Here is a 72,089-nt window from a genome sequence, read left to right as displayed (position 1 = left end):
CACTGGGGCCGCTACTTTTGATTTTGCTGGTTCAATTAACCCTCTTTTCAAATTGGTGTCGATGTACTTCCTCAATTCTATCATTTCTTTAGGCGTCATAGAGTACATTTTGGGCTTTGGTAAGGTTACCCCAGGTTTGAACTCTATGGCACAATCTGTGGCGCGGTGAGGTGGAAGGTAGTTTCCATCTTCCTCACTGAACACCTCCGCCAGATCCCAATAGATCTTTGGGACTCGTTGGATTCCCGGAAGTTTAGTGTCTGCTGCGGTTGCTGCAGGTTCTGGATGGGTTGGACTGTTAGGTTCCAATGTTCCTGGGTGGCCTTTTGGTTCCACTGGTGGTAACGGGCCAAGTCCAATAGTCACCTTTCTAACGCCATCCTCCCACTTTATGGTAGGTTCCCACTTGTCCAACCATGCAAGCCCTAGGATAACTGACTCCTGCATTCCAGGGGCCACGATGAATCTGAGGAACTCATAGTGGCGGCCTATCACCAGTTTTACTAACTCAGTGATCTTTGTAGCCGGAGCTCCCCCAATTAGGGTTCCATCCACTTGCTCAAACGGAATGGGTTGTTTCAGGGGTTTGGTGCGTATACCTAGTTGCTCCACTATTGACATGCTGATTAAGCATCGGGTGCAGCCGGTATCTATAATCACCCCAACTTCCCCTTCTACCCCCGTTTTCGGTATTTGGAGTTTGGCTTTTATTTGGAAGGAGCAGATAGGTGCACTCACCATTGGGTCGTCTTCTGGGGTTCCTTCCTCTTCCTCCTCTGAAGTGTCCAGGGCGTTTTCAGTGGCTCCGCTCTCTGCCCCTGCTGGCTGTTGTGCCAGACAACTTTTTTCTGGTGGTTTTCTGGGGGTTTTCTTGACTGTGCTGGCAGGTGGTTGGTGTGGTTGTGGAACTGGGGCTGGAGCCCAGCATGTAGATGCCCGGTGGCCAAGCTGACCACAACAGTAGCACTTTATTTTGGGGCCCCAGGAACGAGGGGTTGGCGGGAGCTTTTCAGTTTGCTGCCTCTGCGTTCGGTGGGCTAACAGTTTTTTTTCAGGGGTTCTGGTACCAGGCTTTGGATAGGTATTAATCTCGTGGTCCAGTATGATTGCAGTGGTGTACCATTCTTGGATACGATCTGGGGTCCCCCTTACGGCACAAGCTTGTTTCAGTTTGGGATCTAAGGCCTTTTTGAACGTATAGACCAATAGTCTCTCTGGCCAGTAACGTAGTCTTCCAGCTATTCTCCGGAATTCCCAAACTAATTCTTTGACCGGCCGACCCCCCTGTCGTAATTCCTGGATCTGGTCTTCAGCATCTACATGTTGGGCCACATCGTAAAATCGGGCCCGCATCAGTTGGATGAACCCCGTTATGTCATCTAACTCAGGAGCTGCTTCTTCATGGAGTTCCGCTATCCATTGTGCTGCCTCTCCTTCATTCATCCCCTCTGCTATTTCTTGGATCAGTTCTCGATCCGTCAGGTATTGTGGGCCTACTTGGTCAACGTATGCCAACACTCGATTCATAAAGTAAGCTAGTTTGTCTCGGCTGCCATCATAGGTTGCACGGAACCTTGGGGGTGTGGGAGGAGGAGGGGGTGCTGGTGGTTGAACCGGAGCAACCTGTTGGCCTGCTGCTTGGGGTGGTAAGCTTCTTTGTGGGGCCACACCCATCGGTTGGGCAAAAGCCTGCTGAGGCATTGGTGGGGGGGGCTGGGCCCTGTGGTGGTCCCATTCCCTGGCTCTGCCTCTGAGCAGCTATTTGGGGTGGCACCTTTGGTTGGGAAGGGGCAGGCGTCCACTGGCATTGAGCCCATCCATGACCCGGGAAGAAAGCCCAACCTGAATTGGCTTGATTGATGGGTCCAGAGCCATCGCTTTGCAGAGGGGGGGAGGTGAAAGTGTTCCAGGCCCCTTTCGGCTGGTTAAGTTTTACTTCCCAATTTTTTTTCACTCCAGGAGGGGGGGGTGCTGATTCGCTGATGGCTGTGTGGAAAGAACCAAGGTCTCTGCTCCACTGCGCAGCCGTTTCTCTGCTGGGAAAGGATAATGTGGGCTTTGCTAGGCTCCACCCGGGTGGTTCTGGGGGCCCCAGGGGTTTTTGTTCACTCACATTTAGGCGTCGGAATTGGTCCGGAAGGCCCATCAAAGACTGGCTGCGTGATAGCGACTGAGATCTCCATTCATTTGCTCTTTTCCCCATGCTCCAGCCGTCTGTCAGAGTTCCCTTGGGGGGCCCCCCTCCTTCCAACAGGCATTCCTGAGAAGCAATAAATCCCGAAACTTCCTCCCGCAGATCAAACTCCGTCTGTGAGGGATATCTTGGTTTCGGTTCCTTTCGCCGGGCGCCCTGCTGAAGCTCCCTTTGCTTCGCCTCTGCGTGTTGAACTATTTCTTTAGAAGGTGCATAGATGGTTTCGACAAACATAAGTGATCCATCATCCTTAGCTTTCTCTGCTGCATTCTTTCCTTCCTCCATCTTCACTGAAATTTCGTCCTGCCCAGGGTTGGGTCAGAGCTGGGATTCAGTACCCCGATGAAAGAAAAAAATTTTTTAAGGGAGAGTTGAAATAATGTCAGCGTTCCAAATATCATGAAATGCTCCAAGCCAGCAGAGGGCACCTACTTGGCCCATAACTCATCCAAGCCAGCAAAGGGCACCTACTTGGCCCATAACTCCTCCAAGCCAGCAGGAGGGTCCTTGGCACGTAAAACCCCTTAGCCAGCCATCATTGGTTGAGCTGCAACCTGTGAAGCAGGCAACCCCGGGATGGGTCTTAACCCCAGGTCATGGATGGGAGGGATGCCAGCAGGCACCTGCCCTCCCTCAGCAGATGGCACCATGGCAGAAAGCTGGGCAGTGGCCAACTGAGGGATTGACCTCCCCACCGCTTCCAGTCTCCCCTGCAAGGCCCAAAAAGGTTCTTACCAGACCTTCCTACAGAGAAGAATTCTCCATGGAAGAAGGGATTACCAAACAGAGGCCTGCATTGTGGATGGCGGGAAAATGTGCGCCTGCAAGGCCCCAAGTGGTTCTTACCCCACCTTCCTACAGAGTAGCAATCACCAACATGGAAGAAGGGATTACCAAAGCCAGGCCTGCAAGATGGGAAGCGGAACAAGGTGCATCTGCAATGCCCCAAAAGGTTCTTACTCCTCCTTCCTACAGAGAAGCAATCTCCACCATGGAAGAAGGGTTTACCAAGGGGGCAGCTGCAAGTTGGAGAGCAAGGCAGTGTGATGAAACGGTCTCCGCACCTCGACACCTGGCCGGAAGAAGAGGGGTGTAAATGTCAGCGTTCCAAATATCATGCAGAATTAAATCATTGTCCAAGGCAAAGTAGTCCTTAAAACTCCAATTTAATAAGACAGGCATGTTGGCATTATGCTGTTGAAATTTCAACTCTAAGGTACATCCGGTGAATTCCCCAAGTTAAAAGTTCATCATCTATCCCCACACCCCATAATTCATCACATGGTCCAATCTTCATCTTCCACGCTGGCATGTACACCCCTCTTCTTCCGGCCAGGTGTCGAGGTGCGGAGACAAAAGACGACCTTGAGCTTCTAAGAAATCCATAACAATACATTCCACAATCCTACTCCTTTCTATTCCCCCCTCCCAACTACTATACCAATGAAACAGCATAATATATATGTTTTAATTATGTGGCAGGCCAAAGATCCTAAAAGGAACAGAATTACAGGCCTGACAACTGGACTTTCTGGTTTTACTTTGAAGATGTTTTGCTTCTCACACAACCTTCTTCAGAGCTCATCCACTTCTTGGATGAGAAGTGAAACGTCTTCAAAGAAAAACCAGAAGTTCTTGGAAAAGCACGTTTGGGACAACCATAATGTGGGTGACTGAGAATCTCCATAAACAGTTGCAATATAGTGTTCAAAAGTCCCACCTGGCTAATTAGATCTCTAAAGAAATGCCCAAGTGTTGTTGCATCAAAGGAAGGAGGTAACTTTGAATAATTCATATGTTAGGTCAGTGTTTCTCAAACTTGGCAACTTTAAGTTATGTGGACTTCATCTTCCAGAATTACCTAGCCAGCCATGGGAGCTGATGAACTTCCATTCTGCAAGTTGAAGTCCACAGATTTTAAAGTTGCCAAGTTTGAAAAATACTATGTTGAACTACACAACATTGTCAAGTATATGCTGAAAGTAGCAGCTTGACTCATTTGGTTTTGCAATAACTCTTTAGTCAAGAGAAAATCCAAGTAAAGGAGAATTTCCAAATAAGAATCAACCAAGGGAATCCATGCAGTTCCACAATAATACCAGCATTTCTTTTTGCTTTTCACATCAACTATTGTCTCTTTTCTTGGTAGAAAATAAGGAGATCAGAGAGTCCAGAATTTCATAATCCCTTTAGATAACTATACTTCTCTGAATTTCATGATGCAGATTTTTCCAAGGAAAAAGAATCTGCTCTGAGAAAGCTTTGTGCCGAACTGAGAGCAGAAGATTGTCCTCCATGGGTGAAATGCCCACCTTTTCAGTGAAGTAAAAGTATTATTGTTGGTCCTCATTTTCATTGGACAATTGAACAACTAAGTAACTGGATAGCAAAAACTGAAAAAGGAGGGGGTATTAAAAAGGATTAGTTTAAAATCCTAAAATCATAACACCCCATATGAAAATGGATAACAATCCAATAACCGCATGCTGTCTTGATCATGTCATTTAAATGTCTGCTATCTAGAGGCAGCAGAGACCATCCTCATATTTATTACACCAACTCAGTTTGGATTCAACTGGGACACAAGGAAATGTTTGGATCTTCACCTTAGCTTGATGCAGGAGTTCTGTCCCGAAATTGGAGCCTTCTATTCTTCAAGCCCAATCTACTTTGGTGTATGTGAAAGATTTTATGAAATAGAATTCTATTTCCTATTTTTCTCTTTTCTCACTATGAATAGGCAAGATCAGGCCAGGAATCACAAGCTTGTTATGGTATTACAATGGTTACACTTCATGGGCTTAGCTCCTTTTGGATTCTCCCCATAACTTTGTTTATTCTTTTTGCTGAGGCTCATTCTGCCACCTAAATAATGTAAAGTTAGTTAAATTTGCCATGGAAGAAGCTTGAAACATCTTTCTTGACTCGTCAGATTAAAACAGGTTTACATTTATGTGGTGGAACTATTGCCACCGTTTCCCAATATTTAAAAGCACCAACCATTAAGAGAATTATGTTGCATTTCTGAAAACACTAAGACAACAGAAAGAAATATGTATCCACTGTAACTGTGACTTAAAAGTGAGCACTAGGCTGTGAAAAGTCAAAACCAGACTCATGACATATGTCTGTATATTGCTTCAGTGTCACACTCAAGCCTTTAATAGTACTAATATCATATGTTTTTAATATGTCTGTGCTATACATCTGGTTTATTTATATGGTTTATTTCAGTGTTATTTCATTACTCTCTTATGAACTTTGTTGGCAGAAAAACATGTAAAAAACAAAGTGAGGATGGAAATTTTAATGTTCTTTGGCTTTTTGCTTTCTTTTTTATGATGTAGGATTTCATTTAAATAGCAAACATTGCAGTCATTGATGAAAGAGGCTGTTCTTTGTTTTTTGCTGCTATATATGCATACATTTACCTGTTTTTCTACCTGCCAAATGCATATATAGTTAGAAGCTCCAGAATGCAAGTTGCCTATCTCTTTGGATTACCGGAACTGAAGGTAAAGACCTTTATTAGCTGCCTGTTTGACTTAAATGCTAATCAATGCAAGAACAAGTGCTTTTATAACAATTATTATTCCACACTGGTTATTTATTATTTAAACTTTACCTCAGCTTTCAGTTGACATTTTCATCAAAGGCATTGATAAATGATATATTTTCAGTCTATGCCAAAGCTCAGCTTGAAAGGCAGATAAAAAAAACCTTTGGGAAAAATATTCCAAATGAGGTCGCCATTCAGAAAAAAAACACCCTACCTACTCTCCCTCTAATTTGTCAGGAAGCATCTCAAAGAAGTGATATCTAAAAAACAATTTCCGCCTAGATTATATGAGACTAAGGCAGTGGTTCTCAACCTTCCCAATGCCACGACCCTTTAATACAGTTCCTCATGTTGTGGTGACCCCCAACCATAAAATTGGTGTCTCGGTTCCTAAGACCATCGAAAATATATGTTTTCCGATGGTCTTAGGCGACCTCTGTGAAAGGGTCGTTTGACCCCCAAAGAGGTCCCAACCCACAGGTTGAGAACCACTGGACTAAGGGATCCTTGGTTTCTTGGATCCATACAGTGGGGATATTGAAGACTGATATAAAAACAGCAGTTTGACTTGCACTGTGAAATCCATTTGACAAGCTGTTCTAATACTAGCAATATTTCCAGCTGACAAATTCCACATAGATAATACTTGAGTGCCAATCTGGAGTTTGGAACTGCAGTTTGAGTTGCAAAATAATTTAATTTACACTAACTCTCTGTACTTATGTCAGTAAGAAGACAAATCTGGGATTTAAGTCTTCTATTCTAGTGTATCTCAACAGCATATCAATTCTTCAGCAGGGGGGCATCATAGGATTCCATACATGCTTCTGTTGCTTAAAAACTTTGTTGTGGACGTGGTCTTAACACTCTCAATTTTCCAAGACTTTGGATCTTGGGTGAACATGGAAAGTTCAGTACAGCATTTTGAACTCAAGGAGTTGTTAAAAAGAATTAATGCTATGTTTACTGTAGTGTTGATCATTTTCTTCTTTGAGGCCTTGATACACCTTGTAGCAAACACATTTTGAATGTGGCTTTAAAGCAAATTGAAAACAAGACTAGTTGGCATATTACCAACCCAATAGAGAGATCCAGAATGTCAACAAATTAGCCTGCCAGGATAGTGAACTATGTTAAAAACTCTTCCTGTTAAGAGCCAAGTATTCAGCTCATATTGCTACAGTGCCTGAAGATCTTGTGATGGCCCCCAGCTGGGCTATTTAATTTTTTAGGTCCATGAACAGATGCCAGTCTCATCATTTTGAGAAGGAAGAAAACTAAACAGCAGAGTGGGTAGTATTCTAATAGAATTCTTATTAGAACTTCAAAATATCATATTTGGGTACAATCATATTTAACTTAGAAAGTTGCTAGACAAGGGTCCTATTCAAAGAGACACATCCTAATAGACAATTGCTTCTCCATCAATCACTACAGTCTCATGTTAGAGAACCCTGGTCGGTCCTCCCTTTCTCCTTCAAAACTCTCATCTATTTTGCATTTGACTAAAAGGCTAAATAGGGTAGTTGAAATCCAAAGTACATTTCTTAAACTAGTAGTCCTGGCTGTGCTTTGTTAGTAGAGTAGGGTATTTTAATCTACCAGATGAGTATTGAGTATTCAATCTACTGAATTCATATGTAAAAAATTACACCGGAAAGCAGTCCTCGAAGTGTGTTAGGATTGCCATAAATACAATTTAATTTTGTTATTATCTTTAAGTTCCTTGTAAGCACAATCTGCAATTACATTTCTCTTACTTGATAACAGTGCTGTATAAAGATCTTTTCCATCCCTGTTAATTTTTTTTAAAGGAAGTCCACCCTTCCTACTTGCTGCAACATAAGATTCTACCATGTCAGGGGTGTTTTTTTTTCCTTTCTACTGGTGGCGAGCATGGCACTCTGGTCTGCTGGCTGCACTTCACTCTGTTCACATGAACACCTTTTGCTCCAATGGGTTAGCATGTATTCTGGCAAGCATGGCTCCACTTCTGGTCCCCATACACTGTCCTTGAGGGCATTTCAGGTTGGGTTGCCTGCCATGAAAGTTCAGGGGTTTTTATTATTATCCAGTTTTTTTAACAGGTTCAGTATCGGAATGGTGCTTTTGCTTTCCACTGAGAAAATTGTCAAGAATTCTGCCAAGTTTCCCATTCTAGCCTGAGTGACCGAAAGTAGGAGTCCATCAATCAGGGCACATCAACTACAATGTAGACAGAATGTCTGGCCATCACTGTGACCAAAGTAGAGCAAAACGTTGAACTTTGGCAAAAGATTTCTTAAGCCAGCTTCATTTTCAAATGGTTTATCCCCAGAAGAAAACCTGTTGAAAACTGCAGGATGGAAAACCTTCAGTTTAGACTTAGAGCTCTTCTTGACTACTGAGAGGTCATCTTCATGTGCCAGAACTGTGGCACAAACATGATCTAGCGGCTTTTTAAAAATGCCATTTCCTTATGACATTGCCTTTGTTTCATCTCCAGCCCTCAGCTGAGGAAGCCATCCTGAGCTAGTCCAGGTTTGAAGTGTTTTTCCCATTTCCACCAATGTTGCTCATCAGTAACATCTAGTGTACTTCATTGATGCTGTGGTCACATTTATTGAAACTGCCCAGCTCCTATTGGGCTGTTGAAGGTGTGTCCCTCCCCTCTATCACTTGATGGTCATTTGGCTTGAGCTGGAGAAAGAATACATATCTGCCTTCCACTCAGGGGTTGCCTTGGTAATGCCTGACTAGCTCATTCCAAGGTTTTTATTAGGTCTTAAGTGGCCTTCTTATAAACATGTTCTTTTTGAAAACTGGATTAGGACTAGTCTGTACTGCATAAAAGTGTTTATTTTATTATATTTTATCCCTCTTTTGTTACTTTATAAAGTTGATAAGAAAAAGAAAGAAAGAAAGAAAGAAAGAAAGAAAGAAAGAGGAAGGAAGGAAAGAAGGAAGGAAGGAAGGAAGGAAGGAAGGAAGGAAGGAAGGAAGGAAGGAAGGAAAGATAGATTTTGCTAGCTGTGTGATGTTAGTCCTGTTTCCCTTGGTTGTCTGTCAAGCGGTCTGCTGCTTGTATGTAGTTGTACATTTTATTGCTTGTATTACTTTGGTGGGGTGGGTCAGTGTCATTTTGCCTACTCCATTCTGGCTTCATAACCATGTGGGTTACTTCCAGCACTGCTTAACACCCAGACAGAATTATATTCACTGATAGCATTACCACACTCTTACAATATTAGTTAAAGATAGTACTTCATTATCAATCCCTCCTTCTTGCTTTACCCTGCTCTGTATCTCTGACCATTTCGGCCATTTGAGGGCATGGATTTAGCACCTTTTCAGTAGAGCCAACATATAACAGTACGTATAGTACTATTTGATAAGAGTGCTGGACCTACATAGTTATTTGCGGGATCGTATCCTGCCCCATACATCCCTCCGGCCGATTCGCTCACACAGAGAGGGACTCCTCCGGGTGCCGTCCACTAGGCTGTGCCAGCGGGCGACGCCCGGGGGAAGGGCCTTCTCTGTGATGGGCCCGACCCTCTGGAATGACCTTCCCCCCGACATCAGAATGACTACGGATCCCCGCTCCTTCTGTCAGAAACTTAAAACCCACCTATTCCAGCTAGCCGGCTTGGCCTAATTCCACCTATCCCACCTCAGTTCTATTTCTAAATTTTTAAGATTGGTTTTAAAGTCTGTTTTTTAACTTTTATAAATTGTACAGGGGTTGTTTAATTTGATTTTTACCTATGTGTATGATTGTTTGTATGTTTTAAATTTATTCCTGTACACCGCCCCGAGTCCCTCCGGGGAGAGGGGGCGGTCTAGAAATTTAATAAATTATTAATTATTATTATTATTCAGAAATTGCCTGACTGATGGATCAAGCAACTTTGAAGATCATTCCAAACACTTGCCTGTCAAACCCTACCCTATCTCAAAAGAAAGAGTGGTTGGTTATTCTTCTTCTACCAGCAAGAATAGAAAGCCAGGAAATCCACTAGTTGTTTTCCCTAACCTGGGGGAAAGTATTGATATTAGGGCACAGATGTGGCCTTCACAGCAGCCTTAATTACTGCACAAAAGCTGAGAAAGCAGTAAATCTTCCCCAAGTGAAACCCCAAAGATGTTCTGGGACTACAGCACCCAGCATGTTCCCTTGGAATTCTGGACTTTCCAGCCTACCAAATATGAACAATGCTGCATTTTAAAATTATTAAATACTTTTGCAGACTGTTCACATCTGATTTCAGATGCAACCACTCCCAAGTTAACCATGAACAGCAGTCATATTTGGCATTGCTTTTCCACATGCATTATTCCTATGTATAATTTCAGATTGTTCTTCAAACTTGAGTGGCTTCCCACTGTTTAGTTCAGCTCACTCCACCCTGTTTATCTGGATCTCTTCCCTGGAGATAACCACAGAGAAGGTTAAATGTTACAAGACAGCAGCATTGTCTGTGAGTTGTAGCAATGAGAGAAGAATGAGCCATATATCACTCCCTGAATACTCTAACAACGGCACAGTGATGGATGGAAGATGCATATATTACATATATTATGCCATAATTACACATATCATTGCACCATTTACATGCCTCAGCAACATCTGTTTTTATCATGTTTCCATGGTATTACCTTCATTCCCAATCCATGAGTGAGAACAGCCTTAGTCATTTCTAATTATACTGGCATTAAAGTAGCGCTTCCTTTTTCTACTGGCCCTGTCCAAGGATACCCTTAACGAGTATAAATTCTGATACTCTTTGTCACCCATTACTTTGGAGAGAAGTTTGCTCACTGATGGTGACTGGATCAGAGACAATTGAGGCAAGATAGGATAGGAATTGTCTGAGGACAACAAATTTCTGCCACCTCAAGCCTGGGTGGAAAACATTTAAACTCGGAAGTGGGTAAGGCCCTTCAAATTCTTAATGAGGATATTGTAAAAATCTAATCAATTTCTCATTGAATACGCTTTTTTGGATCATGGCTCACTTTTTTGGAAGGCATTGAGTGCCTCTGATAAAGAAGACTGTGGTCCATTTTAAAAGTGAATTCACTGGATAATCTTTGAAGTGACGCACAACCGTTTGTTTTTCTTTTCTGAGTCTACTATAGGCTTCTTCAATTTGGAAAGGAAATTGTTATTCTTTCTGTTCCTTTTCCACATATTTGTCCTCAAAGCAGTTCCTATTTTTAATATTTTTTCTGGCTACAACTGTTTCTGAGATAATCTGTTCCTCGGTTCATGCTTACTGAACTGAGGAACTGAGGCGCAGAGGACCTTTATATTGCTTTTAAACCTATTTATGCTGCAGCCAGCCTATACCACATACATTGATAGATAGATGATAGATGATAGATAGATAGATAGATAGATAGATAGATAGATAGATAGATAGATAGATAGATGATAGATAGATAGATAGATAGATGATAGATAGATAGATAGATGATAGATAGATGATAGATAGATAGATAGATAGATAGATAGATAGGTAGGTAGGTAGGTAGGTAGGTAGGTAGGTAGGTAGGTAGGTAGGTAGGTAGGTAGATAGATAGATAGATAGATAGATAGATAGATAGATAGATAGATAGATAGATATGGATATAGATGATAGATATAGATAGATGATAGATTAAATAGAAAGATGGGTGGATGGATGGATGGATGGATGGATGGATAGATAGATAGATAGATAGATAGATAGATAGATAGATAGATGATAGATAGATAGATAGATAGATAGATGATAGATAGATAGATGATAGATAGATAGATAGATGATAGATAGATAGATGATAGATAGATGATAGATAGATAGATAGATAGATAGATAGATGATAGATAGATAGATAGATAGATAGATAGATAGATAGATAGATAGATAGATAGATATGGAGATAGATACATAAAATAAATGATTGTGCGAAGAGAATGTTGTATCTAAAGCTGGAGTAGGGGGCAAAGTGCAGAGTGTATAATATCTATTCTGATTGATAAACAAAAAAGTGGCAAGAAATGACAAAATACTTGACTATAAAATGCTGGAACAAATGCAGTTTGAAACATGGTTATAAATTAGTGTTAGAAGATCCGGGGTGCACAAATCCACCTTCCTCTCTACTGTAGATGGAATCGGAATGTTAACAGAAAACTCTTAGCCCTTTGCTCGGGGAGGAGGGGGATTTGCAGGGGAGTCACTGCAGCAGGATAAAAAGTCAAAATGGCATCCAGAAATATGTAATTAAAACCCTGCCAACAACACACATAAAAAGGGATGGAACAGCCACCTTAAAAAAAATTGTCTCTGGATGCCTGATTTTGCTGCAACTAGTGGGCACCCATTTTTTTTTTTTTTTGCAATAATAGTATTCTAACTGCTCTTGCATTACAGTGTTTTACTTCATTTTCTTACAACAAAACAATGTAAGGTAAATGTGCTTATTACTAGACCAGAAGACATAAACTCTGCTTTGGTTGTGCAATGATAGTGTTCTAATTTCATTAAAAAAAATTAATGAAATGTTTTGCAATTTTTTAAAAAATGTTGCTAATACCATGGTGAAGTAGTCATATTAATAAATGGTCATATTTTGGAGCTAATAAATAGGAATGTCTATGGAGATTCTCAATCATCCAGGTCATGGTTGTACCAAAGGTGCTTTTTCAAAAGGCAACTGAACTTTGTTTTTCCTTGAAGACGTTTTGCTTCTTGACATGATCCTTGACATTTTCCTTGAAGACATTTCGAGAAGAAAAATTTTTCAAGGAAAAACAAATCACAGTTGCCTTTTGAAAAAAAACCCTTTGGGACAATAAATAGGAATGTACGAGAAGGGCTTGATAAGGCAGGGGCTAAGTTGACCTAGTCCTAGAGGCAGAGGGCTTTAAATCACAGATAAAAATCACAGTTGTAACACTGTATGCAGCTGTGAAACTGTATATCACTGCAACTGAGACCCAGTTGGAGTACATTTCAGCCAAATCCTCATCTTTTTTTAGTTGTGATCATTCATTAAAAAAAAATCTTCTGAAAATGTGTAGGTATGCAAATGAGGGACAAAACAATTGTTGATGTATCTTGGTTACCGTATTAAGATGAAATTAACCAGCTGTTGCTTTAAGTACCAGAAAACTGACAACACAGTAGAAGCCCAATTATTTGCACATCATTACAAAAACTATAAAACTTGTAAGGCAAGCAAGCAGCAAAAGAAAGAAAGAAAAAAAGAACATTGTGGGATTTGATTCATCCGTGTGAAAAGTTGCCTTGATTAAATGGAAACTTTTCGATAGTTTCAGAAAGATGTTGCATGAAAGGATGGCCCCATATAACTCTGCATGCTGTGAGAATGCCTGGGTTCCCATGAGGGGCTGCTTGCAATTCATGTAGAAAACATGCATACCTTGACTTACAGTTATTCACTTAGTGATCATTTGCAGTTACAACAGCACTGGAAAAAAGTGACTAATGACTTAATGACCTTTTATCAACTTAAGAACTTCAGTGATTAGCTTAACAACTGTGGCAGAACTCACTTAACAACTGTCTTGCTTAGCAATTTAAATGTTGAGGTTAATTGTGATCGTAAATCAAGGGCCACCTGTGTGTGCAAATTGCTGGAGTTTTAATCTAGTTGTGCATAAGGGGATCACCTTGGCATTCAAGGAATTAAACTAATTGCAAGTCAATTTATTCCAACTGCGTAGCTGAACACAAATGGAACTCACTCTATTTGCCAGGCTTGAGCTCACATGCAGAGCCTTTTCTGTTTGAGAGAGCCAAGAAATGAATAAGAGACGGGATAAACCATCTCTCTATTTTTCTCCACTTTTGTGCCCCAGGCCACAGAGACACTGTTTTGGAATCTAGTGGAAGGAATGCTATCTCATTTCCACCTAAGCCTTTTCTCTTCTCCGGGTGGTTTTTAAGCAACAGGGCTTTTCTTGCAAAATGTGATTTGCCTGGTGCCTCCCTTAACCCACCTGCTTATGTAGGGAATGCTGTCCCATCACCTGTTTATCTGATCATCCTCTTTTTCTTGGCATAATCACCTTGTTTTACAATAACCTCAAGCCCAATCCCCTGGCTTAATCTGAGACATAAGAAGCTCATATATATAAGTTGGTTTATAATATACCATAATTTACAGTCTCACCCTCACCCACCCCTTCGTTCATAACAGTCTATACAAACCTATTCTCCTTATAAATAATGTACATTCTAAGCCTTTCCTGTGACTGAGGAGATTGTATATGATCCTGTAGATAAGCATTTAAGTCAAAACAAACGATTGCTACAGGATATCCCAGCAGGATGTTAAAGTACAGAATACAATACCATACCAAATATATTTGGATTACAGAGAATTTGCTGTCTCCCCAAGATAAAGCAAGGGGGCACAATCCAGGAAGTTCTCTGTTGCAAACTCCACCAAAACGAGGCAGGGGAAAGGGGAATCTTATATCAAATAGCTTATTAGTCTTTATCTGGAGAAAATCTTTCAAACATTTATTTTAATTTAGAGCTAAATTTAATTCACCATTATTAAATTAAAAAGAAATCGTGTTAATTTTCCCAAGGTAAACACAAAGACTGTCTACAAGCACTTGCCTTAAAAATTAGAGAGCTTAAGGTTACCCTGGAAAATTATTTTTGCTTTACAGCTTTCAGAAAAGAGAAAAATCAGGAAAGAGTATAGTACAGAGAAGAATTTTCTCCAGATTTCAGAATGGCAGCAGGGAAATGTTACTAAGTTGGGCATGAGAATGGAAAATTTCTCTCGAAATTTTCATATTTGTTAGTAGAATGACATATACGCAATACATAAAATTTTTTATGATTTCTATCTTCCCCATATCAAGTCAGAATTAAGAAGTAACTAAGGAGTCATTAGGAGGATCATCTCACAACAGCCTCATTGCATTGTTCACCTTTCAGAAAACTCAAGTAAGTTGCCAGCAGAGATTTTATCACTGCCATTCTACAAAATATCTTCATGCATCCATATATGAGATCAATCAGGAAATAACTGTCCCAAGAGTTGTGCTCATTCAATGACACCAAGAAGTATATGAATATGAGTAAAAATATGCTAAATGGGGAGACAGAAATATCAGCCCCAGATATGCTTGATTCTTTTCAGATATTTCCATGATGTAGAAAGCAGTGATATTTCAAGGTAATGCCAAACAGAAACAAATCTGTCAGTGAGTTGGGGAACACATGTTGATTGTAGTGTCTCTCCTGAAATTAGATTCTGACTCATCAGGATTTATAGGCAGTTTGTATTTTAAGATTATCCCATTATTAATAGCTCTTATCTACAAAATGAATCATGTATTTTAGTATGGTGCAACATTCCTAGATTTTGCACATTGACCACTCATATATCAACACAGAGATACACCCACATGTGCATCCTTGGTCTTGTTGCAACAATGACTATGCTTCTCTGCAGTTTTCTGCTAAGCCTCTGGGATAGTGAAATGGCTAAATATATTAATGGAATCACATATATAGCTTAGCTTTCATTTATTCATGCTTGTGTTGCAAAAAGTATGTAATCTTGAAGAAGCGCCACTTTTGAAATCATAATGCTGTTTTTGTTGGATTTGCAGGGTTTGAAGATTCATCATCTGCCCTTATATGCCTAGCTGTTCCTTAGAAATGTCAAATTGATTTGGAAGAACATAATACCTTTTGGTGGACAAGATGGTGATGGCCTCATCAGCACAGTACAACTAACTCTTTGAAGGGTGTTGCTTAATTATTCAGATCCAGCTCCTCCTATTTGATGTAGAAACAAGAGGCCTGCTTCCCAGGGCCTTTCTAGCCCTAGACAGTCTTGCTCCTAGACTGGCACTTTGTTCAGGGATGCTGGGTGCTGCTATAGTTGGCTTTCTGTATCTCTTATGTCATCTGAGGGTCACTTGGATTTTTATAGCCAAATACAGTAATTGCAAAACATATGGTACTCTCACTCTTACCTTGTCCTGAACCTTAACCCTAAAGGAGTAAATAATTAAATATATGTGGAGTAATTACATAAGCCAGAATGAAATTTAATAGCATCTAAAGGTCTGTCCCTTGTCTTATTCCAGCCTCATTTGTAATTTGGAGTTTTCCTCTCACCATGTGATTCAAAACTCCCTTTGAAAAATAATGGCCTAAAAAGAGGTTGTGTAAGCTCTTAGTTTTCCTAACTTACTGTGCTATCTGAAACAAGTTGCTTTAGCTTGATACTGGTCTGAGTTACTTAGGAGAGATTTAAACTTTCCTCTCCCCAGCTGTAATCCCTTTATTTAAAAAAACTCCTCTGCTTACAAAGATAAAGGTATACTTTTTGGCACCAATGTGAGCCAATTGAACAATAAAAGTAACATTTACTTCAGCCCTTACTGATCCTATTTCTTCTTTCAATTTGCCCCCCACCTTTCTTCAAGAAGGCTCTCAAAATAGCTAACAATAAAAAATGAAAACATAGCAATATCTGACATAAACAGTTAACAATGCTATAATTAATTCTAACTAAAAAGACTTGGCAAATGGAATGGGGAAGCATCCCATTCCAATAGATTTAGGCACTGAAAAGTTAAGGGAAAATGAGCTGATATGATGCCAGCCCAATAAGGTAGACCAGACTAAGAAACCGATGCTGTATAGAACTAGGCCAGAACTACTTATATTGTAACACAGGAGTCTCAAACTCCTGTCTCAAACTCATGGCCCACGGCCCATCATGTTCTGGCCACTCCCACCTCCATTTTAGCAAAGGCAAAAAAAGTCACGATATATCATGTGACAATGTGATGCCGCGAGTTGGACACCCCTGTTTTAACAGCTACAGTAACAGAATCTTGCAAGTCTGAATATGTCCCACACCACGCACACATTTTCTATGTCTCTGAATTCAGAAGGGATTTGTCTGGAACATTTTTTCACATTATTTGCTTGAGTAGTGGCTCTTTGTCTTCCTCCTGTCCTTCAAGGCTGTGTCATCTAAACCTGTCAATTGAGATTGTGGGTAGAAACAATTAAAGCCCAGGAAAATCAAATGCTAAAGAGCCAATCAGCAGCTTCTTTATATGTTCTAATAGAACATTATGACAAGTAATATTAAAAACACAGAGTTCATGTATCAGTGGGGTCAAAGTCCCTTACAGCTCATCCATCAGGATTACAGTGGTCATTTTCATACCAAATTTGGATCTAAAGATCAGTGCCTCTGGGACTATAGTACCATCAAATGTTAAATGTGGAATGTTGGATTTGGACCAATATTTATTAGACTATTTCAGATTCAAATATGACTTTTTAAGCAAAGCTCTCGCCACTGACTCATTTAGGAATTCAGAAAACTTTTCCTGACAAAGACAGTATAAAGTAATCTCAGAAATCACTGGAAGGATAAAGTCCTTAGACCCCCTAATCGACAAGATCAAGATAGCTTCTCACTCAACAGAAAAACTCAAACAGGGGAGATGGACATGAGGCCTATGTTAATTTCACATGATTTTTAATCCATGAAGAATTATGAAAACTATTCACAATATTAGCAGAATATCAATTGGGATAATTAAAAACACGGTCACGTATCCAATAGCTCTGAAAAACTCCATTCAATAAATTTCTGTGGCCACAAAGGAGAGAAACAGAACTTGTTTTCTTTCCTGACTACCAAATGTTTAACATCTGATTCTCTATAATGGTTCCTAAAGATGTCAATTCTCATGCACTTTTAGTTTTTGATCATATTTCCTTTGGCACTTTTCTTATACCTTCTGGTATAGCCATCCAACTGCATGGTCTGATCCATTTCACATGGGAAACTTTTTTTCCATCTTTTATCATGAGAACAATATTTTGTTGTGTATCTCTGAAATTGTCTTTCTTCACATTGCTGCTTGGAGCTCCAGGATCAGAGCTGAGAAAGATTGCTGTCTAAATCTCTGGGAGACTCTGCCAATTAAGGCAGAGCAGCCATTGCAAGTACTGTTCCCACTTCATGTACTGAACTATACTTCCCATTCTGCATGTACCTGGAGATGATGTGAATTGTAATGTAGCAAAGCTGCAGTAAACTCACATTCAGAAGGCTATAGTCGATCTCAGCCTAATTCAGTACTAAGACAACTTCCTAAATTTCTGTGTCACCTTAGGGCAGAACTGTGCTGGTATTCATACAGTCAGTTTTGCAGTACTGTACTTAGGAATCTTGTTTGGAGCCTGGATGTAATTTCACACATCTCAGAAGTAAACTTGAGTTTGCTCAACATCTCAAATGCTAAGTTAATAATTCTGGATTTATAAAATTCTTTGTGAGCATTACATTGTAAACCAGTTAAAAATTCAATAGAAATGAAACTGGCCTGTCAGTTTTGGCTGAATGAGGATTTCACACTATTATGGGAAACAGTTCTGAACCCTTAAAAAGCATAGCTGCCTTTAAAATGAAGACATTCCCATGACCCAATTTCTATTTAAGGGTTTTATTTCTATTTAAAGATCATAAATATGAGAGGTTAATATTATGAAGGGCTGTACAAGGTTTTTCCATCTAGATGTGGCATCTTACATCCAAATCACAATTTTAAAAAATACCACTCCAAAACTGGAAGGCCCTATTTGGTTTGTTTGAAAGTTCAGTGGTGTTTTATAAGGGGGGAGGTGAGGGAGGCAGTGTACATTCCACCAAGATTCTCACATAAAAAAAAAAAGAACTAGGTTAAAAATAAGAAAATTGGGAGAGGGTATAAAAGGGATGTTTTCTATCCCCATACGTTAAACCAAAGTGAAGAACAACAAGGGCTGCAGTTGACAATGAAACTCTCTCAGGAAACTTAAGTCTCCGGTGACAAATAAGACTCTCAACCAAGACAGGATGCATATGACCCAGCCACTGAGCCAAAGGGATATGGGAGGCAAAAAAGCTGTGCTCTATTGTCTTAGCATATGCTTTACGGACATTTATAGAATTTGAGCTCACAATGAAATCACTCAGTTTGTTGTTCCTTCATGCAGCAAAGATGGGGATTCCTCTGCAGGTATTTTGGTTGCTGCTGCTTTTGGGACTGACAGTTGAGCCCAGTGAAGAGGTAGAAGCTTTGTGTTCTGGGACCACTTGCTACACCCTGAATTTTGGACGCTTTAGTTGGATGGAAGCTCAGCAAAAGTGCAAGGACAATGGGGGTAACCTGATGACTCTGAAAAGCCACAAGGAGGCTTTGCTTGTCCCACAGCTACTCACCAAGATGCCCAAAGGGGAAGCTGGCACAGTTTCAGAGGTAAGATTGTGGATTGGGCTTCACCGAAAGAAAGGCAAATGCTATGAGAAACATCGGCCATTGAAGGGCTTCGGCTGGGTGACAGGAGGTGAGGACACCCAGTACTCCAAATGGGGACAGGAACCCCGGGAAACATGCTTGTCAAATAAGTGTGTGACCCTTCAGGGGACTCCCTTCTCATCTCAGGAACTGTTTTGGGTAGACAGCCTCTGTGGCAATGCAACTGCTGGATTGTCAGGCTTCTTGTGCAAGTTCAGTTTCCAGGGAATGTGCCGTCCACTTATACTGGCAGGGCCAGGCGTGGTCAGCTACAGCACTCCTTTTGGTGTAACCACTGATTTCCTTGTCACTGTACCCTTTGGCTCCACAGCTGAAGTAGCATGTGAGCCCCTAGGAGAGGAGATACCTAACAGCTTCCTTGTGTGCAAGCCACAGCCAAACAGCAATGTCTCTGAATGGAGCAGCCCAGGTCCATTTTGTGCTTCACTAACTTACGGTTGCAGCTACAACAATGGGGGTTGTGAACATGAGTGTTTGAGTCAAGGCAAGGGTTTGTTTCAATGTGCATGCCGCTCAGGATACCAACTTGGAGGGGATCATCTTTCCTGTGTCCCCGTGGATTACTGCAGCTCCAATCCATGCCAAGGACAGTGTAAACCATACCCCGGGGGCTTCCAATGCCTCTGTGCTTCTGGTTATATTTTGGCTGATGATGAGCGGAGCTGCATAGATGTGAATGAGTGTGATGCGCCTCAAAGTCCTTGTGAACAAATATGTGTGAATACCAAGGGGTCCTTCACATGTCATTGCAACCTAGGCTATATGCTTGCTGAGTCTGACCACCAGGCATGCCAGGACATTGATGAGTGTGCGAGGAACACACCATGTGACCAGATTTGTGTAAATACCCATGGCTCCTTCCACTGCTCTTGCCAGCCAGGATACCAGCTGGAAGGTATTAATAGCTCTTCTTGTCTTGATGTGGATGAGTGTCAGGAAGAACTTTGTGAACATATGTGCATCAATCAAGTTGGCAGCTACCGGTGCTCTTGTAGGGACGGCTGGATTTTGGCACCCAATGGGATCTCTTGTCTCACGGATCCAACAAGCAGCATCTCTTCACTATCCACTCAGGGAGGAGAATGGATTCCAACAGATATTCATCCTGCTTCAGAGTTACCAGCCCTGCTGACTGATCCTTCACTTCAAGCTGAGCTAGAAGGAGTCTTTGCAACCCAGGATTCCACCCTTCAGCCACCTGTGGTCAGCAGTGCACTGGAGGACAAACCCCATATCAGAGATGAGAGGATAGATAAGAAAAGTCATGGCTCCAAGCAATTTTTATATCTTATCTTGGGCGGTGTGGGTGTTTTATTCCTGGTGTCTTTGGCCCTAGCTTGGGTCATCTACAGGAAAATAAAAGCCAAGGAAGTCAAGAAAAACTCTAAGAATGTCACAGATAATTACTCTTGGGTACCAGATCAAGGAGAGAGCAGGGCAGCAGGAAGCAAGGAGGGCTTGTAGTCAGTCATATGAGTTTGATGTGGTAGGAAGGAAGGGGAAGTTATACATTGAAATGTTTAAAAAGTGTACACTGATAACTTTTTCATGTAATATTTTGCAAGATTACACCTTCAAAATAGTGGTGGTTTCCATTTTTTTTACTACTGGTTCACTTGTGTGCATGCGCAGAAGTGTCCGGGTGGGTGGGTGGAACCTCCCATCACCACCATTACTGGTTCATCCGATAAGGGCCAAACCAGGAGCAACCCACCTCTGCAACAAAACCATAAGGGTGAAACTAGAAAAAAAACCTTTAAGAGTAACTCTGTCAAGATTTGTATCTCTGACAACAGTTACATGTTTGATTTTGCAATCCACTTTACATACATGCTGGATGGTCAGTTGCTTGTTAGATCAGCCTTCTCTTCTTGCCTAGGAAGCAAGTGGTAAATTTTTCTAAGCAGCACATCTATATTTATGTCCACCCAGTTTTTATCTTACTACTCCAATGCCAACTTCGTAGCAATCCTTTAAAAAAAAATTATGACCAGAAGGAAAGAAGCTTATTTCTTAAACTAATTCCAATAAAACCACTGTGATAACAGCACAGTCAATCTTTCAAATTACTTTTGTTAGTTGTGAAGTCTTATATCCATTTTTACCCTTGGGTTTAAACTAATTGTGGTCCCTAGAAATCAGTTTGCTTGGAATCAGAGGAACTGAATTCACAGAACTGAAATTCAACTTCTCTTGAATTGGCTGTACTTGGTTCAGTAAAAAGGTACTGCATGCCTGCTTAGGCTTCAGATTCTGCTGTTTTGCTACTCACCCAAAGCTTTGCTAAATGTTATCACATTGTTTGTGGATGACTCAGTCTCACTGAAACAGAAACAGCTGCAGCAACCAACCAGAGTATCATCTATGCTTTCCGTATCATAGGGAGAAGGAGAAAAATATAAAGGCCGCTTATGATCCAACATATTTCATGACTGGGTGCTTGAGGAAAACAATTCTGGGAAATGTAGCAAAAATTTGAAACCATTTCAAGGTTAACTGTGTTAAAACTGAACATTGTTCAATAAAATGTGCTTTATACCTCATTCTGACAACATTTTAGAAAGATGTTACAGACATCTAGTTCTGAAACTTCTCTTTCAGGGCTAATTCTTTGAAAATAACTTGGTCAGTCTATGATCAACCCTGGGGATAACTACTACAAAATGTAAGTGGGTTTCATTTTTTTATATTCGATTTGATTTCAGTATGCAGAATATCTTCCTGGCATTTTCCCATAAGTGCAGTGTCCATAGGGAAGGTTGGTTTAGTAGTTTATCCAAATCACATTTTCTGCAGGGTTTAAAAGGTTTTATTTAGGCTGATAATGATCTTGAATTCCATAAATCAGCCTTAGAACATACATTCACAAATATTTAATGAGATGACGAAAATAAATTGTGAATATCTCCATAACTCCCTTCCCCTGCAAAAAGTATTTACAGATGCTTTTGACATTAGAATAATTTTTAGGAGTGGCATTTTTAATACCTGATTTGCAGCTGTTGGCCAAGATTTCCCTCTAAAAATCTCCTTCATTTCTTCTATTGAAATATTTCTATAACTAATTGAATGTCTAAAATACACATTAATTTAAGCAAACAATTCGTAGTTTTTGCTATTAAATCTATATCACTCTCCACTTTGATAACATTATTCAAGAATGGATTTTAAACAAAAATAACTATATTAGAAATGCCACTGGTTTCTATTAATAATTTTATTAAGATTAAATAAAATGGCTTAGTCTGGACTAAACCATGCATGTAAGATATTGAGTCCTACATTTCCACAAACTAGCTTAACATTATGAGTTTGCCATAGCCTACCAGATACATCCTATTCTTAGCATGCAGAGGAAAACTTTGTTCCTGAAGTTATCATCTCTGCTGAATCTATGGTTAAATCAATAAAGCCACAGGAAAATTCAGAAATCTGACTGCCTGGATATTTTAAATGGATTTTCTTATCTTCTTTTTGTACTGTTGCTGGAAAGAGAGGAAGACGAAAGTGTAATACTTGAAGTGCATAATACAACTAATAACAACTTAAATCCAGATGCCTTAATATATGCAATTATGATGCAAATGGACACATATCTACACTCAACCTAGATTTTTTTTTGGAACATACTGATTTATAATGATATTTTCATAAAAAAGAATGAAATCCACCACTCATTGGCCAATGGTGAAATATTCATTTTCCATTGTGGAAAAATTGAATATATGGGTCTCCTCTAGATTGTCCCAGATATAACTAAAATATTAGTATCCTACATAGAAATTTAGAGATACTGAGATCTGAGTCATGTAGTCCTTTCCTTTTAAAAAGAGGGATTATATGTATGCAGTCTTGGAAAGCATATGAACTGTAATATTGGAGTCAGTATTCTATTATAAAATATGTAACGTAGATGACCCTCCAGATTAATTTCCATTAAAAAAAATGTAGGCCCAAGGTCAGCAAGCTGTACCTATTTAGATATTGCTGGACTTCAAATCCCATAAACACCTAGCTGTGCTAGGTGGCCTCAATGGTCAGAGATGGCATGATTTTGAGGCCAACAAAATGTGGAACACCACAAACTGTCCACCAAGCTATAGACCTATAGGAAACAGGAGAACGCCAGGAAAGGAATAGCAGCAACTAGCCAACCTATGCTAACCTCATAAAGCAGGGTCAACTCTGATAACATCTTGGATGAATGGGGTGTGAAGGGACTCATAATTTGTAAAACAAATGCTGAAGAAATTAAAACAGCCACATACCCAGCAGAAAGCAACGGCAACCCACTTAGGACATGAATGCAGTCATCAGGACTAAGAAATGAGTGCTACATATACCATCCCTATCTTGCCTTATATATTGCTTTTGCCTATCAGTTTGTCTGTCTAGCTGCCTGCCGAGTTTTATCTGGTGTGGGAAATTTCATAGAAAATGAAATCTTAAAATGGTGTGATTAATTTTTTTCCGCTTTCTTTTCCTCTCCTTTTTACTTCTGGCTACTACAAAGTGGTTTCAGAAAAAAAAAACACAATAAAATTTCTCTTCTTTGAAGACTCTATAACTCTCGTGCTTATTTCTCTTACCCACCCAGCTTTGAGCTAGAGCCAAAGATTCCTGGGAAGAGCTAAATTCAGATGGGTCCACACCCTTCTCTTTGGTGAATGGTTATATTCAGGTACATGAAAACTAAAAAGAGAGAAAACCTCAAAGATTCTCTGCTTGTTTATTGTTTGTTTTCTTTTTTTCAAAAAAAATCTCAGCTTTATTACTTCAGAAACACAGGAAGTCCTCAGCTTACACACCATTTGCTTAGTGACCATTTGAAGTTACAATAGCACTTGAAAAAATGATGTATGACCATTTTTCACACTTACAACCATCCCCATAGTTACGTGATCAAAATTTGGATGCTTGCGATTGACTCATATTAACGACGGTTGCAGTGTCCTAGGGTCATGTGATCCCCTTTTGTGATCTTCTGACAAGCAAAGTCAATAAGGAAGCCAGATTCACTTAACAACAGTGTTACTAATTTAATAATTGCAGTGATTCACTTAATAGCTGTGGCAGGAAAGGTCATAAAATGTGGCAAAACTAATTTAACAGCTGTCTCGCTTAGTCTCAACAGAAATGTTGAGCTCAATTGAGGTCATACGTCAAAGGCTATCTGTAACTCAAGATGAGAAACATATAACACTTCTTCTTCCTCCTATTTCCCCCCACAACATAAGGATACAAACATAGTAAATAGAATGATGGATGAGCCCACATTAATCCAGATTACTGGTCATTTCTTTCTTCCAATGAGACTGATGTCTATCTGTCAATACTAATTGGTCTAAAGAGTCTCTCCCACCCCCCAACAATTTACTTAAGCTAATTCTTCAACCTGCAATATTTTAAGTGGGCCCTCAACAGAAATGCATCAGACTCTAGGTGGAGACATCCCTTGGCAACAGAGCAGGTCTCATAAATTTAAACCGCACTGCTTCTAATGCATATGTATCCTTATAAGTCCAACACTGTGTACGATACTTAGTACTTTGGGTTTTAAAAGTTTACCTGCTGCGGAAAGATAGTTATAGCCACAGGCTATATATCTGATTATTGCATTCCAAGCTCTTTGGGCATGCAGGGTGAGGCTTGAATAATAGTTTCCAGGAAAAGATTATTAGTTTTCCAAATGTGGGAGTGGTTAGTGTGTCACCTTGGTTTTCATGTGGTTGGTTTCCAGCATTTTGGATTGATAATGCAATGCAAGTGTTACAGAGCCACTCGGGGTAGCAAGACTGTCAGCATATAGAAAAATGGAAATTAGTTTACTGAGCAGAAGATGGGATGAAATTCAATTCTAGTAAGGGCCTGAATAATATATCATTGCCGGGGGTGGGGGGGTGGGGGGGACTTTTTAAAAGACAAATATTCATTTCATTCAGAGATCTGAGGATTCAGCACCTTAGTCAGTATTATTGGCTCTCTGTCACCATAACTGGATCTCTTACTATGCAATCTCTGCCCCAAGGGCCCAAGAGATTTTCTACAAGACCTTCCTATCTAGGTAAGGCTGCACCAGTTTGCCTAAGCTTAAAACAAGCCTTGCTGAAGTTTTTCCTTCCTAGGTAACCTATTGTAAACTCCCACAATGCTATCACATATTTTTTCATTCCTGATAATCTTATCCAGATACTTTCAACAGTACTTCAACATTCAGGGACATGGTTTCTTGACAGACATACAGCTTCTTTACATAGAAAACTGTTCTGCCTCTGTTTTTGCTAAGATTGTTTCTTTAAACCGAGTCATATCGGCACACTTATGTTGCCCCCCCCCCCCTTTATCTTCTTCAGGCTCTTCATTGGCCAGATCAAGGTTAGCAGCCCTTTAGTGGTGACAGACTACACTTAATGTATTTTAGAAGGATGGGAGCAGGAGGCCTATAAAAGAGGATAAAGTCACATTACACATGAATTCTGAGGGGTGATAGAAATACAGCACAGCAACATCATGTTATCAACATCTGGTCAACATTCACATTTGCAAAGGAGCAGCTTCTGCTCAAACTATGACATTTTGCCCTGCACATTCATTACTTAAAGCATTCAACAGTTATGAACCTTCCCATATGTTATCTTTTCCGATATGTATCTATAATCCTTTGATTGATTGTTGCAAATTTCCCTGCCAAATGAAGTGATATAGCTATATGCTAGCTAGAACAAGCTCTCTCTTTTTTTGCAATTTTCTGAACTTTTAGCCTTTTAACTTTTAACTAACTTTAGTGACTCGGTTTAAAATATCACATTTTCAATTGCTTCATATTTGTTAGTCATATTGTATTTCACTATTAGATTGGTAAGTCATCCATACAACATTCAGTAAAATATCTTTTACACAGGTAAAGTCCTTCTTATTCTGAACTTTAACTAACCTTCAACTGTGTGTACGTTGCTCTTTACATTTTCTTTTGTTGATTTTATTTATTGTTCTTTTGTTTTATTTGCAGCTGTTAGTGACCTTGAAGCTTCAGCAATAAAGATATAAATAAATAAAGGCTTTGGTTATATTAGTCATGATGCCTGTAACTGTTCCAATGAAAAACTGTACAAAAGAGATGGGTTGCACCCATCCAAGAAAGGGAGTGAGTTACTGAGAATATTTGCTGAGAATAAGGCTTTTGATAAGGTAGACCATAACCTACTACTAGATAAAGTAGAAGAATGTGGGTTGGACAGCATCATCACCAGATGGATTCGTAACTGGCTGACCAACCGCACTCAACATGTAGTCCTCAATGGAACTGCAAGAACGGTTGCAGGAACTGGGTATGTTTAGCTTAAGAGAAAGAAGGACTAGGGGAGACATGATAGCATTGTTCCAATATCTCAGGGGTTGCCACAAAGAAGAGGGAGTCAAACTATTCTCCAAGGCACCTGAGGCTAGAACAAGAAGCAATGGGTGGAAACTAATCAAGGAGAGAAGCAACTTAGAACTGAGGAGAAATTTCCTGACAGTTAGAACAATTAATCAGTGGAACAGCTTGCCTCCAGAAGTTGTGAATGCCCCAACACTGGAAGTCTTTAAGAAGATGTTGGATAGCTATTTGTCTGAAACGGTATAGGATTTCCTGCCTAGGCAGGGGGTTGCACTAGAAGACCTCCAAGGTCCCTTCCAACTCTACTATTGTATTGTATTGTATATACTTTCTAAAACCAATGAAACAGATAACATTATAAACAAACCAATAGTAAAGTAAAGGCCTTGTCTACAAGAAGTCCAGAGTTCAATTCCTGGGATCTTCAAATAGGTTTTCCAAGTATAAGGATTGATAAAAAAACATTCCTACTCAAAATATTGATGAGTGGTGGTGTAGTCACAGACATTGCTAGGCAAGTCTAACCACCCCCATCTGATGTGCACCAGATGTGTTTAACTGCAATCTCATCAGACTGAGCCAGTCAATATGCTAGCAGGCTGGCAATAATGGGTTTTAATCAATTACATCTGGAGCGAATGGGGTGGAAGTTCTGGCCTGAAATATTGAGGTTGATTCAACATAATCCAATCTCAAATGATTTACAATTTCCTTCAACTGCACAGCTATGCATTGACTGCACATTGTGAAATACGGAGCAGGAAAAAACACTCATCACTTCCAATCCAGGAATCAGAAATTTGGATTTGCCTCACCAAATTACAATTCCTCAGATGGCCTTTGCCAGCAATGTCATCCGTATGATTAGTAACCTAGAATTGTACATGCAGCTGCTCTTCAATATTTGGTATTCACTTTTAATATTTTCAACAATGGGTTGAGATTTTTCTTTTAGAATGGCAAAATCCTCTCTTCTGGTTTAGGTTTCTGCTCAAGGATCAGGAAATAAAGTATAATACCCCCAGCTATGTATTGAATTATTGTTCTGGCAATTTATTATATATCTTTTTTGGATGAATTAATTATGTGTATGTCTTACAGAAAGTTGTAACAGAAACAGGGTACTGTAAAATTTGAATGCTGGAGTCAGCAGCTGGCAATCAGCTGCTCACTGCTGATATCTGCTCTAAGCAGTGTCAGAACATGAATTTAGACATACTTAATTTCCATATAATGCCTCTATGAAATGATGAAAAATTAAAAGGTATTTTTCCCTGGAAGAACATTAATTAAAAAGGTTTTCGGGGGATCCCATGTACCATCAAAGAACCATATATTTCGTAATCATCTGATCTATGATATTTCTCACTGAGTCTATGGATACAAATGTATGAAGTATTTCTAGAGAAAATTCTGGTGAATTCCATACAAACGAGTTGCAAGATCGAGAACATCCATTTTTTTAATTTAATGAGTGAGACACTATACAAATCATCCTCAACTTACAACCATTCATTTAGCAGCCATTTGAAATTACAAAGCCACTGAAAAAAGTGACTTATGACCGTTTTTCATACTTACAACCACTGCCGCATCCCTGCAGTTACATGATCAAAATTCAGATGCTTGGCAACTGGTTCATATTTATGATAGTTACAGTGTCCTGAGGTTCATGTGATCACATTTTGTGACTTTCTGACAAGCAAACTTAACAGGGAATCAGATTCACTTAACAACCGTGTTATCAATTTAATAACTGTAATGATTCCCTTAACAGCTGTAACAAGAAAGGTCATAAAATGGGGGGAAACTCGCATAATCACTATCTTGGTTAGCCACAGAAATGCTGGGCTCAGTTGTGGTCCTAAATGAGGACTACCTGAATTTATTATCATCCTATTCTAATATCTTTCCATCTGGGTTACTGTACCTCACCCACCTTAGTTGCTCCCCAAAAGCTAAGCTCTCTTGGCTTTTGTATAGGAGTTCTCCACATGACACAGCGAAGTATAGACTGGGGAGTTGGAAAAGGAGGAGAAGGAAAAGGAAAATCGCTTCTATATTTTGATCAAGGAAACTATTCGATTGGCTCTGGGAGTTGAGCTTTTTATAAGATTGTTACCAATAGGTGCAGTTAAATATAATTTTTTTCACCCCCCATCCTTCAAAATTTAATGCATTCAATCATTGCCATAGCCTCTTCAGATAAATATAGGTAGCCAAATATAATACATGTAGCTTAATACAATACATATTATGCCAAGAGGAAATTGCACCGTATTTGACAGTTTGTTCCAAAATTCCTCTATGAAGAGATATGGAAATGAGAATATAGGAAGACAATAACAAGATGGGGAATCCTGTCCCCAGTGTTTTACATTATTATACAGCAGTCCAGATCAGTGGTGGGTTCCTAATCGGTAGTGGTTTGGCAGCCTGGGTGACTGGAACCAACAGCAAAGCAGGCCTGCCACTCCCCCAAACTGGTTCTCCAGGTGGCGCCATAGGCGGCGCCATCTTGTTTTTTGCTTTTGCGTATGCACAGAACAATTTTTATTGCACTGCACATGTGTGCACAGCACACCCACAAGCAAATCGGCAGTAGTGCTTGCCGGGACCCACCCCTGGTCCAGATAGATTTTTAGACCAAGAACAAAACATATATTTTTTAAAAAATTGAAATTTTATGTTTTACATTTTAGTAATCAAGATACCATTATGCACATACTAAAAAGGTATTTGCCACTGCTAGCTGATACTAAAGACTATAGTTGTATGGGGTGATGTCTGAGCCCAAGGCAATGGAGGAAGATTTTTAGTTATCTGAAATAGGACAGATGGCTCCAACCCACTTACTCTTACCCTAGTTTCTGTATTCTCACGCTCAGTGTTATAGTCCTTTGCATATATAAAAAAGCATTTGTTTTCCCTAAAATACTTTTGAATCTTCTTTACCTAAAATACTTCAACAGGGAGAACAGAGTAGGGAGTGTTGAATTCAACATTTGATAGATTTAACCTCAGAATATTCATACTGTCAAATTCAATCAGAACTGAAGAAGCTTCTTGAAAGAGAAGCTACATGTCTTCAAGGAAAGACTAAGAAAGTCTAGTTGCCTTTTGAAAAAGCACCTTTGGGACAATTGTGACCTGGATGACTAAGAATCTCCATAGGCATTTGACAGTATGAATATTCTGAGGATTCATACTGTTAGCATATACTTGTTTGTGACTGTAATAAAGTCATAAAGATTTGATTTGATTTGATATTGTCAGCAATATCAAACTGGGGACCGTTTGAAAATTCCAGGTAAAGCTTTCGGGGGGGGGGAATTCATGAGTTAATAGTGATATTAAAATTCTAGATTGAACTCTCAATCAAACTTTCAATAAGTTGTTGAAAACTGCAGGCAATTAGAAACATCTTTCAATTACAAACTGCACATGCATTAAAAAGATGATCCACTATATCATCTACATCAGGGGTGTCCAAACTTGGGAACTTTAAGACTTGTAGACTTCAACTCCCAGAATTCCCCAGCCAGCATGGCTGGCTGGGGAATTCTGGGAGTTGAAGTCCACAAATCTTAAATGCATGTGCCAGTTGTGTCTAACGCTCAGGTATGGTGCTCATCTCTTATTCACAACTGAAGAGTTGTCCAAAGATGCTTTCATGATCATGTGGCCAACATGACTATACACCAAGGCGCACAGAACATTATTAGAAGCTTACTCCATCACGCGGTACTTGGTATTGAACTCGCGACCCTCTGGTCAACAGCCCTGCGTCTTAACTGCCTGGCCATCATGCCCTGTAACATGCATTAATGGCATCTAAAACTTCTGAATTACCATCAGCACTAAAATTGTTTGGGTGATTCCAAATATTTTTATAAACTATTAAAGAGAACTACGAAGGCGAATATAGTAATTCTCTTTAATTGTTTATAAAAATATTTGGAATCACCAATTTTAGTGCTGATTGTAATTCAGAAATTTTAGATGCCACTAATGCATATGACAGAGAGCATGATGGCCGAGCAGTTAAAATGCTGGGCTTGCTAACCGGTGAGTCATGAGTTCAAGTTCAAATTTTATTTTATTTTGATAAAATAATGGTAATGGTAAAGGTAATGGATAATATCATATAATAAACTATGTACCAACATTCTGGAATTTATCAATATGAAGAATAATACATTTACTAAGCTTGGGGCTAATCCAGGCATACAACCTAGAATTGATATACTAATTGATTCTCTGCTCATACACATTTTCTCCATCAATATAATTAAAAGACCAATCAATATCATTCCATTTCTAGATTTAATGTACTATTTAAAAAACGGGTTGCTTTTTACTGTTTTTTTTTTTAATTTTATATACCTCCACCACTTTCTTCCGGTCTACTAAAAATTATTTTTTTTAAAGGAAAAAACTGTAAGAAAATCAAAGTGATCCTTGCACGTCATTCCCAACATTTTGGAAAGATGTGGAAATTTTGGAAGAAGATACTTTCTTTTGCAATTTGGTCTTCCACGTCATCACTCAGTGTCTCCTCCTTAGCAATTGAGTTAAACTGTTTTGTGAGATATTATACCTAGTTGATTAACTTAAAACCTGAGGTTTTTTTTAAAGGAAGATAAGGAAGTTAATGTTTCTACCCTCAGCCTCTAACAGTTGGTTTCATCACGCTTGAGAAGATTCTAAATATTCCTCATGACAGGAATTCCTCCTCATTGTCATTGATAACTTCATCATGACCTGAGTGAAAACAATAAGATTACATACTTAATAAAATAAGACTTTAAAAGAGTGTAAAGATCTATCATCAATATCTAACCTCCAAGTTTCCACTATATCATCTACATCAGGGGTGTCCAAACTTGGGAACTTTAAGACTTGTGGACTTCAACTCCCAGAATTCCCCAGCCAGCTATGCTAGTTCCCAAGTTTGGACACCCCTGATCTACATCTTATGTCATAATACTGCATATCTTCTGCTATGCCAACAAGCACATGAATTTATGAGTAACTGGAGGAGTTTACTTTTAAGCCTTTTATCTCCACCCAACCTTCTTCTGGCAGGTCCCCTTTCTCTCATTTCAGAAGGCAGTGGTAGGATTAAAGTTATGGTTAGAAACTAGGAGCAAACAATTCTCTCTGAGACTTCCAAGGATTGTTTAGTTCATCTTTAAAGATGTCTTCCTTCTATTCAACCTAGGTAAAACAAAGAAAAAACTTAAAAATACAAAACCTATCAAAACATTTGCCAATACTGAAACAAAAGGGATAGCTGTGTAGTCTTGCAAGTGGTTGAATTATGTGCTTGAATAAGTAATTTCAAACTACGGTGCCTAGTTTCATGCAACACTGTGAGGCTAGAAAGCTAGATAAATCATGAAACTTAGCAAAAGTGACTTGCAAAAGGATATTCAGTAGTTTATATTATCAACTTGGAATCTTTCCACTAGAAGCCCAACACAATTTCTTATCACACATTATCTCTTGGAACTTATCTTTTTCTTCTGAAAGTAGCTTCCTTACCAGCTTGAATTGGAAATACTGAAAGACATTGGAGGCATTGGATTCATTTCATTTTAGAGCAATGTCTCAAAACAGAACATTACTGTTCTGATCAGATGGCAGTTCTTTAGTTTGTTGTTGACTGCTAATCATCTACTTTAGCAGAAGCCTTAAACTTTTCTTGCAATGCTTGCAGCTGTTCTATCTTACCCTTAGAGGAGGGGGTTTCCCAATTTTTGAAATTCATCTGCAACGTCATTTCTTGCCAAACGTATTTGGTGACGCAGGAATTCTCATCAGTAGCTATCACCTCAGTCATGGGGAAAGCACTATTTAATCATTGGATAAATCATGTCTTGAAAAATAAGAGCACACTCCCCTGCTATTGCATAAAAGAGGACAGAGGGCAGATGTGATAGATTTTGAATGCTTTTTCTGCTGCTTCTGCAAAAGGCCTGACAATCAAAGGCATAGTTCTACTTCAGAAGGGCTTGCAAACGCATGCAGTCTAATCCTACAGTCAATAGTTGCTGTATCATGTCCCGCCAAGGCCACCCATGAATTCAATTGGATTCCCTTAAAGGCAATTTCATCATTCATTCCGTCTCCTAACACGTATCCAGTTTATGTTCAGAAGTGAAATTTATTTTTCTACCTTTTTATGTACATATACCGAACACTAGTAGGTATTGTACCAGGTAAACCACAGGAAACACATATTCTGTTGAAAAACATGACTTGCTTCTAAGAATCTTATTACATGCAATGCTAATTGCATTCTTTGAAATTATGTTCTTTTCTACCGAGAAGGGTGGGAGAAGGCATATTGATAGAGGAGTTTCTATTACAGGCAGTCTTCATTTAGTGACCACACAATTGGGACTGCCAATTCAGTCACTAAGTAAAGTGGTCTCTATGTGAAACTGTTGACTATGCATAAGATCTTATTTTGCTTTGCTTGGCAGACATATGAAGATTTTAAATGTTGTGTTAGTCACAAACTTACATTTTCATCACTGCCATAACTGTGAACTGTAGGATGGGGTGAAGAACTATGGCCCTTTTATGGCTTGTGGACTTCTGGCTCGGGATTTGAAGTCCGCAAGTCATAAAGGGGCCATAGTTCCCCACTACCTTTAATGGTATATTTCTTAATTTTCCAGAAAAAAATGATTTCACCCTCCCTCCCCAAATCCTGCAGCACAGGTACAATGTGGGGGACCGTTCAGACCAGTGAAAGCATCGTTTTCAAAAGAAGCTGTGGCTGGGCTGTTTTTAAGGATCCCCTCCGCCTATCCGCAGGACCATTTGTTTGTTGGTAATTTGATAAATGGGAATGAGAAACATCCAGGGATGCTCCCTTAGAGGGGGGATCTCCTACAATTATCACCAAAAGGCATTTCATTTTCCCATTTGTATCCAGATAGATACAGACAGTCCTCAATTTATGACCCAACTGGGGCCAGAACTTCCATCGCTAAGTGATGCAGTTGTTAAATGAGCTGCGCCCAGTTTTATGATCGTTTTTGCTGTAGTTATTAAGTTATTACTGTATTTTTTGGAGCAAAAATAATATTTTTTAGAGTATTTTCCCCTCAAAAAAGAGGGTGAAAATCTGGGTGCGTCTTATACACTGAATACAGCATTTTTGGCCTCCTGAAACCCTGCAACCTTTGCAAAAATGGCTGTGCATAGCCTTTAGGAGGCATCCAGAATGCTCCTGGGGTGGGGAGGGCAAAAACGAGCAAAAAACGGGCCATTTGTCGTTTGTTTTTGCCCCTCCCCTAGCCCCCAGAAGCCCTCTATAAGCCTCCTAAAGGCTATGCATGCCATTTGTTTGACAACAAATGGGCCCGTGTTCACAAAAAATATGCCATTTTTTGCTTGTTCCCCCCCCCCAGCCCCCAGGAGCACTCTATAAGCCTCCTAAAGGCTATGCATGCCCATTTTTTGACAAAAAACGGAGTTGATTTCATGCCTCTTCAAAATCTTGGTGCGTTTTATGCTCCAGTGTGTCTTATATTCCAAAAAATACGATAATTGAATCACACTGTTATGATTCAACAAATTCAGTCATAAATACATACCAGTTGCTAAGAGCCCAAATTTTGCTCATGTGCCTATGGGGATGCTGTGACACTCATAGTGCAAGAACCAGTCACTTTTTTCAGTGCCGTCACAATTTCAAATGGTTGTTAAATGAATGATTGTAAGTCATAAACTACCTGTAGACCAGGGCTGTCCAAACTTGGGAACTTTAAGACTGGTGGACTTCAACTCCCAGAATTCCCCAGCCAGCATAGCTGGCTGGGGAATTTTGGGAGTTGAAGTCCACCAGTCTTAAAGTTCCCAAGTTTGGACAGCCCTGCTGTAGACAGATAATAGACATTGTTCTTTCAAGTCAGCATTGACGTCTGGAAACTATTCTGGACATATCCATGCAGGGGTTTTTGGCAAGATTTTTGGAAGTACAGGTAGTACAACCATTCATTTAAGACCAGTTACAATGGCATTGAAAAAAGTGACTTATGAATGAGCCTCACAGTTATGAGTGTTGCAACATCGCCACAGTCATGTGATCAAAATTCCAGGGCTTGGAACCAGCACGTATTTAACAGTAGTTGCCGAGTTCTGGGATCAAGTGATTGTCCTTTGCATTCTTCCCAGACAGCTTCTGACTGCAAAGTCAATGGAGGGGGAGCTGGATTCAGTTAATGACCAAGTGATTTCCTTAACAACTGTAGTGATTTGCTTAACAACATGGCAAAAAGGTCATAAAATTGGTCACAATTCACTTAACAACTGCCTTGCTTAGCAACGGAAATTCTGGTCTCAATTGTGGTGATAAGTTGAGGAGTAGCTTGTAGCTTCCTCCAGTGTCTTTGTAAGGCAGAGTGAGAGCAATGGATCCAAGATCACCCAGATCTGCCTTGGTGCCTAAGGCAGAAATACAACTCATAGCCTCCCGGTTTCTAGCTTGGTCACTACATCAAACTGATTCTACTTCATTAATAGTAATAATTTTGGATAAAAGTTCCATTTCAAGTATATGTGAACTACTAGTATAATATAGCAAAATAATAATAATAATAATAATAATAATAATAATAATAATAATAATAATAATAATAATAATAATAATAATAATAATAATAATAATAATAATAATAATAATAATATCAAAATTCAACGATTATGGCACAAACCACCAGTGGTAATTCCAGTGGTAATCGGCACACTGGGTGCTATTCCAAAAGCACTGGAATTACATTTAAAACAGTTAAAAATTGACAAAATCACCATCAGTCAAATGCAAAAGGCCACACTGCTTGGATCCGCACACATATTACGAAAATACGTTACGACGTCTTAGGCCCCTGGGTGGGGCCCGACTAGTAATTAATGCCAAATCCGGTGAAACAACTGGCCACTGTGATACACTTCTGTTGATGCAATAATAATAATAATAATAATAATAATAATAATAATAATAATAATAATAATAATAATAATAATAATAATAATAATAATAATAATAATAATAATAATAATAATAATAATTTATTATTATTATTATTATTATTATTATTATTATTATTATTATTATTATTATTATTATTATCATTATTATTATTATTATTATTATTGATTAACCAGGAAGGGTTGGGGGTTGATGAAAGCTTTTTTTAAAAAATAGGATCATCCTGTTCATTGACATGATCATTAGCTCATGAAAGCACATTCTCCCCGCTGAGTCTCTTTCAGACAACATGGGTAATGGCCAAGACCAGGGAGCTAATCTAGAGGAGTCCAAAACATTTTGATAAATTTTCCACAATGCAATTCATGTAAAAGGGAAAAAAAGCAATGGAAATTTATGCTTGCAAGTTTCTGTTACTATGACCAATCTTTGTAAAAATAATTTTTGGCCTAGGTGAACTCTTCTTGGTCTGGTCTATCTCCTAGGGTTGACAACAATCTTGCAAGTCTGGATGTGCTTCCCCTTCTCTCTCTTTTATATTCAAGGGAACAGACTAACAGCTTTGGAAAGGACCTTGGAGGTCTTCTAGTCCAACCCCCCCCACCCCCCACCCCCGTTCAGGCAGGAAAACTTACATGCCATTTCAGATAAATGGTTTTCCAGTCTCTTCTTTAAAATGTCCAGTGTTGAAGTACTCACAACTTCTGAAGGCATTTCCTTCCACTGATTTATTATTTAAACTATCAGGAAAATTCTCTTTAGTTCTAGGTTGCTTCTCTCCTTGATTAGCTTCTTATCCTACCCTCAGGTGCTTTGGAGAATAGGCTGACCCCCATCTTCTTTGTGGCAGCCCCTGAGATATTGGAACACTGCTATCATGTCTCCCCTAGTCCTTCTTTTCATTAAACTAGACATACCCAGTTCCTGCAACCATTCTTCACATTTTAGTTTCCAGTCCCCTAATCATCTTTGTTGCTCTTCTCTGCACTCTTTCTAGAGTCTCCACATCTTTTTTACATCATGATGACCAAAATTGTATGCAGTCGTGAGTTAAGGGATGCCAATCTGAAAGCTATTTCAGATGGGGCCAAAGGAGTATTTATCTACTTGTTGCCTTGGAAATAGATCTTCCCTCTCTCCACCAAAGTCAATCTCTTTACCCTCTACAGGTGAGACGATCCCTGAATAAACATACAGCATCAAATATAGAAGAAAAAACTATTTAATTTCAGTCATAACATTTTGGGAAGTGTTTGAGAGAACTGGTGTGTTCAAGCAGCAGTTTGGTGAGTTTGGATGCAGAATAAACAGAGAGTTTGCCTGTTCCTTTGTTACCACAAGATTTTCCAGGATTTATAATACTGTTAAGACTAAGGCACCTAACAATGCTTTATGGGCATGCATCTTTCAGCTATTAATTTTTCCACTTTTGAGCACTAAAGTTTATTGGACATCTTCAGCTCTCTACATCTAAAAAATAAATAAACCTCAGAAAACGCTCCTTTCTTTTGGAAGCAGCAGCAGCAGCAGCAGCAACCACAGAGAACCTGCCAGAACTGAGCAAATGCCTGAGCCAGGGAAGTTCTTCTGCACCACCAGGACTTTTAAAAGACAGTGGTTGCAACTTGGTGCCAGGTTTGGACAAAGATTCCATTGGTCCCATGCAGTTACTCACAGTTAGTGGTCAGGTGCTACTTTAGAAGTGGAGAGCCATCTAAAGAGCAAAAAGAAAGCTAGCTAACTTTGTGGACGCCATCTAGCATTTGGCCGCTCACAGCAGCCGCTTCTCCGGACTGAGAAGGATCGGGTGGAAGCCTCAATTTCCTGCGCCAAAAGTCGAGGAAATGAGGGCGGGGCCGGCTGGCTTCCCTTCTCAGCGCTGCATCCAGCTGGGTGTGAGCGTGTAAGAGTCTGACTCTGCTCCAGTGGGAGATCTCCTCCTGGGCGGGCGGTGCTTCCCTTATTTCTCCCGGTTTTCTCCCCTCCTCCCCTCGCTTCCCCTCGCATGGAAGGCGCTATAAATGCTGCGACCGCCTGAACGGGAAGCGACGGCGGGGCACCCCAGTTTCACTCGAAGAGCGCTCGCCGTAATCGCCCGCTAACATGTGGTTCCTCCTAGTGGCGATGGGCAGCCTGAGAGCGGGGCTGGCGTCTCCCACACCGTCTCCGGCACCGACCCCCTTAGGCGCGCAGTGCCTGGGCTCCGCCTGCTTCGGTTTATTCGGCATTTCCAGGAGTTTCGAGGAAGCGGACGGCGTGTGCGAGGAAGGCGGCGGACACCTCATGACGGTCCGCTCCACGGTGTCGGCGGAGGCCATAGCGCTGCTGCTGCTGCGCGACCGCCCCGGCAGCGCCTGGCTCGGCTTGCGCCTGCCCGGAAACCGCTGCGTCGACCCGGCGAAACGCCTGCGGGGATTTCAGTGGGTGACAGGCGACGAGCGGACGGACTTCCACGCTTGGGAGAGCAACGAGTCCGGCGCAAAAGTGCCCACTTGCGGCCCCACGTGCGTGGCGGTGACTCGTGAACTGAAGTGGCAGGAGCGCGCCTGCAACGCCTCCGCCGAAGCCATCCTCTGCGAGTACAACTATCCCAACGGGACCTGCGGGCCCCTGCCGGCCACCTTCGCCATCACTTACCTCACGCCCTTCGGCGCCCGAGAAAGTGATCTGGTGGCCTCTCCGCCGGGCACTACGGCGGAGGTGCACAGTTTGGACGCCGTTCTGGAGTGCCACGCTCAGGGCAGCAACGGGTCTTTGGAATGGGGTTCAGCCGCGCCCGGCGCCTGGGCTTGCCAGTTGCAAAATGGGGGCTGTGACGATCAGTGTCATTTGGACGAGCAAGGGAGACCCTTCTGCGCCTGCCTGGAAAGCAAGACGTTGTTGGCGGACCAACGGAGCTGCTGGTCCCCCTGTGCCAGTTTAGGATGCCAGCAGCATTGTGTGCCTCAGGGTGACTCTGCAGTCTGTATGTGCTTTGAGGGTTATAAGCTGGATTCCGATGGCAAGAACTGCTTGGACATTGATGACTGTCAGGCCACACCAGGGCTTTGTGAACAGGAGTGCATTAACACTCAGGGCGCATTTGAGTGCCGCTGCTGGAAAGGCTATGATCTAGTGAAGGGCAAATGCCTCCCAGAAAAATGGGGGTGCTTTGATTTAATATGTGAACATGACTGCAAACTTGTTGATGGAGAGTATAAATGCACATGTTTTGAGGGATATATTCCAGACCCCAAAAAACCTAATAAGTGTCTCCAAGTCTGTAACCAGTCTGAATGTGCTGCAGAGTGTGAACATCACAATATAAATGAATGCTATTGTCCAGAAAACTTTATCCTTGACATAAAAATGGATGGTAGGAAAGTATGCACGGATATCAATGAGTGTGAGTCTGGATACTGTGGTTCCTTGAAGTGCATAAATATACCTGGAAGTTACAACTGCATCTGTCCCAATGGACTTATTAAAGAAGAGAGCAGCTTCTGTGAGCCATCATCAGAACCAGATGAGTTTTCAGGTGAAACTGAAACTCATCCCAAATCACCTGTTTCTCCTTCTTTTGCCCCACCAAAGGATGGAAGCAGCCGAGGGACATTGGTTGCAATCATTGTTAGCGTCACCTTTACCGTTGTGATGTTGGTAGTTATTATCTGCTACCTGGTGAAGAAACACTATGCTGCACAAAGCATATCAGACTACAAATCTCAGCAGTCTGAAAGTGGTGTGGCACTTCAGCAAGTTAGTACAACGCGTGACTCTTCCAGACAGAAAATGTAGGAAACATTCATTTTGGAAGGAGAAAAGAGACAATAATTTTAAAAAACTGCCAGGAAATGTTTATGAATTTGTGTGGGGTGGTGGTGGTCCTGTACAGATGCTGTTTAATCCATAACTGCCTTCATGAACTCTGAAGCAATATTTTCCTTTCATTTCCTGAGAGTTAATTGTCATGCCGTCAGAGCAATGTTAGTAGTTGACACTGATTATAATGTGAATCCCATGTGGGCAGAGAAATGGAGTCTGGGGTGCATTTATGTAGGGCTTCAGTTCTACCCTTCTTTTCTCCAAATGCAACATGATTGGCCTATTATTTGTTGATACAGACACGGTGTTGAAGATCAAGGTCAAATGAAATGGGAGGGATATTAAACTCTTCTACAAGTATTTTGTCTGGAAGCTTTCACTGTTAAACATATATTTCTAATTCCCAGCTTTCACCTTGTTAACATTACTGGACCACAATTCTATGTAATAGTCTTGACATAGCCTCTGTAAATGTTGAAGGAGTTAGCTATCAGCCCATGCCAAATTATCAATTTAATTTGCAATACACTACTATGCAGCCCCATTCTCCCCCCCCCTTTTTTTATTGCAGATTTTGGCTTTTACCTTCTTTATTATTCAGTTTGTAATACAAATTCTCTGTTATCAAAGTAGTTTTGTGTACTTGCTGTTACAAGCTACTTTATTGTGATGTTCCTTTTTTCTTTATGCGACTTTTCTTTGTCTTCATCTTATTTTCAGATTGTTCTATTTGTTTCACAGTGGATTTCTCTAACTGAAAAACATGTGACATACCAGTTTGCACTTTGGACACTTTTATTTAACTGGATTAAATTTCTTTCTTTCGTGTTTTCTTTATAATATAAAATGTTCACCAGTTTTAATGGACGCTGTATCATGCCTTTCAGATTTTCAGTACTGTATTGGAAAGAGTTGGAGAATGACATTTTAATGCCTTCATTTGAGAAACTCTTTCATTTTTATTTAAGATGATAAGCATGATAAAAAGGACTTTAAACATTGTAAAGTGAATTGTATCTAATCATGCCTGAACCTGATCCAGCTAAATGTAAGCCCTTTGCATTGATTTCAGGTGCAAAGTGTAACCAAAGGCTAAATGTGAACTAATTAATACCTGGTGAATTTTATCATACCTGGATTCTTTCAGAGTTGTGATTTCACCATTGCAATATCTTATTGGGAGTTTGCAAAAAATGTTATAGGCATTTGTTGAATAATATAGCCATGTCTTCGTGAAGGGTTTTTATAACTTCTAATGTCACCCAACTGTTATTGAAGCAATAAGAAGTTTATTATTATCACTGTGTTACCAGCAGAGAAACAACTGGATGAAAATGTAAGGGGCTATGAATCATTACTAAGGAAATTATCAATCTTGCTGTTAATTGGTTAACACAGTTCCAATGTGGTATTTTTTAACACTTTAAAATGTGGCTCTTTTAATAAATGGAAGCGAATGAGATAGTTTATAAGTGAAAGTTTTATGTATATATTTATATAGAAAATATGCTATAAAGTTATTTTTCCATCTTATGTACATAAAAAGTCCATCTCTATAAAATTTGCAGCATGATTTCTTTCACATACTACATGCATGTTGTGTTTCAAGCATCTCCTTATTTTGCCTGGATTTCCAGATTTGATGGTAGATTTCTTGAACCTCAAGGATAAAGTTGCAAGGATTAAATAAAGCTATATTAGCTTCATGCCTATCCTTCATTCAAGTAATATTACACTTATTTGAAAAAAAACACAATTCACACATGTACTATGTACCTGTTTCTGTTAAAATTAAATAAACATTTACAAAGTTGCACAAGGGAACAGAATGATCAACAAAGAACTAAAGAACTAAAATTAACTGCTGGATTAATTTTAATTAGTTCAGTAATGAAGATCCTTTTTGGCTAGACATTTGTGAAATGAGCATACTTATTAAGTGTTTTGTTATTTCAAGAAGTGCATGTATACTATCAGGAAAGAAAATATTACAATGACATGACCATCAATAAAGTGTGAAATATTTATTTTATAAATAATGCATAACATCAATGTAACAGCTGATGTAGTATAACAGGTATGGGCTTTATAATTAAAAAAACAATGAAGAAACTGGACATTAGCATTTAAATGGCTATAGTTAATACATAGCAAAGTCAAAGCTATAAAGAAATATAAATTTAGAAATATAAATTTAGAACTTAGGTGCAGTAATCCCAATGGACAAGATAATTATAGAATTAATAATAGAGTGGCAAACTTAAAATGGTGATTGTTACCTCATAACAGAAATTATAAGATTAGCCACTAGTTTAACTATGCTGCATAACTACTTCACTAACATTGAAAACCTTTGCATGTTCCTTAGCTTAAATGCCATCTTGCACATCTCTTTCAGCTACTTTATATATAGCTGATGATCCTGAAAGGTCAATATAATTATGAAAGTGTATTATAGTATTATGCGTGCTTATGGAATTCTATTTAATCTACTTTTGTTTTTCAAACTTTTGTAAGTGAATATGCGATCCTTGGTTTCTTAAACTGTAAATCTATCTAATTAAAAAGGCACATCTCTTAGAAGTTGATAGTAATAAATATTAAATTGATCTGTTAATAGAGGCCATCCACTAATGAATTACAAGCTCTGGGAATTAACCTCTCTTTCGTTATGTACAAATTATTCTCAAATCATTTGAGTTTACTGTTATGTAAGCTTTCTGTGTTCCAATAATTTTGAGTGAGATGGATCAGAGAATTAATGATTACATTCTTTTCTTGCTCCTTTCCCTTTGGGGGAGGGGGGGAGCAGAGCAGAAAAGCAGGCTGTACAACATTCATATTAAGGCTTGCAAATCTGGTGCTGATTTCAGAACATGCTGGCTGGAAAGGAGGGACCTGTTTTTAGTTGGTCCTGAAATGAACACAAATCTGAAACAAATTAAAACAAAAATGAAGACAAAATAGAAAATCATAATGTATAGTAAGGGGGAAGAATATACAGGAAATAAATATACACTTTAAAAAAGAATCATGCCCATTTCAATATTCTGAATCCATTATTCCAAATTTAGTAAGTCTTACTCTCAAGTAAATAACCCAACACTGAAGCACTGGGCTTGTTTCACATAATAAAATACAAATATGGTGAAGGACCCAACGTAGTATGCCTTTTATACAAATAATGCTCAATTTACAACTGTAATGGAGCCTGCCTATTTTGATCATAAGTCATGATTGTGGAAAAACTGACCTATTTTATGACCTTTTTGTGGTGGTCATTAAGCAAGTGCTATGATTGGAAAGCAATGGCCACAGGCATACAGTAGGCCTCACAGTAGGAGATCCAAGGGATCTGATTTTTTTTGGCTATGTTGGGGGAGCTAAACAAGTCCTTCCAGTGTACCTGGGGTTATTTCTATTGTTAGGTAAAATGGACCTTCCAGGAGGAAAGCAGAATTGGGGAAGTCCATTGTGAAGGAGATGGAATGTTGAGATCATCAACTGATGGGGAATGAAAAGTTGGGACTTCTCTAGGTTGCTCTTCCCTTGTTAAGACTTCTGTTGGGCTGGGTTGTAAACTGGTGAGAAGGGATTTTGTTTTTTTACTTTGATTTGGATGCAGAGAGGATCCGTTTGGATCTGATTGGATTAGGCAGAGTGTTGAACTAGGTTTGACTTTGGTCATATAACTTTAAACTTAACTTTAACTTTATTTAAATTTTTATACCGCCCCCTCTCCCCAAAGGGACTCGGGGCGGTGTACAGTCAAATAAACACATAAAATGAAAAAATACAAACATACAAACATAGAAGAGGAGGCAATGAGACACTGTACAAAGTAAAGTAAATAAAAATAATATTTAAACAATCCTAAAATACCCAATTAAAATTACCCAGTTAAAATATATCTGCCAGGAGGTAGAATAAGAATTATGAATGGTCCAGGCCGGCTAAACGGAACAGGTGAGTCTTCAGTTTTTGTCGAAAGGAGGGGAAGTCGGTGGTGGTTCTGATATCGGGGGGGAGGTCATTCCAGAGGGTTGGGCCCATCACAGAGAAGGCTCTACTCCTAGGTGCCGCCCGTTGGCATTGCTTAGTGGACGGCACCTGGAGGAGTCCTTCCCTGTGAGAGCAAATCGGTCGCAGGGAAGTGTGTGGTAGGATGCGATCCCGCAAATACCTAGGTCCTGAGCCATGGAGCGCTTTAAAGATGGTAATTAACACCTTGAAACGCACCCGAAAGACCACAGGTAGCCAGTGCAGCTCGCGCAGGAGCGGTGTTACGTGGGAGTACCTAGTACCCCCCATAATAGCCCGCGTGGCTGCGTTCTGGACTAGCTGCAGTCTTCGAGCGCGTCCCAAGGGAAGCCCCATGTAGAGGGCATTGCAGTAGTCCAGCCGAGACATCACCAGTGCATGAGTGACCGTGCGTAGGGCATCCCGGTCCAGTAGGGGGCGCAATTGGCGCACCAGGCGAACCTGATGGAACGCCCCCCTTGCCACGGCTGCCACATGGTCATCCATTGACAGCCGGGCATCTAGGAGGACGCCCAAATTGCGCGCCCGTTCCACAGGGGGCAGTTGCTTGCCCCCTATGGTCAGTGATGGAATCAACTGACTGAACCGGGGTGCTGGTAGCCACAGCCACTCAGTCTTGGAGGGGTTGAGCTTGAGTCTGTTGTCCCGCATCCAGACCCCGATGGCTTCCAAACACCGGGTCATCACCTCGACAGCCTCGTTGGGGTGGTCTGGGGTGGAAATGTACAGCTGCGTGTCATCAGCGTACAGATGATATAAAAAAATGGGGGTAGAGGAAGGGTGCAATCTTCATTTTGTTTGTTAAATTTACAGTATTTTTCCACTTAATATTTAGTAATCAGTACTCTTGAATAATATTGGTAATGAAAGAGCAGCAAAATAAAAATAAAATTATTAAAAATGACAAAAAAGCATTTTACGGAACATAAACAAATAACTGTAAGTCCCAAACCAGTATCTTCATCTAACGTAGCCATGACAATGACCTGAGTTATGTTTCTTACAAAATTAAATTAATAATGTTTATACAAGCTCTAATTTTTTTTCAAATGCAGTTTCCTGTTTAGTCATTTCTATGTTTAGCCATTCAATCTATGTACCTTTTTTTTCTTTTTGGCAGTCGTTGTTAAAAGAATTGTTTTTCTTTGCAACTCTAGCAATTTTTGGCTGTGAAAAGGAAATCACGAAGCGATTAAAAGCAATTTAGGGAGGCCAGAGAAGGTGAATGGTTAAAAAAAATCATAACAGCCTCCAACGAGGAGATCAGGGGTTGGGTCAAACTGGTGGAAATTCATCCTAGAGAGAATAGAGGTTGCCACCCATCCTGAAAGAACAAAATGTGCACTCTTTTTTAAACTAGCCATTGCTCAGATATTCTGGATAATTATACATTAATACCTACCCTTCACTTTCTTGGGAAACTTGTTGAGAAAGTAATAGGGCTGCTCCAGCTGTAGAAAGGAAATAGTTTACCTACACTCATATTCATTTCATGGCTGTGTATGATATGGAGATAATAATATTTCACTTATGGGCATCCTATGACAAGACTGAGATAGAGAATGTGGCACTCCTGGAGTTGATAGATATCTCAGTGGCTTTCAATTGACTATGGTACTCTTCTGAACCACCTCCACTGATTGGGCAAAGGGGGGCACTGTTCTGCAGTGGTTTTTCTTCTTAAAGGAGAATAAATGGTGAGGGAAGAGGTCAGTCCTAGGTGCCTCAATTGTGGAATCACGCAAAGCTTGATATTGTCCCAATTAATTACTCCCAGGTGATGCCACTGAGATGCTGTCCAGGTATCTGGAGGCCATTAGGTTTCGGATGGTGAGGAACAAGATTCAGCTTCATCCCAGCAAATCAGAATGGCTTTAAGTTAGAAACCATCTGATTCCAGAGAAATATCACTTTTGCTTCTGGTTAGAGTTGTGTTTCCTGGGATGCAATTTGGAATCATTCTGGATTGATAGTTCTAGCTGATACTTTGAGTATGACCCATTCTGAAATGGGAGGTCACAGTCACTCAAACCTGAGTCACCACTTGATTTGACTACTGCAAGGATCTCCTAAAAGGAGATATCCTGACGATCACTTGGAAATTATAATTTGTCTAGAATGCAGTGGTTTGAGTAATTGTGGGGGCTCCCCAATTCATGCATAGCAGCCCAATGCTTCAAGAGCTGCATTACTTGCCAGCTGGGTGCAATTCAAGATGCTCATTGATAACTTTAAAGAGTAGCTTATTTGGCTCAAGACCTGGATATCTGCAGGATCACATTTACCCATTCAACTGGAACTAGTAGTGTGGGCTCCCTCCACATTCTTTCATTGAGTGGATATCATATCCAAGGACTACAAACTGAGTCTTCTCAATCATGCTCCCTTTCTGTAGAATAGCATTCTGTCAGATGTCTGGATGGCCCCTTCCATCCTCATTAGAAAGTTAATTGGAATAATGAAGTTTTATTAGGTCTGGTGGTCTGCAAACTATCATTCTGTTCTCTTTGGGAGTTGAAAACCTAATTATTTCTGGTTATATTGCTAAATGTTGATGGTGCTATGTATAGCTTGTATAATATATTGTTTCCCCTGTTTTGTACTGTTTTAAATCCAGTCTACAGAGGTAGCAATATATGCCAATCACAGTCTTATAAGCAAATCAATAATTACCCAAGAATTTTAGTGATAGATGCAAATTTTATTTGATAAAAATTGAGGCCAGTACACTTGCAAACAGATCAGTGCTAAAGTGGAAGATAATATTTAGATAAAGTGACTGGGAAAAAAAGCAGAAAAGTACATGGCCACTATAATATATACAATCTTGATAAAGGTAAAAGTAAAGGTTTCTCTTGCCCAGTTGTATCTGACTCTAGAGCAGTGATGGCTAACCTTTTTGTCTTCGCGTGCCGAAAGTACACCTGCGTGTGTGCTACAGCGCACTTGAGCACCTGCACCCATAATGCAAGGTGCACACAACCTCCCCGTGCGTGCAATGCACATGAATGGGTGACCCCGCCCTGCGCTCCCCTGCGCATGCACCACACACACCCCTTGCCCATTTTTGGCTTCCAGGTTAGTGCAGGAAGCCTTCCAGGCTCAAAAGGCACACACACACACCGCACCCCATTTTGGGCCTCAAAGGCTTCTTGTACCAACCTGGAAGCCAAAACAGGGCGCAAGGCCCCAAAATGCAATGCGGGCACCCCCGTGCATGTGTCCCACCCCCTGCACATGCGTACATGCGTATCCTGCATGTGCCTGTCCCCTGCATATGCATGGCAGAGACCCGAAGAGCAGCTGGCTGGCGGGAAGCATGTGCGCCATCTAGAGGGTGGTGCTCATCTCCATTTCTTAGTCAAGGGAGCCAACATTGTCCAAAGATGCTTTCATGATCATGTGGCCAGAATGACTGTACTGTGAGGTGCACAGGATGCTGTTACTTTTCCACCAAAGAGATACCTATTTATCTACTTGCATTTGCATGGTTTCGAACTGCTGGGTGGACAGGAGGGGGCAAGAATGGAACTCACACCATCATGTAGCACTGGGTCTCAAACTGTCAACCTTTCAGTCAATAAGCCCAGCATCTTAATCACTAGGCCACCACACCCTCTATATCAGGGTTGTCAAACTCATGTTGTCACGGCGGCATCACGTGACGTATTGGGACTTTTTTCCCCTTCACTAAACCAGGTGTGGGTGTAGGCAGCGTGTGATGCATCCGGCCCACGGGTCAGGAGTTTGACAGTCCTGCTCTATATAATCATGAGGTCCTTCCAATTCTCTTGTAGTTTTTTTGTAATTATATCTCATTATATCCATCCTTTATATAATTATAAAAAATAATATCCACTAAAGCCATTATATTGATCCTTATTCAACATGATATGAAAGGCATTTCTGGGTCATACAATATATATGTGTATATAATGTATAGGTATATACCAGCACTTACGTTATCTTCCAATTTCTTGATGTAGTGCTGCAAAACTTTATGGAGTTAATTGTGGAATCCATACCTCCATCAAACCATCAATAATAAATCTTTTGCACATTTACCATTTTTCATTTATGTCTATTTGCAAGACTATTTTGGAACACTAGACTTTTTTAAATAGCAAAATTATGTGGTTAGTGAAAGAAATGGAGTTAAAGATTACAGGAAGCTTTCCATCAGATGAATTTTGCATTGGTACTGCATATACTTTCAGCTGAGTGCAGGTTCATTGTAGCTTAAAATTCTGCCCTCCACCCCCCCACTTCCCCCCCCCCCCGCCACCAATGGATTGTTTTGGGAACTATAGTTTGGGGATGGGATCTAAGATCCAAGTCTCTCTGGCATCTCAGGCTGGAGAAAAAGGTGGTTCATTTATGGGATGTGTGGATTTAGTGTTTCTCATTGGTCCTTCCTCTTCTGATTCTGGGTTACTCTTGGATTTCACAGTGACGTGCAGTCAGGTGAGGCAAGTGAGGCACAGCCTCACCACTCTCATCATGAAAAAAAAAAGGTAAAAGGAAAAAGCTGAGCTAGTTGCTGCCTCACCGTGGATGACTCTGCTTAACCTCACTGGTGCTCTCCCTCCCCAAGTGTAGTGACTTCCTCCCCAGGCCCCCATTCATTTCTCTCTCTCACACACACAGCTGGATAAAACTATATAAAAATCTAGCCCAGCTTCACTGATTACAAGTTTGAAAAGGCAACATGGCTCCACCTGCAATCAAACTACACTTGGGGAGGGAGAGCACAAGGGAGCACTGAGGAGACCACAGGAGGAGGCAGGAAGCCAAGCAAAGAGCCATGCTGTAGTACACACACTTCCCCCCAGCCTCTTTCTTTTGGAAGGCTCGGCTCCCCTCCAGCTTCTCTGCCTCTCCTCTCACCCCAGCCTGCCAGCAGGAGGTGGTGGGTGGGCTTTATTGTGTTCCAGGCATTTCCCACCCAGACAGCAGGCTGCATTTGCAATGGTGGAGGTGTTTGGGAAAGGCAGCAGGGGAATGGGGGGGATGGCAGAGGAGCTGCTTTCAAGCCACTGGAAAAGATATCCAATCCAACTTTTGTGTGTGGGGGGGTTTGTTTGAGAGTGAGTGAGAGAGGGAAGGGGTAGGAGAGATAGTCCAATCCAACTTCTGTGTGTGTGTGTGTGTGTGTGTTTGAGAGAGGGGGAGGAAGGGAGAGAGGGAGGAAGGAGGAGAAGGAGAAGAAAAAGAAAAAGAAAGAAGGAGCAAAGGAGAAAAACAAATGCTGTCGCTTTAAATTGGAACTGAGCTTGCCTGGCTGTGGAATTCTGGGAGTTGAAGTCAACAAGTCTAAAAATATTTGAAACCCAGCACTGTGTCAGTGCCTCACCAGTCATAAACCTCACCGCACGTCACTGGATTTCAATATATCAACAATCCCTATTTGTATTACTAGCTTTTAATAAGTGTTCACATATAACAATTGTAACACATATGTTACAATTTGATCTCATGAGATCTGAACTATTTATTTTATGAGATAATCTCCTTAGGCTGCATCTGTAATAGCTACATTTTCAGTGTAAAATAAACTGCCCAAAACATGTGATTTGTCCTTTGTTTTGAACATGATGCTCAAGAGCCAAATGATTCCTTATCACTGAAATCTAGAGCTGGATCATCATGTTTTCCATGCCATAATTTCAGACTTTGACTCATCTGCCAACTTGTTCAGAAAACTGATAATTTACACGACCATTTTGATGTACAGAATATTCTTATTGCATCAGGTTAATCTTTTTGAGCAACAGAGGTTTATTTTCAAAGATCACTATGTTCCTGTGAACTATGTTTAACCCTTGTAATGGTATAACCTCAGCACTGTAGCTAACATGGAAGTAACCAATAAATGTGGCAGAATGGAAGAGACAATTAGTACCTGTTTCACCCAACTAAAATTGAGTGATAGGCAGTACTTTTACATGTTTCCTGTTAATGTCATTGATGTTGAATGAGTAAGGAGTCCTGTGAATGCTATCTTATCTTAGTTAGCAGAAGGTGAGACATCATTTGTATTTTCAGCTTAATATTAATCTTTTCAGCCTTTTTCTACTTGCAGACATATCCTTCTTGAAATTATCTACTTTCCTGGTCACTTTGCCCAAAGGACTCATTCTCTGCCCCACCCATTTTTCTTTTCTTTTTTTTCCTTTTTTAATTATGTTTTTCCTGCCATAGTAAGTCAGTAAAGAATGGGAGGAAACCCTTTCTTCTGAGCAAGTTTCTCCTGATGTGATCACTCAACCCTCCAGAAATACTTAAGGGTGGAATTCTGTGAAGAATAGAAAGGAGGAAATGTTTCCTTTTCCATGTTTTAGGAGGAGAATTGCCGATGGAAGGTTGGGTTAATCCTCAAAAGCAGTGTTTCTCAAACTTGGCGACTTTAAGTCCTGTGGACTTCAACTCCCAGAATCCCCCAGCCAGCATAGCATAGCTGGCTGGGGAATTCTGGGAGTTGAAGTCCACAGGACTTAAAGTCGCCAAGTTTGAGAAACACTGCTCAAAAGTGATGTTTTAAAAATTTCACAGATACAAAGATACAAGAAAGGCTGATACATTACCAAATAGAAAATCATTACAAATTATTTTAGCATATCTGTTGTGTTCTGCATTGCCCACATATCAAATATGAGGAAAAATATTTATTTTAAGAAGGTGTAGATCAGTTTGTGATCATGACCTCCTCAACCGTCCATTATTTTTCTATCTAGTTTACTTTCCTGAGTGGAAACAAGAGACAATATTGAGACAAATTGTCAAGAGACAATAAAAATGATGACATTGTAATGGCATCGGAAACCTATAAAAGGGAAAATGTCACTGACAAATTGTCAAGAGACAATAAAAATGATGACATTCTGATGACATGGCATCAGAAACCTATAAAAGGGAAAATGTCACTGTCTTGTAGCTTGTACTGTTCAAATTTTGTAAGTCTAATAAACATAATTCAAATTTATTCATTCAAAAAATGAATAAACCAACAAATCTTATTCAAAATGGCACCCTTGTCCACCAACAACTCTTCAGCCAACATGAACTTCTTTAGCTGGGTAATGATAGCTATAAGCCAAACACCTGGTTTGAGAGAACACAGAAAGACTGGCCACTGTTCAGAAATGCAGTAGCAAGCTGCACTGATAGCCCTTGCTGAACTAAATTCTACTTCGTTAACTTAATTAGTCCATGGAGAACTACAACAGTTTCATACATCAGAGATCACTTTATGGTAGTAGGCTGATGTAAATGGAGAGAGAGAGAAGGAGAGAGGGAGGGGGGAAGGAGAGGGAGAGGAGGGGAAAGGGATCATTCAAACAAATAGTTCGATTTTACTTTATCTAAGATGTTGGCTTGATTATTTATTCCATGTTTACTGTATTGTATGCATCATGGTCATATTCGATCTTGGAGCTGACTTTGATCAGAATTCAGGAATAAATTAAAGCAATTCATACATGTCTCTTTTCAACTGGAGAAGATGGTTGAAAGACTTAAAATGCTACTCTCAGTTCCTGATTTGCTTAGGGCCTTAGGCATTCCATATAAAACTTGTTTGTTCTTATTAAATAGTATGAGACATTTAATTAAGATTATACACACACACACACACACACACACACACACAAAATTGCATAACAAAGTGAGGTCTCATTACTTGTCCCAACTTCTGACAACCTAGCAGTCCAAAAGCATGTAAAAATTCCAAGTAGAAAAATAGGGACCACTTTGGTGGGAAGGTAAGAGCGTTCCGTGTGCCTTCGGCATTTAGTCATGCTGGCTACATGACCACGGAGACGTCTTCAGACAATGCTGGCTCTTCTGATTTGAAACGGAGATGAAAACTGCCCCCTAGAGTCAGGAATGACTAGCACACATGTGCGACTGGAACCTTTACCTTTATGCTTCAGTTCCTTTCTCTGACTTAGCTGTTTGATATACAATAAAAGTCATGTATACTGTTTTTTCAGATAGATTGCTTGTTACAAGGAGTAAATACCATGAATGAAATAGAAATAATTCATACAACCGAACCAGGACACAAATCCTGAAGCTACTCCAATACTGCCAACATACTTCCTTCAAATTCAAAAGAGAAATGTATGAGCAAATAAAAGGGACACCAATCGGATCCCTAATATCAGGAGTCTTTGCAGAAACTGTCCTGCGTGAACTAAAATACTGTGCATTTCAGAACTACAAACCTAAATTTGGTGTCATCATCAAAAGAAATTCAGTTTTATACCCTATTGAACTCCATCTTCCTTGACATACAATTCACAATGAAGGAAGAAACAGCTAAACAATTACCACTTTTAGATGTGCTTGTCAGTAGGCAGGAAGATGGAAGATGGAAGCCTAGAAACCACCATTTATCGTGAGGCATTCCACACATTCTTAGTTCCAATAATAACCAACCATTGTCGCACAAAAAGAGCTGTGTCAGAACACTATATGGCAGAGTGAGAATCCCCTGTAGTACCCAGCAAGCTAAACAACTGGAGAGAAATTATCTACATGAACAATTCAGGTATAATGGAATTTTTCGCAAGATGCCTGCACAAAAATCAAGGGAGAGAAAAGAAAAAAGAAGATAAAAGACCAACTATATGGCAAACCCTGTCATACATCAAAAACATTTTGGGAGCAGTAGAAAGCAGCTTCTAAGATCTACAACTGTGCATCTCATACGAGTCACATTATGCATTGTAAAGATTGTTTGGAGGTGTGAGATACTTCCAAAGTAATCTACTGGATCCCCTGTGTGGATTGCCCCTGTGACTATATAGGACAAACAGGGAGGAAGCTAACCACCAGATTGCAAGAATACAAGGTCAGATTGCAAGAGTACAAGGTCAGAGAAGGAGACCCACATTCATTGGTAGCTTCACATTGCAATGAATAAGGACACACAATTTCACAGGTACTAAGATCATTGGCCATGCAGCTACAAAGATATCCAGGGAAATGAGTGAAGCCTGGGAAACAGGCCCCTTGTCAGTTAACAGGAGTGCTGATTTACCACCAGCTTATCAAATATATAGGAGCCTAGGACTTTGCAGCACAAGGAAACGGCAGCCAATTGCCAGACATCAACACACCAGTCAGCCAATAGGAAGGCCCCACATGAACATGACTCACAGAACAGCCTAAAGGACATATTCCAGTAGACATAAGTTATCTGAAAATGGGCTCCAGCATAAGTCAGAGGGCTCAAAGAGTAAATCTCTGGTCCTGGTTACCGTCCCAAATTAAATCTTGCATCATTATCCTGGGACATGTATATTTGCCTTCATTTGTGACTGTCCATACAGTTCAACATGACAATTGGGCAATCTTGGTCCAGTCACTTTCTCTCAGCCCTAGGAAGGAGGCAATGGCAACCATAATAACACCCTGTCCATCATCTCTAAGCTTCTTCCAGTGTTTCTCAGCTGGCCCATTTTGTAGGAATGGATTCAGGAGAACTGAGCCACCAGGAGCACTTTTATTTAAACATTTCTTTTTCTTTCTTTAAATAGGCAACAATTCTGATTGCCTTTCTGCTTCGTTGGGAGAGTCAATTTGTGTGCGTGTGTATGGGGAGGGGAGATGTTCCATTATTCTGCTGTTTTGGACTAAGTCATCAGGGCCGTACAGTTAAAGCACTTACAGTGCAGGTGGCTGAGCATCATTAGGCCATAGACCACCAGGGCAGCATAGCTCTTTATCATAGCATAAAGGCAAAAGATGAGACTGATTAAAGGAGGGAGGAAGCAAGGGACAAGATAAAACAACAGCTGTTACAAAACTGCCATTTGCAATATTTCCTTTTAATCGAGTGAATTATACAGATGTTTCTTAATATAATAAAATCAGCAAATGTGCACTTGGGAGTGAGATATTTTGGAAAGGTTTAACAGCCCAGATAGAATTGCATTCGGTTGCAATGAATAGAACGTTTTATCCTTGTCCTTAACCAAAAAATCATGGAAAATTTTAAACCCTTCCAAATATTTTCAGTAGAACTGAAAGAGAAATATCATCTTTTGTATGATTATGAAATAACATCTGAATGCCACATGACAATTTAGATATGAAGATGAAAGATTGAGGGGTCTTCTCTCAACTAATATTTTTCTCTATGTTTACACTGTTGAACTTTTCTTTGTACAAAGTTGGGGAAACTATAATTTGAGACTATTTATCTCCCAATTTGATTAACTGAAGAAATGCAGCCTCCTACAAGTTTTTCACCACCAGTCTGAAGAATTTCACAGTGAATGACTGGGACTGATTAGCTATTGTGTATGAAAAGAAGAACCTAGAATATCACAAATGCTCTCAAAATCTTGCAGAAAAGTTTGCTAAGTTAGCAGCAATCGTCCAGTCCTTTCAACTTCTATTATAATTCCAGTCTTATATAAAATGGCCCAATGGGAGAAATTCAAAGAGTATTATTTTATTCTAAAATATTTTATTGTAGAGATTTTAACTATGATCTTCCAAATGCAACATTCTAATCTCAATTACATCTCATCCCAGCCTAATGCTGGGAAAGACTGAGGGCAAAAGAAAAAGGGGACGACAGAGAATGAGGTGGCTGGATGGAGTCACCAAAGCAGTAGGCGTGAGTTTAAATGGACTCCAGAGGATGGTAGAGGACAGGAAGGCCTGGAGGAACATTGTCCATGGGGTCACAATGGGTCAGACACGACTTCGCAACTAACAACAAAGTGGTTATCTGGATTTTGCAGGCCTGGTGCTGATGTTACTTGCCAGAGCAACTCCACCCTGCCAAGAGTGCCTAGGGGTGTGCCAGATCTGAACACTAGAACAGAACTTCCTTGGAAATAGTTACTAGCTCTTTAATTTAACTGCTGGTGTCTACTTTGGGCCAGAGCTCTATTTTTCTGTGACTTTATGCTTGGTATGTTGACCTTTCTCATAATGTAATCTTCTGTTTTTTAAGAGTTATGAAATTCATAAAATGTAATTTTTAAATCAAAGACAACATCAACAAGAAAAGAATGTTCTGTAAGGCAGCGTCATGCATTAAATATTTGATGAGATCCGAGCTTGAGATATTTGTACAGATGGCCTGTTTAAAATTGTGGGATTGATAATCAGTCTTTTGATCATTCACAATCAACATGTATATTTCTGGCTTGAAAATTCAAAGTATAATCCTAAAATGAAAAAAAAAATACTGCAGAGATGTATATTTTCCAATTCCTGCTTAATAGGTTATGCTAATATAGAAATACAGAGGATTTGCGGGAAAGAATTGGCAGCCTTAACCTATTCCTACTTTAAACAATTGGATACTTTTCTAGATGTACAGATAAGAGCAGGCTAACTGCCCATTTGGGAATCTGCAGAAATGAAAAATTGCTAGCTTGACCATTTGAATTGCAAAGGTTAGCCCAAAACAGGAAGGTATAACCTTTCTCTGCCATGTCAAAATTTATCTAAGAAAGGCTAGGAAGTCTTTATGACCTTCTCCTGTAACTTTCAGACATTTGGATTCAGCAACCAAGTCTTCTTGTTGCCGTTTGAGTCTCTCTCCCCCCCCCCCCCAATCAATCGTACCCAGTTTTAAGAGACTGCCTTGATAAGTCCCTGCAGTTTTGTTGGCAAGGATGTTGAGAAGTGGTTTGCCATTGCCTCCTTCCTAGGCTGAGAGAAAGTGACTGGCCCATAGTCAGCCAGCTGGCTTTGTATCTAAGGTGGGACTAGAAATAGTAGTTTCACAGTTTCTAGCCTTATGCCTAATCCACTACACCAACTTAGCTCTTGAGTTTTTTTCAAAACTGGAAACCATTAACAGGGAACGCTCTTCCCATATTTGGCTGAAAGTGGCAGGGGAAAGCAATTATTTCACAAGCTGGTTTGATTTATTGTATTTGTTTGTTAGGCCAGTGTTTCTCAACCTGGGCAACATCAAATTGTGTGAACTTCTACTCCCGGTATTCCCTGGTCAGGGATTTCTGGGAGTTGAAGTCTACACATCTTAAATTTGCCAAGGTTGGGAAATACTGCTCCAGTATTTGTAGAGCAACTCTAGTAAGTTGAGGTAGTCCTCAACTTACAACAGTTTATTTAATGACCATTCAAAGTTACAACATCACTGAAAAAAGTGACTTATGATCGTTGTTCACACGTATGACCATTGCAGCATCCCCACAGTCATGTGATCAAAATTCAGATGCTTGACAACTGGTTCATAGTTATGACGGTTGCAGTATCCCAGGGTCAGGTGTTCTCCTTTTTGCAACCTCCTGATTAGCAAAGTCAATGGGGAAGCAAGATTCACTAAACAACCGTGTTACTAATTTAACAATTGCAATGATTCACTTATCAAATGTGGCAAGAAAGGTCATAAAATGGGGCAAAACTCACTTAACAAATGTCTCAGGAACATAAATTCTGGGCTCAATTGTCCCTCTTTCCATCACTATCAACGAAGAAACTGGCAGTTCAGAATAAGGCAGATTGATAGTGGGGTTCAGGAGAAAACTAGGATGCAGGCATCGGAAAAGGAGATGCCAGATTTTGGGACAGGTCTTGATGCTTGTGGATAGGCTTATAAAGACAGGATTGCATCAAAGCATGACTGACTCATACTGGTTAAGACATAATTATGCTGTTGGGCAGGATTTGGGAGTAGTCGGTCCCCATCCAGAAGTCTGTAAGTATTACAATGAACACATAAATATGCATAAATTAAACCAGCAACTCCAGATTATAAAATCCCCCAATTTGCTACCAGTTGAAACCGTCAGTCCCATTTGAAAGTTTGTTCCTTTACTTAAAACAGCTCAGTGCCTGTTGGTAACTGCAAACCCTCTGTGGACTTTTTGCTGAAAGTGGAAAACAAACGAACTTATGATTTGTGGGTTTGATGATTAGAAAGAGTAGAATATGGGGGATGGAGGAGGAGCCACAAATAAATAAATAAATTGACAACTGTGATAAAGAAAACTGGAAGCCACTCTTTTTTTCTTTTTTTCTCCCCTTTTCAGTGCCTTTTACTTATTTCTCATTTGCTTATCATATTTTCTTTCTTTCTTTTTTCTTCTTTCTTTCTTTCTTTCTTTCTTCTTTCTTTCTTTCTTTCTTTCTTTCTTTCTTCTTTCAACTTAAAAATCTTTCATTTGTAATTATTACAATGTATTTACATGACTCTTGGGCTCTCAGAATTTCCAGCATGGAGAGCCAGCTGGGTAGAATGCCAGTTCCTGCAGCTGAGGAACATCTGGAGAGCAGCAGGTTGAGGCAGGCTGCTTTACAGTGTAAAGTTACGGCAGCCACACTTAACCGTAAACAATATCATAATGTGATTTGATTATTTTACCTTAGTGTCCCAGATAAACCTTATTGGAGTTTATAATTATGGTCTATGCTTTAGGGTGTTATGTAAAGCAAATTACTGTGGCTCATTATAACAAACCACGGGGAAAACAAGCCATGGTTGAACAATAGGTGAGTTTAGCCCTCCCTCCCCAACTTTTTCCAAACTGACAGACATCCTGTATTATTAACATTTCAACCATTGAAACAAAAATACAAGAACTAAGTAGAAGTAAATAAACATTGGATGTTCTTTTCATGGTGGTCTGGATCATCGCTCCATTTCACCCAAACCTGTTTTATTCAGATGGATGGCATCATGGCAAAATCTCAGACAAGAAACTTCTGAATATGCCACCAGCAGTTAGTGAGCTGCAGCAAGAGTTGTGGCTGGCTTCCCTCCAAAATATTTTATTTGCTTTGAAGAGACTGAAACCCTTCTCAGACTATGTGATATCACCCAGTATTGGCTGCCAATCAGCTAGTTTGGAGGCCTTCTATTCCACCCCATCTCCATTCCACACAGGGTCCTCTTTCCCTGGCAGACATCCCACAGCATACGATAGCTATTATATAGCCTTCTAAGGAAAAGAAGCCTTCTTCCTGGGACGTTTAAATAATATTCAAATATCTAGTGCTGCTGCATACAAGTTTACGCAGATAAAGAATAACATACTCCTAATGAAAAGAAAATATTCATCAATATTTAAACAGTGAGGTGATTATTCCGTATGTGAAAGAGGGAGGTGGTTAAACATAGTTGCCGCTTCTAAATGTTTGGAACGATCTCAGTGAAAATGTAAAAGAATGTTGTCACATTGATATTTCTATGACACCACAGACTTCCTCAAGCTGGTGTTCTCCAGATGTTCTGGACTTATTGTAATCCTTACATGGAATGGGCCAAAAGCTAAGAGTTATGAGAGCTGAATGTTCAAAACGTGGGAGGACACTTCCTGGGGGAAGTCTGAAGTATTTGGAGATCAAGGTTTGATGCTATAACCCCGGGCATTTGATCTATGCCAGTGGTAGTCAACCTTTTTCTACCTACCACCCACTAATGGATCTTGATGGGAAAATTTCCTTACCATCCACCAGTTTTTGCGCAAGTGCAGAATATTTTTTAGAAAGGAGGGTGTTTTAAAAAAAATAAATGTACGTACATTTATCTTTTTATTTCTACTTTATGCATGTTTATAATGTTTTTAACTTTATAAAGTTTAATTAGAAAACAATAAAGTAAATCGAAATTAGCTTTACTAGTGATTAATGAGATCTTTGAGGCTGATGCTGCGAGACTAAATATTTGATATCTGGTTTGATTTTCGTAAGGAACAAACGAAGGTCTCCTCTTTCGGTGATAGACGGTTTCTCTGTTTGCTCATAATATGATTAACAGCACTAAAGTCTGATTCTACAAGATATGTGGTAGGGAAAGGTATCAATAAATTGAACATCATTTTCCACATATTTGGATATAATGCAGGCATTTTTTTATTTTGCCAGAGTTTTTGGTATCCACCACTGCCAAAATTACATTTACTCTCTTCGTCATATTTAAGTTCTAATAGTTCTTCTTGGTAAGTTATATCAACTTCAGCAACATTTGCTGTAAAAGGATTTATCATCCAGTCATGCACCTTTAAGTTCAAAATATCTTGAAATCGTTTTTCCATATCCAATTTGAGTTCGTTGAGGTGGCTACTGAACCTTTCAATATCTCCCAGAGTTACATCATTGTTTATAGAGGACAATTCAGGAAACTGATGAAATTCTCTCTTGAAAATATTATGATGGAGACGATCAAGCTTTTCAATAAATAATGACACAATATTTTTGCAACTTATAAGAGTTATATTGGCTCCTTGAAGCTGCAAATTAATTTCATTAAATCTCTTGAAAATGTCTGCCAAATAAGAGGCATCATTCTTTATGGTTTTTAAATGTTCATAGAGTCCAGCCTCATTATCACTTTCAAAACTGTACGACACTATCAAATAATGCAACAAAACGAGACAAGCATGTGCCCTTTGACAGCCATCGAACTTCTGTGTGTAAAAGTAACCTAATAAATTGCTCGTTATTGTCCTGGCACAGCTGTCGAAACATTCTATCACACTTGGCATTAGATTTGATCTTATTTACAGCTTTAATTATTATACTTAATGATGAATGGAGACTTGTACTTAAATGTTGTCCTACAATATGTTGTCTGTGCACAACACAATGAATACATAAAACGTTTGGCACTTCGTCCTTCAAGTAAGCAACAAACCCACGTTAGCAGCCTACCATTGATGGTGCTCCATCAGTAGCACATGCAACAATATTGTTCAAGGGTATATTATTTTTTGCAAAGTATGATTTCACAACATTAAATATTGATAATCCTTTTGTATCTGTAATCAGATTGACAGTGAAGAGCATTTCTTCTTGCAATGTATTGTTTTCATCAAGGTACCGTACATATGTCATCAGTAGAGCATTATTATCTGCAATGACAGACTCATCCAATTGTATGGAAAATGAAGAATTTTGGAGAATACCTATTAGTTAATTTTCAACATTAGTGGCCATTTCGTCAATGCGTCTTTTTACTGTGTTATCGCTAAGGGGCAATGTTTTTAAAACTTCAGGTATATCCTGATGCATTACTGTTGAGATAAATTCTTTGATAGAGGGTATTATCAAAGTTTCTCCAATATTATGACTTTTACCACTTTTTGCAATTAAGTGTGATATACGATAAGCTGCAGTTAATCCATCCTCATTTTTTGCATGTTGTTTTTAAAAGGCTGCAGCTATTGTTGAACAATTTTGAAATCTTTTATAGATTTCTTAAAAATATTCAATGGGCTTATCTTTATCTTGCGAATGCTTTGTAGCAAGATGTTCTCGCAATCGACTTGGCTTCATTGCTTCATTAGATAATGTCTTGTGGCACAGTAAACACATTTATTGATGTGTGCGCTTGCGCCCGCCCACTCACTCAAAAGGAGGTTTTAACCTCCGAAGTCCCTACTGCCCACCTGGAATCCCAAAACGCCCACTAGTGGGCGGTAGGGACCAGGTTGACGACCCATGATCTATGCTCTCTTAAGTTCAGTAAGAAAAAGAAAATGCTCCCAAACATCCAATCTACCAAAGTACCAAAGTTTGAAATCAACTGTTTCTATTTGCTCCCATAATTCCTTGAGAGGTACCATAGCAACTAAATATTCTCTTAACAACAGAAGTATATTTAAAATACAATCCTATTAATACTTTTGACAACAGTAGTAGTAGATGTTTATTTACACTATTTGTTTACCAGCTGAGTGAAACACACGCCCATTCCCTCCCCATATAATGTTGTATTGCTGCTTATTACTGCAACCCAAAAAGACTTGAAACATCTGAAAATCATGCATGTGCTCCTTGCAGACCTGTAGACAGAGCACTTTGTTCCTCCTTTTCTCCAACTGCCATCTGAATTCAGGGGCCAATAGAAATAAGTAAATCACAGTTTATTCAGTAGACACTTGTTTCCTCACAGCATTGTAGCTGAATAAAATCCTGCCATGCTTATCACATAAGGCTATTAAGTATGAGCTGCAAAAATCCACAACTAACTGAATGGTAGCAAAAGAATAGAGAAAACTTTAACTTTTTGCTGCCATCTAATAATCATCTGGATTTTTAATAGCTGAGATCTGGTAGCCCTTTATAGAGTAAATGCAGTGGGGATACTTCCAGGTGGGTTGTTTTTTTTTTTTTTTTGCATCCAAAACAGAATATTTTACATATTAGTGAGGAGCAAGAAACTCTCCATGATTACTAAAGTTTCAGAGGCCTACTAAAGTTTCAGAGGCCTTTGCATGAATATCAGACAAATCCTGTACTTGCTGTTCAGTTGAAGTTCACATAAGTATCTTCAGAATTTCTGTCTGCAAATCATGTTCTCTTCCCTTCTATAGGAGCACATATAATGGTCTAGTTCAATGATGGCAAACCTTTTTGGCACCAAGTGCCCAAACCGGAACCTTTTTGGCACCAAATGCCGAAACCATGCGCGTCCATGTGTGTGTGCCAGAGTGCTGGAAACCTGAAGACCAGCTGGCTGGTGAGCACATGCCTGTTTTTGACCATTTGGGGGGCGTTTTTTGGGCCATTTTCAGGCTGTTTTCAGGCCCTTTTGGGCTATTTCCAGGCCACTTTTTGAGCTGTTTTTCAGGCCATTTTCAAGCCTGAAAAACAGCCTGAAAATGGTTCTAAAAACAACCCCAACCCCCCCCCCCCAAAGGCCTGTTTTTTAAACCAGAAGAGCAGCTGGTGACAGCACATGTGCCCACAGAGAGGGCTCTGCATGCCACCCTTGGCATGTGTGCCAAAGGTTCGCCATCACGGGTCTAGTTCAAAATTATAAAGCAAGGATGAAATGATAATTTATTGGAACTATTTGGCATTTGCGTAAAGTGAAATGCATGACTACAGGTGACTTATGACCATTTTTCACACTTACAATTGTTGCATCATCCCCATGGTCACATGATCATTACCCATACCATGTGTTGCTTTGTACTTTCAATGCAAGACTTTATTATTTGCCTTCATATATAGTTTAATGACTGTATGATTTAATTCTTACTGAAGCTGGTTTTAATTCTAATTAGATTATTGTCTTATTACACAGAATTATTAAAGTAAATGTACAAATAGTCCTCGACATGGCCATTCATTTATTGACTGTTCCAAGTTGCAATAGCACTGAATAAAGTGATTTAGTATCATTTTTCATAGGACCACCCCATCTTCCCCAGGATCACATGATTAAAAGTCAGCTGCTTGGCAACTGGTTCATATTTATGATGGTTGCAATGTCCTGTGATCCCCTTTTGAGACCTTCAGACAAGCAAAGTCAATGGGGAAGCGTGATTCACTTTACAGCTGTGTTACTAACTTAACAATTGAAGCGATTAACTTAACAGCTGTGACAAGAAAAGTTGTAAAATGTGGCAAAACTCAGTTGACAACTGTCTTGCTTAACAGCAGAAAAGTTGGGTTTAATTGTGGTTGTAAATCGAGGATTATCTCTGTAAGTACTATCCTTGAAATATTACCGTTGCTGGTTAACTCAATTGTTGATTCAAGCTGGTTGCTCAACATCCCATAATAATTGTGTGCACATACCATTTCTGGTCCTCACCCTGGATGGTGAAAGTGATATGTGTTACACTTGGCTTATTAAATATCATAAAAATGTAATAACAATATTAACATTAACATGACTGACCTCTTGTCTGTTTTTTTTTTCTTCCTGCATGTTAGATTGGGTAATGGATAGGCACACACAGGCTTAATGGTAACAACAGCTCTTTATTAAGTACAACAAGTGAGAATAATCCAGCGAAGGTTGAGTCTGACAGCAGCCCTTTTATAGGGAGCTGTCAGACCCTTCGACCAATAGGATTAAACCTCTGTTCCCGCCGGAACAGAGGACCTTGATGAAAACCACTGTAGTTAGAGCAAGTATCTAACACCCCTCCCCTCTTGGATGGAACAATCCTACATGTTACATAGTCACACAGGTAGGCAGGCTTTTGGGTAGCTCCGCCTGACCTGTGCAGTTCAGTAGGAGGGGTTTCCTTGGATGGACCTGTTTGTCCGCAGTTTCACTTGGTGGAAGCTCCTGGAACCTTTCACAGGATGTGGCTGGAGCTTCTAGAGCCAGTTCGCTCGGAGCTCTCTGCAGGCCTGCAATATAACCAGATAAGTTTCCCGGTACCCTCGGGCTTGAGCTGGCCATTGAAGGAGTGAGTGTTTGCTCCATTTGGGTAGGGCTTTGGCTAACTTGTGCAGGAGTTACCTCTGGTTGTCTAAGAGTGGAGTTGGAGAGGCGGCCATGGAGTTGGTCAATATGCCTTCTCCAATTCCTACCATCCTCGAGCTCTAGGAGGTAAGAGCGAGGGCTGGTGATGCCTATCACTGTGGCAGGAATCCACAGAGTTCCCCCGGCATAGTTGTGGGCATATACTGAATCCCCTACGCTAAATGTCCGAATCTTGTTTGTGGAGTCTGGGGGTGATGAGGCAGAATAGTTGGGGTGTAGCCGGTCTAAGTGGGACCTTAGCCGGCGACCCATGAGAAGCTCGGAGGGGCTTCTCTCTGTAGTGGCACTGGGTGTGATGTGCTGAATTAGCAAATAGTAGTCAACCTGTGTTTGCCAATCTCCCGGGCCCATCCTAGAGAGGGCCTTTTTTGCAGCTCTCACCATTCTCTCCACCTGACCATTGGAGGCCGAATGGAAAGGCTTGACCAGGCCATGCCTGATTCCCTGAGCTGCTAGGAAGGTCTCAAATTGCATGGCCGTGAATTGGGGCCCGTTTTCAGAGACCAAGACGTGTGTGGAGAAAAGTCTCCATAGCACCTTGATGACCGCTTCTGCGGTAGTGGAGGTCATCAGGACTACCTCTAACCATTTCAAATAGGCATCCACAACTACGAGAAATGTCTGGCCATGAACTGGGCCAGCAAAGTCAATGTGTACCCTAGACCATGGTGCTTGAGGTCGCTCCCACTCCTTAGCAGGTGCCTCTGGGGGAGCTGGTCCGGACTCTTGGCATGGTGTGCAGGTAGCCACCCATTCTTTGATCTTCCTGTCCATGTTAGGCCACCACACATAACTCCTAGCCAAAGACTTCATCCTGACAATTCCAGGATGCCCTACATTTAAAGCCTCTAATACTGCAATGCGCAGTTTGGGTGGAACAACGACCCGGTTCTCCAACAGTAAACAGCCTTTAACAACAGACAGGTTATTTCTCTTATGATAATACATTTTGAAATCAGACCCAACAGCCCCTTGGGCCACCCCCTCCACACCCAGTTCAAAACCTGTTTGATTGTGGAGTCTCTGGCAGAGTGGCGAGCAACATCACTAAGCGAGACGGAACCAGTCTCTAAACAGTCAATGCAAAAAACTGGCGTCTCGGGTGTAGGGTCTGTGAGTAGTTCGTTGGTTCTCTCATTGACACGTACTCATTTATCGACTCGTCCTCTTTCTGGTTCCTGATGTTAAACTCATGCCGTCGGACGTGCTTGGACGCATAGTGGGTCCTCAGCGTCTGCTGAAGCACGGACCAGGCGACTGATTGTAGCAGTGTTGGCTCAGAGAGGTCTTTCGCCATTACGAACACTTCCTCGCCACAGTATCCGAGAAACATGTTCTTCTTGCGGCCTTCAGAAAAGCCCATGAGGTTGTTTGCCTCGAGAAAACAGTCAAATCATAGCATGTATGAGTCCCAGTGCTCGGTGACTGGGTCATACGGAGTCGGTGGGGTGTGCATGGCCATTTTGTGTTCAGAGGGCATTTTGAGTTTTCCGCTCAAAAATGGCTGCTTGAAGCTGCACTGAGCTCCGGGCTGTATGTACTTGCTGGATTTCTATGCTCTTTCGGTTTGCCTAGTTGCCTTCCAATCCCACCCTCATTGCCAGTGTTAGATTGGGTAATGGATAGGCACACACAGGCTTAATGGTAACAACAGCTTTTTATTGAGTACAACAAGTGAGAATAATCCAGCGAAAGTTGAGTCTGACAGCAGCCCTTTTATAGGGAGCTGTCAGACTCTTTGACCAATAGGATTAAACCTCTGTTCCTGCCAGAACAGAGGACCTTGGTGGAAACCACTGTAGTTAGAGCAAATATTTAACACTGCAAGTGTGTTTTGAGATTGGAATCTGCGAAATTACTAAACCTTTAGTCATTAAAATGTGCAAGTGATTTGTGAAATGTTTGTCTAATGTATCATAATCCTATTGTGTCAAATAAAATGTATAAGATATAAGATGTGGATTTAAACTCATCAGATTTCCACCCACACAATATGAGGATCCTTTGATGTCTAAGATCATAAATGGAAGGTTTTTTTAAAAAATGAGCTGTGGTAGAAATTGAGGTGCAAATAATGTTCTCATACTGTATGTTAGTGCTTAGTTAGTTAGTTAGTTAGTTAGTTAGTTAGTGTTAAAGGGATGCGGTAGCTCAGTGGCTAAGATGCTGAGCTTGTCGATCAGAAAGGTCAGCAGTTCGGCTGTTCAAATCCCCAGTGCTGCGTAACGAAGTGAGCTTCCATTACTTGTCCCAGTGTCTGCCAACTTAGCAGTTTAAAAGCACGTAAAAAATTGCAAGTAGAAAAATAGGAACCACCTTTGAGAAGGTAACAGCGTTCTGTGCACCTTCAGCGTTTAGTCATGCTGGCCTCATGACCATGGAGCTGTCTTTGGACAGCGCTGGCTCTTCAGCTTTGAAATGGAGATGAGCACCGCTCCCTAGAGTTGAGAATGACTAGCACATATGTGCGAGGGGAACCTTTACTTTTACCTTATGTTAATGCTGAATGGGCAAATAAACATGTGAAGAACATTTGCTAGGAAAATAAATAGGCTCCTTTCTTGCAAAGAAATGTGTGCTGGCAAACTATTACAGAGCAGCACAGAAAACGAATACAGTGCAATTCTACTCTTATTTACTCAGAAAAAAAGTTTCTTTAATAATAATAATAATAAATTTGAATTTATTAGCCGCTCCCTCTCCACACAGGACTCGGGGCGGCGTACAATAAAACATATAAAAACATAAAGACATATGTGCAAACACATAAACATCCAAATACACACATATATACAGAGACATACATGCACGGAGGAGGTAACAAATTACATCACATTAAGAATGTTAAAAATCAGCCATTAAAATACCCCATTAAGAAAAACACAATTTAAAATTCAAAAGGACTGTCAGGAGGAATAAGAAAAAAAAATTACGGTTGAGCCAGGCCAGATAATTGAAAGAGGTGGGTCTTCAGCTGTACACGGAAGGAGCGGAGATCGGAAGTAATCCTGATGTCACGGGGGAGGTCATTCCACAGGGCTGGGCCCATCACAGAGAAGGCTCTGCTCCTGGGTGTCGCCCCCCGACACTGTTTAGTGGACGGCACCCAAAGAAGTCCCTCTCTGTGTGAGCGGATTGGTCGTAGGGATGTATGGGGCAGGATGCGATCCCGCATGTAACTAGGTCCTGTGCCATGAAGCGCTTTAAAGATCGTAATCAAAACCTTGAAACGCACTCGATAGACTACAGGAAGCCAGTGCAGCTCGCGCAGGAGAGGTGTTACAGGGGAGTATCTAGTCCTCCCCATAATCACCCGCGCGGCCGCATTCTGGACCAACTGCAGTCTCCGAGTGCATCTCAAGGGAAGCCCCATGTAGAGAGCATTGCAGTAGTCCAGGCGAGACGTCACCAGCGCATGGGTGACTGTGCGTAGAGCATCCCGGTCCAATAAGGGGCGCAATTGGCGCATCAGGCGAATCTGATGGAACGCCCCCCTTGCCACGGCTGTTACATGGTCTTCCATGGACAGCCGGGCATCCAGGAGGACGCCCAAATTGTGCACCCATTCCACGGGGGCCAGTTGCTCGCCCCCAATGGCCAGAGATGGAAGCAACTGGTTGAACCGGGGGGCCGGAAGCCACAGCCACTCCGTCTTGGAGGGGTTGAGTTTTAGTCGGTTGCCATCCATCCAGACCCGTACAGCCTCCAAACACCGGGACATCATTTCAACGGCCTCGTTGGGGTGGTTCGGGGTGGAAATGTATAGCTGAGTATCATCAGCATACAGATGATATCCCACCCCAAAACCACGGATGATCTCGCCCAGCGGTTTCATGTATGTGTTGAACAGGAGAGGCGAGAGCACCGACCCCTGTGGCACCCCACATGTGAGGGGGCTCAGGGTCGATCTCTGCTCCCCTGCCAACACACGTTGCATCCGGCCAGAGAGGTAGGAGCCAAACCACCGTAAAACGGTGCCCCTGACTCCCAGCCCCTCTAGCCGGTGCAACAGGATACCATGGTCGATGGTATTGAACGCCGCCGAGAGATCTAATAGGACCAGGATAGAGGAACAACCCCTATCTCTGGCCCTCCAGAGATCATCAACCAACGCGACCAAGGCCATCTCCGTGCTGTGCCCGGGTCGGAAGCCGGACTGGCGCGGGTCTAGATAATCATTCTCTTCCAGGTGACGTGGAAACTGTTGTGCCACCACACTCTCTACAACCTTCGCTAAAAAGGGAAGGTTGGAGACTGGACGATAATTAACTAGCTCCGTTGGGTCCAGGGAAGGCTTCTTGAGCAGGGGCCTCACAACCGCCTCTTTCAAGGCGGCCGGCAGAGACCCCTCGCCCAACGAAGCGTTCACTAGGCCCAGGAGCCAGTCGCGTGTAACCTCCCAGGATGTCAGTACAAGCCAGGAGGGACACGGGTCCAATAAACATGTGGTAGGTCGCAGGCGTCCACGCAACCTGTCCAAATCCTCGATGGCAACCGAGTCAAACTCCTCCCAGAATGGTCCCTCAAGACTCGCCTCGGGCGCCTCCACTGGACCACTGAAAGGGGCCCATCCCATCCGGATTTGAGCGACTTTGTCCTGTAGATATTTCCCAAACTCCTCTGCTCTGCCCTGTAAAGGGGCTTCCCGCGGCCTCTCAGACAAGAGGGAGCGTGTCACCCGAAACAGGGCAGTAGGGCGGTTATCTGCGGACGCAATAAGAGCGGCACAATGTTGACGTTTGGCCGCTCTTAATGCCACAAGGTACGTCCTCAAATAGGCTCGTGCCTGTGCTCGGTCAAATTCTGAACGGGAGGATCTCCAACGACTCTCTAGGTGTCTCTTGTGGCGTTTCATCACCCTTAGCTCCTCGGTAAACCAAGGGGCCAGGGTGGTTCGTCGCCGCAGGAGAGGCCGCAAAGGCGCCACTCGGTCTAGGGCCCCGGCAGTCGCACTATTCCATGCGTCTACCAGGTCCTCCACCCGGGGGCGGGTCAGGTCTACAGGAGGTGGCCCAAGCTCCGTCTGGAACTTATCTGGTTCCATCAGGCGCTTGGGGCGGAACCATCTAATACCTTCCGGTTCCGCCTCCCCACAGCGGGGGGTAGCACCAGGGAAGTCAAGTTGGAGAAGTGAGTGATCTGACCATGACAGGGGAATAATAGTTGAATCCCCTATTCCCAGGTCACTCGTCCACTGGCCAGAGACAAAGACAAGGTCCAGCGTGTGGCCCCCCTCGTGAGTAGGGCCCTGAATTAATTGGGTCAGGTCCATGGCTGTCATGGAAGCCATGAACTCCCGAGCCCCCTCAGACGCTTCTCCCATAAACGGCAGGTTAAAATCCCCCATCACTAAAAGTTTGGGGGTCTCAACCGCCACCGATGAGATCAGCTCGAGGAGTTCAGGCAGGGCCGCTGATGTATAGCGAGGAGCCAGGTATACTATCAGCAGGCCCAACTGCCTCCCTGGGCCCCATCTCACGACAAGGGACTCACACCCGGATGTCTGCGGCACAATGAATTCTCTCGGCTCCAAGTCTTCCCGGATAATCACTGCTACCCCACCGCCCCTTCCCTGGGCCCGAGGCTGGTGAAATGCTCAATAACCTGGCGGGCACATTTCCATGAGGGGTAAGCCTCCCTCGTGGCCCAACCAGGTCTCAGTTATTCCTGCGAGGTCCGGCTCCCCCTCCAAAATTAGATTGTGGATGAGGGGGGCCTTATTGACAACGGACCTCGCATTGCATAACAACAGTCTCAGGCCTTGGGTCTGTAGATCCTGACCACCTAGTATGCAGGGGTTGGTACAAACGACCGGGTATGACCAAAAACCCCGGTCTCCCAACCGACTACGCGCTCTTGATCTGTCCTCGCACCTGCCCCTCCCCACGACCGTTGGTATCAAAGAGCCCTGCACTGGAATGCTATCTTCCCTCTCCTCCCCCACTCCGCTCCCTCCTCCTTCGACCACACCTAGATGCCTGGCTCTACCATCACTCCTGACCTGGTCCCCCCCCCATCCCTGGAACCCCTTACAATTTTTAAAAGACAATTAATTAAAAAACCCCTCAGTGTGCGCTTCCTCCACCTCTCTGGGTTAATAAACCCGTCCTCAAGGTGGGCCCTTGAAAGGGCAGGAGGCCATAACTGCGAGAGGGGGGAATCTCGTAGCAGTAGCAGGTCTAGCCTCGTATATAACATATTGAACAGGGCCAAGTTCATCAAGTGGGAGCTGTCGATGTTAATATGCGTTAGCAGCCGCAATTCCCACTAAGGGGATAATCCTGGCAAGGGGATAGTCCTGGCAAGGGGATAGGCAGATGGAGATAGTCCACATCTAGATGGAAATGATGGGCTGATGGAAATAAAATAGCCAGCTGGTGAATAAAAGGCTGCAGCTAAGGGGTAGTTCGTAATGGGCGGTAGGGCGGGTAGCCCATAATAAGTAGGTGGTAAATGAGTGGGAGGGGGCGGGTAGTAGTGAGCACAGCAGAGTACAGGGTCAAACCTTCTGCACGGGCCTCTGATGTTCCAACGCCTCCGTTCCATGGCCTGCCTTTATTATAAATAGTCTTCCGTCCATTTGGCCACCCACAGTCGTTGTTATTGGGCCCGGGGGGGGCGGGGGGGCTGCATCGGCCTCCCTGCGGCCTCCCTGCAGCCCTTCTGCTGATCTTTCCACTTTTCACTTCCACTTCCTCCGGCGCCTTAGGCCTCACTCTCCTTCCCTTCTTCCCTCCGGCGCCTCGGGCCTCTCGGGCCTCGCTCTCCTTCCCGCGGCCCTCTCGCCAGTCTAGACTCACAATCGCCAGCCAGTTTGGAGCTCAACGTCCCCTGGATCGCAATTCAGGCCGCTCGGCTCTCCTGGGGTGCCACCATCCCTCTGGAATGCTTTCAGTCAGACAGACCACCGCCGCCGTCCTCCAGCCTCCTCCAGCCTCCAGCCTCCTCTAGCCTCCTCTAGCCTCCTCCGCCCCGTCCGCTCAAGCCTTTACCGCGTCGCCGCTCCGCCGCTCCGGCTCAAAAACGCCGGCCGCCATGCCGGCTCAAAGAACGCCAGCCACCATGCCGCGCCAACCGGCGCACTATCCTCCTCCTGCCCGGCTGCCCGACCGACCTGATGGGCCAGCCTGGATCCAGGCAGGGGCCAGTATGTTCGGCGCCAGAAATCCCGACCCTCAAGCTGGAAATGAGGGTCGGCAGCATCCCGCCTGTCAAAGAGCCCTCCTCATTAAGCGGAGCTCAGAGGCAGTCCTCCATTCCCTTTGAATTTTGAATGTCCTCCCAGGTAAAGGTGCATGGAGCATCAGCCTAAAATGTTCTACAATTAAAGGCACACAGCCCACTTCAGTTAAATATGAAAGGAGATCAAAATAAGAAACCCAGATGAACTGAGAAATGGGCAGAAGGCAGAGGAAGAAAGTGTTCGAGGGAGAAGTTCAGGGGCAGAAAACAATCTGGACTTGGACACAGTGGCAATCCCTGAGGTTTCTGTTTAGCCTCTGCTCAGTGCCCATGTGTACTGTAAGGAGTGCTAAAAAGAGAATGCATATAAAATTCTTTGAACCTTCAAAAATATTCCTCAAGCTACTTTTGGAGCCAGGCTCAATCAAACGCTGCCTGTTTTGGCACAAACATTCAGGAACAAAAGGCAACTTCTCCCATCCCTTTTCCTTCCTGACAGGTTTTGATGGCTCTGCGCCATGACGACTCATTGGCACATTTTGTTGTTCTTAATTTCTTGCTGTGCCAGGCACCAAAAGAGCAGCTCAGTAAGTAAAACACACAGACATAAACAGAGTAGATTCACATCATAAACACAATAATTTCTTTTTATTCCAACTTTTACAGAGATTCGGGTTTGTCTAAAATCCGTCAATCTCTCTTTACATTTGTAATCAAATACCTGAAACTTATATGGCATCATGAGTTATATAGCCTCAGTTCTACCATTTCTTCAAACAAATGGGTTTAAAGCTCAAATGGTTTGTTACAAGGCAGACATAGAGGACATGGATGCCCTGATTTATGCATTGATTTACTTAAATTTGTGCTCCATTCTTTAATGTAATGATTTTCAAACTGACTAATAATCATATAAGAAAATGAAGACCAGAGAAAACATTAGCTTGTACAATAATAACAGAACTATAAAACCAGGGATGTTCACAAACAAAAAATGTCAAAAAAGTCAAGATAGCAGCCAGATTGATTGATTGACCAGACAGTCAAAGCTCTAGCAGCCTGTAAAAATGGGTTGGAGCTTCATTTGCACTGATGTTCAGCCATCTTGATTTTTTTTGACACCCCCCCCCCCATAGAATAAAGCTAAAAATGCTCTATGAGGGGGAAAATCTAAAATCTCCATGCAAATCTTCATGAGGACTGACCAAAATGCTGCAAAATAATACAGGTTTTAATATTTTCCAGAACACAAGGGATGGGGAGATACAGGTGGGGAGACGTTCAAAAATTAGTGTTGCAGACTTCAGGGCTAAAATGTGTAATGCACCTAGGAACCAATGTTCCCTCTAATTTTTTTTCAGTGTGAGCAGAAAAGTATAGTGTTTGAGCAGCACATTTTCATGCCTGAGCAGCACCTGAATTTTTTTCACAGGTGTCATCTAAGACAACAACGAAATCTGTATTATTTGAAACTCAAAGTTATGTTTATTCAAGGTACCCGCTTAATTAAAAGTGTTATATAGTATCACTTAACAACGCTCCTGCTTAGCAACCAAAATGTTGTGTCAGAAACTCTGGCATTGAAGCATGTAAGTCTTAAAGCTGTCAAGTTGCAAGATCCTGGCACCACTAACCCTTTAGAAAAAAAAAAACCCAGGGGTCTTCAAACCTGACAGCTTAAAGACTTGTGGACTTCAACTCCCAGAATTCCTCCTCCAGTCATGTTTTGGCGACATCATCTGCGTGGATCTGCTCCATCTTCGGTTTTTTTCACAGGGGGCAGGGCTGCTGCTGAAGATGCCGACGAACCCCTGCGGCCCTGCCGCCACCAGAATAGCAGCTGCCTCCTCTTTCTCCTCCTCCTCCAACAGCACCACCACATTTGCTGCCCGGCGCTGCAGCTGAGGTGAAGCCAAAGCTCCCGCTGGCGCCCCTGCCCGTGGCAGCGGCGGCGGCGCGTCCCCCTCCACTCGGAGCACCTGAGCTGGGCACCGCGTCACCCCTGCTGCCCCCTTCTCCTCTGCCGTGCTTTTGAGAAGCCATGAGGCCTTTTTCCCCTGCTGCGCCCCCTCTGCCGCCTTCCTACTGGCTCCCGCGGCCTCATGGCTCCTCAAAAGCACAGCAGAGGAGGAGGGGGCAGGGGTAACGCGGGGGTCAGCTGAGGTGCTCTGAACGGAGGGGGAGGCGCCGCTGCCACGGGCGGGTGCGCCGGTGGGAACTTTGGCGGCTTTTCACCTCAGCCGCAGCGTTGGGCAGCAAATGTGGTGGTGCTGTTAGAGGAGGAGGAGGCAGCAGCAGATATTCCGGTAGCGGCAGGGGCTTTGGGGGTTAACTTAGCCGCAGCGCCG

At 41.3% G+C, this 72,089-nt stretch overlaps 2 protein-coding genes across 2 annotated transcripts; both read left to right on the top strand.

Annotated features, from left to right (window-relative positions):
- Positions 1–18,358: 18,358 nt before the first annotated feature.
- On the top strand, positions 18,359–24,963 carry CD93 (CD93 molecule). Its single transcript, XM_081952746.1, has one exon. The coding sequence runs from the start codon at positions 18,751–18,753 to the stop codon at positions 20,569–20,571; it is 1,821 nt and encodes a 606-aa protein (XP_081808872.1). The 5' UTR covers positions 18,359–18,750; the 3' UTR covers positions 20,572–24,963.
- Positions 24,964–36,521: 11,558 nt separating this feature from the next.
- Positions 36,522–41,208, top strand: THBD (thrombomodulin). The gene has a single exon (XM_081952747.1). It carries the CDS (start codon positions 37,596–37,598, stop codon positions 39,267–39,269), a length of 1,674 nt encoding a protein of 557 aa, XP_081808873.1. The 5' UTR covers positions 36,522–37,595; the 3' UTR covers positions 39,270–41,208.
- The last annotated feature ends 30,881 nt before the right edge of the window (positions 41,209–72,089 follow it).

This window comes from Natrix helvetica (genome assembly GCF_964273705.1).
Source record: "Natrix helvetica genome assembly, chromosome: 4".
Classification (NCBI taxonomy): domain Eukaryota; kingdom Metazoa; phylum Chordata; class Lepidosauria; order Squamata; family Natricidae; genus Natrix; species Natrix helvetica.
This window is presented reverse-complemented; position numbering and strand designations above follow the sequence as displayed.

What these genes read in the sequence shown, in the direction of transcription:
- CD93 (XM_081952746.1), top strand. Translation starts at nt 18,751, where the DNA reads ATGAAATCACTCAGTTTGTTGTTCCTTCATGCAGCAAAGATGGGGATT.
- THBD (XM_081952747.1), top strand. Translation starts at nt 37,596, where the DNA reads ATGTGGTTCCTCCTAGTGGCGATGGGCAGCCTGAGAGCGGGGCTGGCG.